The following is a 72,089-nucleotide window of genomic DNA, read 5'->3' as shown; positions in this document are numbered from 1 at the left end:
ACCGTAGACGCTTTTCCGTAGCTACACCCCCTATTTTCCTATCTATTTTTGCAGGTTTCAATCGTGTCGACGTACTACAGTGGCCCTTCCGTCACCGTGATCTTTTTTTTCACAACAACATTTTACATTTTATCAAGATATTTGTCAGAATTCTCCAAGGCACATTTGACATATTTCTTCACTACTGATTTTATTTTATAAAAAAAAAATTAAAAAAAAAAAGATAAAATTGTCCCATAAATCATAAATTATTTATCTTTCACATTCTCATTCAAAAGGATAAACAGGATCGAATATTATAGTATATTATATTCTATTGATGAATTGACAATGACGAACAAAATGCCGCTTCCTCTTGAATAATTCTAAGCATGTGATGAACTGCATTGGCTATGTCGTCAACTGAATTGAGACCTTCAACCTGTAGCATTTAAAGTATCCTTCAAATTTTAGTCCAATTATTTGTATTTAATTTCCTATAATTGTATGCAAAGAAGCAGACTTCTAAACTTAGAAAACCCCACAAACACTAAGAAGAAAACATTCTATTACACTTTGTCTTCATATGGCTCACTTAATTATAGGTTACTTCATCCTTATATTATTCCTTAATCCCTTAGCATATAAATTTAATTTCTTTACTTTATGGAGAACATTATAACTTTTTCACATAAGGTCGTTTTCTCTGCACAAATATAGGTTGTATCAACCTCATGATCTATATATTACATGCATGTTGTACATTGACGTTACATCAACTTCATGAATAAATTTAAACAAACAAACAAAAAGTTGGTGATATATTTTTCTGTAAACAAATCTATTCTTATATTTCGTTGCATGGATTGTGCCTTATTCCTATGCAATTCTTCTGCCAATTTGTGATATGGGAAAATAGCAACTCAATTGTAAACAATGGAATGAGAAATAATCATGGTATAATTTCCAATATAATTACGAGAATAAATGTGCAAAACTAATATATAAAAAAATGAATTAATCATACCTTAGCACTAATCGAATAGAGGACCAAGTTATCGAAGGTTGTGACATTGAGATGAAGGATAGAAAGGCAAATTGATTGAAAAGCAGAAACCAACTTTGATAGTTCTCTAAAGCTCTTGGGGGACAAGATTCGAATATTTGCATGCGTTTCAACCAAAGTTACCTCAATATCAGCAATGGCTAGATTTGTTTTTGATGTGTGTTTGTTTGGGATTTGAGACCAAGTGTACTGTGGATACACAAAGAATTGTGCAAATGGAGGTCTTATTGTTGTAAGGTTGGGTGACCTAATGAATCCTTCTTGTTCTTGTTGTTGTAGTGAATATTTCATCTTTTGAGTTTCAAGTTCTTGCAAGTGATGCTCAAGTTCCTTCACAAATTCTATAGCTCCTCCTACTATAGAAGCTTGGTCACCCTGCACCATTAACAAAATTAATTCAAAAAACATAATTAGACAGATGACAATTTGAAACAACAATTAGGGTTTAATTCTATTTAACAAGCTCACTAAAATATAACAATAATGCAAAAATGTAACTTATTATATACCCTATGGGCATAAGATTCAGGCATGAGGGAGCGTAAATCGGCCAGGTGCTCATTGATGAGTTTCCGGCGATTCCTCTCGACGGCAATGTGAGTCATTCTTTCTGTCTCAGCTTCCTCTTTGTTTTTGCAAACTCTTGGCTTTCTCTTCCTCTTCTTCTTCTTCCTGATTCCTAATTGCTCTTGATTTTCAGGTATTCTCATATTAATGGTACTATTTTCAACAGGAAATGCACTTTTCTCCAAACAAGAATCGTTATTAATATTATAATTAGTACTGCATGGGAGTTGTAGATATAGTAGTGTTATGTAAAATGAAATTCATAAGATCGTTTGGAGAAAGTGCTTCCACTGCCATCAATTACAATTAAGTATCCCCTCTTTAACTCTGATTGAGGTCGAATCCCGACAGATGCATAAAAAAAAAAAATGCCAATTCGCTGTGTTTAATTAATTCTTGAGATGAAAATTTTAGACATGATTTATAAAGCCAACCATGGCCGAAATTGAGGCTAAAAATTGAGGGAAATAGGAAGATAGATGTGCACGTAAGAAAAGCAGAAAAAACACGGGTACAGTACTTTTGTGTACAGTGACGGAAGGAGGTGAACATGATGTAGTCTGACCGGATTTTCGAAAGCCGGTCTTACTAATTACCGTAATTAGCAATTACGACCGGCTCTAGCATAGCCGGTCTTAACTTGAACCGGCAGAGGGATAGCCGGTCCTAACTTGAACCGGCAGAGCCACAGCCGGTCTTAACTTGAACCGGCAGAGCCACAGCCGGTCTTAACTTGAACCGGCAGAGCCACAGCCGGTCTTAACTTGAACCGGCAGTACCACAGCCGGTCTTAGCAAGAACCGGCCTTTCCAAAACCGGTCTTAGGGTTCAACCGGCCACCCCGCAACCGGTCCTAGCTTCAACCGGCCACTCCACAACCGGTCCTAGCTACAACCGGCCACTCCACAACCGGTCCAAAACCAGTCTGGCCATCGCACACCCGGTCTTAACACACTACAAATACACCCGCCCATTTCTCAATTCCGCATCAGCATCACTTCTTCGTATCTCGTCAATAATCCAAAAATTTATTCTTTCAATTTATTTTTAATATTTATTGAATTTCATTTATTTTTTCAATAAATATGTCATCCTATTTAAATTTATACTGGAAGAGTTCTGTACAATTAGTGGAAGTCAAGATCGTGGTGGGTAGTCTTCCGATGCAACGTATTTCATCGATCGTATTTTGACTTACGATGATTTTTCTAGAGTAATGTGCGACTATGCCGGAATTCAAAGAGAACAGGTACAATTAAATCTTATTTATGTATACGCGGTAGATAACGGTGTAAACCAATGTATCGTAATCAATGATGATGCTACGCTGTCATTATTATATCAACACAATTCTTGGAGTCGTGTGTTCAGGAACTTGTTTATAAGCTACATTCCGATTCAGCATTCTTTCGGGACATCAAGATTCAATAACGCGGAAGAGGGTAGCAGTATACCTCGTGATTGTTTACACAATTTCAGGAAGGATACTGCTGACGCTAGCCAGGACGTCGTGCAGATCGAACCCACCCAGGGTTACGCTGCCCCCCAGCGGAGATCACTACTGCAGAGGCTCAGGAGTAGGGTATTGGGTAACGGCGGACGACACAGACAACAATCACCCGAGCTACCTCCGCCTGTTGAACCTCATCCTCCGGCTGCAGCCGCTCGTCATTCTGTATCTGATTTTAGAGTTGCACCCCTCCGCCTGTTGTACCTTCTCATCCGGCTACAGCCGGTCGTTATTCTGTATCGAATTTTATGGATGCACCCTCTCGTCCCGTTGGATCCTCTCGCGGTGGAGAGGGTATTAGTAGGTCTCGCGGAAGACGAGGAGACGCCTCATCGGACGAGGATTACATTATCCCACCGGTAAGAGACTATCATGTGTTCAGGAACATGGATGGGCCTAATGAGGTAACAAATCGCCCTATTCCTGGTGCTCCAGAATTATACAATGGGGATCCTAATAATATAAAGTTGGGAATGCATTTCTCTAACAAGGACGAGCTTAATGGTGCGATAGCGATCTGGTCAACCAGGAGGGGAAGAGAATTTCGCACGACGAAGTCAGACAAGGTAACTTGGGCTGCAGAATGCGTTAATCGTCCGAACAAACGTACTAAGGAACCGCATGACGGTATTATATGCGAGTGGAAGATCCGGGCTTTGTTCAGGAGCGAATATCGCACGTGGGAAATTACTATCTGGTGTGACAGGCACAATTGCGATGGTGCGGAGAACGAACGTGAGGACAGGAATATTTCGCAAGCTCACGTTGCCCACGTCATAATGGGAAAGATTCGCGACAAACCAAATTACCCGATCAAGGCCATAGTTGAAGACTGTGAAGGAGCATTTGGCTGTAAAATTGGGAGGAAAAAAAGCTTGGGACGGTAAGCGAGTGGCTATGAACCAGTTGTACGGAGACTGGGAGACAAATTTCCGCCAACTACCCGGCTACATGCGAGCTCTTGAGAACTGTCGCGATGGGACTATAATGCAGTGGAAGTTCAGGAAGGAGGACGGGATTGTGCATAGTAGGAGGAAGATTTTCAGGTACGAACACAACTTCGCCTAGCACAGTTGTAGGAATTTTACTCCGTATACTGATTATTGTTATTTATTCAGGTACGTATTTTGGCATTTCGGAGCCACGAGACTCACTTTTCAACACAACCACCCCGTAGTTACCGTCGACGCAACACATCTTCGTGGGGCGTACAAGGGTAAGGCGATTGTAGCGGTCGTAAAGACTGCCAACGACAGAGTCGTGCCAGTCGTATATGCGATCATAGACGAGGAGTCGAACCTCAGTTGGTATTGGTTCTTAAAGTACCTGAAACTTTACGTTCTACAAGATACGTTCACCTGCATCATCTCTGATCGTAATTCGGGCATATTGTCGGCTATTGCAAAGCTCGATACCAAATTTCCAAACTGGGGAGTTAACAGGTGATGTTTACGACACTACAAATGTAATTTCAAGTTCAAATTTATCCATTAATTAATTCTTGGTTCCTGACAAGTATTGTATGGAGCACATTCGTGCTAATTTGCTGTCAAGCGTTCCGAAGAAAAAAGGGTTGTACGCCTTATCTTGGAGAGTTGGTACCGAGTTGGATGAGGCTAAGTATACGCAGGCATGGGCAGATCTCACAGAATCGAGTCAGGCTGCAGCAACGTATCTACAATGTATTCCTCTAGAGAAGTGGACATTGATCCTGGACGGATTCCACCGATGGGGAACAACCACCTCGAACGACGTGGAGAGTTATAATAAAGTTCTCAGAGGCGATCGGTTCTTGCCCATCAGGGCGTTCGTTCAAGCCACACACGCAAAAGTCATGGCGATATTTGCTGACGAAATGTCGAAGATAAATAGATACAGATTTGCGCTGGCACCAAAACCGATGGCAAAGTTCGAGGATAACAAACTGAATTCAAGACGGTACGATGTCTCGTTGTATCCAAATGCTCCCGGTGGACGTTCAGCGTCAGATCTCCGCCTTTGCGTTTTGAAGTTCCAGGCAACGAACATACGGTTCAATTCGATTTGGGTTCATGCTCATGCTTACGTTGGAACACGTACAGGATACCTTGTTCTCATGCAATGGTAGTCGCGAAGGGACTCGGCGTACGTCGTCTCGACCTTGTCCATAGTTGCTATACGAGGGCTGGTTGGAGACAACAGTTTAGTGGTGTTTTCGTCCCTTTCCGAGTCATTGGCCCGAATCAGACTTTTTGCTCCTACCAGACGACACTCGCATGGTTCATCATACCGGTCGTGGACGCAGAAGAGTAAATAGACGACAGCGTGGTGTGAGAGACTACTTGAATATGATAGGTCGACGACCACGAGGGTGTAGTAACTGCAACGGTAGAGACCACGACAGGAGGAAATGCACATTCACTCATACACCTGCAGATAGACTGCCGTTGAACATGTTGTACGACCCGTACGGACTTCACGGTAACGCGCCTCTCAGTGATTACCCCGACGATGATGACAGTGAAGATGCTGAATATAATGCGGAGGACGACGATGACGAGGACGACGACGACGACGGTGAGGACGACGATGACTAGGACGACGAGGAAGACGACGAGGAGGCCAACGAGGATGACGACGATTACGATTAAGTATACGATAATTAGAATAATTACTTTTATTCTTAATGGAGAATAGTGTTGGCCATTAATGTCTACATTAAAAATAAAGAAATACATTTACACTACTACGGCACTACATCATCCGACGTCCTAATATAACCAACTGCCCCATTTTTCCTTCTGACCTCGACCGATACGATCTGATCGGCGCAACTCTACGTCCGCCGCAGTCGGCTCGCCAGGTTGAGTACCAGATCTATTAATTATGATGAAATCAAAGGATTAAATTTGTCAACATCTATATGTTAGTAAAAAGTGAAAAATATTAAGAAAACATACTAACCATGAAATGCATCCCCTCCCTGGTTTCCTGCGAAATCTGCAAAACTAGATAACCTGATCGTGGATGTGTCGGGAATGCCCTGAGAGCTCGACCCGATGCCTAAACTTATGTCCACATCTCTATCAATAGGCTCAGCCGTCGGCTGTGACGGAGGAGGCCAACCGAAGATGCCCTCGAAGAAATCATGCTCCGTAGGTTCTGCAGGAGCGGGAGGATCTACAGCCGACAATGATATTGGCACCTGCACATAGGGAGATGTCGTGTCGCCCAAGTCCTCAGTAGTCAATGACGTGGCGGTCAGTAATGTCGTAAAGCCGCTTGTCCATCCCGGCTGTACATCGTCCACAATATATGGCGCTGGATCAGGCACTTGCTGATGACCACCTCCATGGTGAGCTGATGTGGTACGTCCGGACGAAACACTGTGACGAGATGATCCAGCGGGACGAGAGAGACCAGGCCTAAAATCGGAAACGGAATGGCGAGAAGCTGCAGGCGTAGGCGGATCTACATCAGGCGGAGGTACCTCAAGTGCTCGCTGTCTGCGTCCTCTGCCCCTACCCATCACCCGACTACCGATCCTTTGAAGCGGTGATCTCCGCGGTGGGGCGGAGTAACCCTGTGTGGGATCGACTTGGATGACATCCTGACTAGCCACGGCGGTCTCCTCCAATATCGGCACACCGACAGCCTCCATCAGATCACGAAGCCCGGACGATAACCTCGCAAAACTGCGATGACAGTCACGATGATATTCGTCGGAACTCGATGCATCCTCAAGATTTTTTTCCTCATACATTAGTCGGCTCAACCCATGGCTCTGCAAATGAATACGACATTACACAGACAGTGAATTAATAAATAAGACATCACATCACGTAGTTAGGAATAATTATTACACACCAGGGCATTCACCGAATCCGTGTGGCCATGGTAACCCCCTCTGGATGGCTCCCTACCGGGCTGCTGAACGAACCGGACGGTCCTGTCCATGTACCACTGTCGATATAGGTCTACCGCTGTTGGGTATAACGTCGTCGGACCATCAACGACATGCTCCTCCCGTCGGAGCCAATGACCGACGTGCCAGTCATGAACACGTGCCCAGTCCACAGCGTGGGATGACCTCTTCGTCCGGTGCAACCTGTCAGTACCCGTCTGATCTAGAGGTTCCTGTGGCACATGTTGCAGGCGTCCAAACTGCCGCATCACCCTGTCGGGATAGTGTCCCTCCACTACATAGAAATAGTGGAGGTATGTTCTCGACATCCAGATGCCCTCGCCCTCACGACATCCATTCGGTAGACCGAGGATCTGCTCGACGTACGGTGTCCATAGGAACTGGAACAAAATGAGGAAAATAATTGTTAAAAATAAATTAATATTTCAAAAAATAATAATCTAAAAATTTAAAATACCTGGGATGGAGTCAGGAGCGACAACTGATCTCTGTACGCCACGAGGGAGTGGCTTGTAATGGTCGTCCTGGACAGAGGTCTCGTCCACCTGCATCAATTAAAAGTTAAGTGGAAATAGTATGATCGCAGTAACAAATAATTCATTAATTTAGTTATGCGTTTATATGTACGCGAACTTACTTTGCAGCGAGTGGGGAGTCCTCCGGCAGCTCAGGCCCTCGTCGAAACCTTGGCCTCACCTTAGAAATCCTCGTCCATGCCCATGACTGGACGAGTAGTCCGCACATGTGAGAATTCTGCTCTCCGGAGCGGGCCGAATCGCACATGGCGCGATATGTGTAGGACAGCACGACGCTGCCCCAGCTGTAACAACTGCATGCCTCTGGGTCTTCTAGGAGGCGCAGTGTGAATAAATCGATCTTATTATGGCTGTGATCGGGGAAGAAGCAACCGACAAGCAGGAAAGCGAGGTGGCATCGTGCCCTCTGCAGCGCCTCCACCTGCGTGACATCTACATGCCCACGAAGTCGCTGTAGGTGAGCCTTAATGCTTGACAGTTTGATGCCGGTCTTCGAAGTCTTCTCCGGCACAAAGCCCAACATTCTAAATAGATACCCGTCGATGTCCTCGGGGTACGCCTCTGTACCAGTAACGGGCGCACCGTCGATCCGCAGTCCGAGCAATACCTCGACGTCCTGTAGGGTGATGGAGGCCTCGCCGACGGATAGATGGAAGGTATGGGTCTCGGGCCTCCATCGCTCGACAAGTGCAGTCAAGAGATGATGGTCGTACTCCATATATCCTATCTTTGCGACCAAACCGAACCCCATCATCTCTATGTAATACATGACCTCTGGTAGTGTATATTGGTCATCCCGCATACACTCCTAGAAGAAAGCGTCTGCTCTCCTCATCATCATTGCACTGTCAACGTCCTCTCCGGACGAATATATGTCGCACGATCTGTGCTGCGGCTGAAACCACAGTAGATCCCCCACGGTAGGACCCTGCGCAATCCAAGAAGATCTCGCTGCCATAATCTGTAAAGAAAAAAAATACCATTTATCATCTAAAGTGAATCATCTTAAAAAGCGTACGCGAGTTTCCACATCAATAGTTTTTTAGTCCAATAATTTATCATCATACAATTTGAACCCACTAAATTAATCTAACGAATGATATGCTACACAAATTATATCATGAGTTTTCTATTTCATTGGTTTTAATGAAATGATTTGATTTAAAAATATATAACATTATCATTAAATTTTTTTACATATCATCTTATTAAATTTTAATGAATTTTAAATTTTTAAAAGATTTATACAAATAAATTATTTAATAAAAAAGGTTTACATTCACGTCTTAAGTATTATATAATAAATTTTATTTAATAATTTCTTATTAAGAAATTATATTTCGGTAGATTTTTAATCATCTTTATGAAAAAATTAATCCTTTTTTTTAATTAACCTACATTATTTTTTATTTTTTATTTTTCTAAAGAAAACATTAATTTATTTTTATCAAATGATTATAATAATCATCATAAAAAAATGATTTTTAATAAATAAAAATTAATAATTTTGCTATGGGTGGAGGAAATAAAAAGTTTGTCAAACAATGTTGGGTCATTTAATCATTACATAATTATATTGTATAAATATTTTAAATTGTAACGAAATTTAAATATAAAAAGAGAAAAATACCTTAATCGTCGGAATATACGTCCGCAGAACAAATTCGTCGAAACACTCCTTGATATTTGACTTCTTTTTCACTTTAACGTAGTAGGAATGATAGAATTTTGGAAAGATTAAAAAAATTGAAAGAAATGAGAGGATATGAAGAAGAAGAAGAAGAAAAATGAGAGACGGACGGAGAAGAAGAAGAGGATGGAATGAGAGAAATGAGAGACGGATGGAGTTTAAGGAGGGGCTGCCACACTTCACGAGCTCCGTCGACAAGTGTCGAGCATGCATGGGTGATTATGGGTGGCCTTTGACCGGCCATGAGGAGGCCGGTTAGATCTTGTTTTTTGTCAAGCATTGACCGGCCTTCACAAGGCCGGTTGTAGGGTAATTAAGCTTAATTAATCAGTCCGACCGGCTATGGGAAAACCGGTCGGACTACGGATGTCCACCTTCCCCTTTTCCGTTTCAAATAGTTTACGTATATATTTTAAAAAATACATTTATAATTTTCCGGAAAAAACACTGCAAGATTTTGTTATTAAATAGTAAAAATAAAAATTACATGTCAGCAATTTCGTTTGCTTCGTTACCATACTGTTAGTTCCCTCACGTCACTTATTTTTCTCACCATCTCAACATTTATGCACAAATTTTGGCTAAGAAGACTAACGTCTGCGTATTCGTACTATCGTACATCACAAAGGTTGAATATCCAAAAGATACAAAATAAAGGATGGATTCGAAGATTTCGACAAACGTGAAAGTTCGAAGTGGTATCCTAATTACTCTTTGAAGTTTGGGCGAAAAAGGTTCTACACATTCTTGAATGTGGAAAGAATTGGTCCCTAAATCTCATTTGTTTGTTGATAGCTAGAAGGGAAATGAGTGTTATAGTTTCAACTTATAACTCGTCAAGAAATTAGAGAACTTGATTTGAATTCACCGTTCTAAGAGAGCATTCTACTTTTTACCCTTTATTTATCTTGACACTCTAGTTATTGAAGTTGTAATAAGTAAAAAACTTGTGCATATTTCCAAATTCCGATTAGGAAATGCTAAAGCCTTTTCGGATTTTTATTTTTTTAATAAACCTATTACAAACTACCTACCCAAAATAAACTCTATATGAGTCGAACTTACGTCCTTACAAAGGAGGAAACACATAATCACTAGACCACATCAAGATTGGCTTTTTGGATTCAACATATAGAAGTCCGTTGAAGTAATCCAGCTTAAGAATAAGAAGTTGATCAAGTAGAATTGACTTGGTTTAAAATTTCGTATAGTTAATTTATACAGTGTGGCAAACTATGAGTAATGTCCTTTACGTGTAGAATTCTCAATTTTGAGATGAATAACATAATGAGAGAAAATAGAGGCTATACTCTATCCCTAGCTTTTGTTTCCTTCCCAATTTCATAGATGCTGTCATTAACAATATAGAGAAGGGTTCTGTATATTGTGGGGGACCTTCTCTTTACAATATTACTAATACAAACAAGAGAAGCCTAGGTATTCAAGAAAATAACTATTAATTCTTCAGTCCTCATCATCAAATTAAAAATCTGTGTTTGGTTTATGTGCAACTTAAAATTCATTAAGATTCTCATGTTATTTACTTGGAAAATAGAAACTCATTCACATGTGATTGATTACATTATAGATAGAAAACTTTGTCGAATGGATAATGATGCTTGCCTTCATCTCATCTCTTCATCTTTTCGATAGGACGGTCGATATTACTCCCTCCATTTCAAAATCATTTAGATGGAAAAAAGATACTATTGAGGCAACTTATTTATGTTTTGTTAGTTAGCACTTTTTTAACCATATAAGTAGCAGACAAAAAATCATCTTATAGATGTCATCGTGAAGTCAATTTCCAATACCACAGTTGAAAGTGAGAACTCTTCAAAATGGAGGCACTGATAATAGAAAGTTTCTTTGTCATCCTCTTATTAGTTCCAAGCCTTAATCATGATGATTAAGTACTCTCCCGTCCCTTTACGTACGTTCACCTTTTCCGATTCTTCACTAGTACTGAAGACATTTTTTACTTGGTTGACTATTTTAGCGATTAATTAGAACTGTATGTACAATCAAATTATCTGATGATTGAAGTGTCATGGCATACTTTCAGAAAGTACAGATAAATTATATAGTACTCCATCCATCCATATTAAAATAGATGTCGTTTTTGGGGAATTTTTATCTTTAGTACAATTTTTTTAAATATTAATGCACTTTTACATGTTTATCTTTTCCTTTCCGACTAACACTTTCCCGCTAAGTAGCTAGTATAAATAAGATAAAGGATAAAATTACAAGGTATGGTATGGATAGATTTTATCTCCAAATTAATGTTATTGGCATGTGTGAATCCCTAACTAACATACACTATTTAGATACATATGGAGTATTTGGTTTTTATAACATGGTAAACTATGTTAAAGTCCAAACGTACAATTCATATATGGTAAAACACAGTTTCGCAATCAATAATGTGAGTCTCTCATATTTTTTTTTATTATTATTATTTATTATTTTTTTTTGACAACTCTCATATAATTCTGTTGAAAAGCAGTAAAAAAGAAAAGAAAAGACATGAGAAATGGCAAATCCAAAAAAGATACTATATATATAGTATAGTATATGATATGATATGCGTAAGCAATGGCTACGCCGCCTCCGCCAATTTATATACATGGTGCCATTATAAACTATTCCCTCCGTCCCGCATTTGTAGAGGAAATGCAAAGGCAATAAAGGGATAATGACATTTAAGGTCCTTAAACTCTGCATAAGTTTGCAATTGGCTCCTAGAACTATAACTACAATAATTTGGATGTGTCGGGGCATTAAGTTTTCTTGTGTGTAAATTGACAGAACGTTTTTCACGTGGTCAGTGGTCACTAATCACTTGACAACTGAGATAGCTTAATTTTCAAAACAAAGTTTTGGTGGTGATGTGGCAAACTTAATTACCTATGTGTAATGTAATTATTGGCGTTGAAACATAAAGACTTAACTGTAACGACCCTTTTTTTTTTTCGATTTTTATGTTGAGTTTAATTTCGATTATTACGTTAGAAGCTAATACTTCTACGACAAGTTACGGTTTTAACGTAACGAATTGAATTCGAATTAGACGATGGTTTTGAAACAACTAGCATTATGAAAAGTTTCTACATTAAAAATCATTTCAAGAAAGTTATACAAGTCCACTTACAATTGAGCATCTAATTTGTAATAGTTATTACAAGAAATGTCCAATGCATGAAGACACAAATACTATCTATTTCCTACAAATACTATTAGCTATATCACCTACACACTCTCTTCTCAAACCGGCAGCCTCATGCTGCAAGAAAGTCTTCCATGTCAGTCGAAATTTCAAGGCAAGCAGCCCTCTTTTTGACAATACCTACATAAGACAACAATAAACTAGTCAAGCCAATTTCCTTCACATGTATAGCCTACCAAAACTAAAAAAAACTAAAACGCATATACACCAAATCCTGGCAGCCAATGTCTTCTTTGTCAGCAGTAACTCAAAACAATCAACCACCTTTTCTTTGACATTACTACACAAGGCAATAAGTCAAGGTAAATTTTCCCTCACATGGATAGCCTACAAATATAGAAAATCTGCAATGTAAATTCAATACATTCTGACAGCCTTGTCTTACTAAATCAATCCGGCAAGATCAACCAACACAGCTCAACTTTTGACAAATCAAAATAAGTCAAAACAATTGCCAAACTTTCAACAAGCCTACTGATATTTGTCTAAAACCTACAGCAGTCTATTCAATCAAATTCTAGCTATCTAACCAGTTTATAAACCACATTTCGGATTCAATGAACAACAGAATCATCATCACCATCAACAGACAGATTCTTGGCCATTCGGCCAAGAAACAGAACACCATTAATAAATTTTTTTCTAGAAACTTGAAAACATACATCAATCGTATTCTCCATCGTCCATTGATCACGTTTATCGACGTCGTTGAGCCAGCGGCAGCCGGGAACCCACTGAGTCGACGACGAGTTGAAATCGAGTCACAATCGAGTCAGCCGATTCTAGCCAATTCTAGCTGAGTTCCGGCGTCCCTAACCTGTATCAAAGCCAACCATTAACGGAACGATCGAATTCAGTCAATTAACAGTAAGAATCCGAAACTCCCAATTTCAATTCAAGTTAAATTAGAACGTTATTTAAGTCAAATTTTATGTAGAAACGATTAGAAGGAGTAGATTAACATATGTAAGAATCGAGCGGAATCCCCAAAATTTGTGGATGAACCCTAAAACTGTAAATCCAAATTAAAGCTTAATGGATTAAAGTTAAAGAAAACTAACCTTAAACCTTAAATACGTAATCACCGTGTCGGGTACTACCGAAAACGGCCAACAATTTGGCCGGAGACGATCGTCTCCGGCAAAGTCGGTGACGAAGCAGAGAGATGACGGAGAGAGTCGAAGAAGAAGTGATTGGACCGATCGGTCCAATCCTTTTTATAACCAATTGTTAAAAATCGATTTTATTGTTAAAAGACTAAACTGTTCTTTCAAGTTTAAAGTATTTACAAAAATGTTAACGTAATTCTTTCGGTCAATTAAAAAGTCAAAGGTTAAATTGTCTTTTCACAGTATGAAAATCGGTTCGTCCGGTTTATCTCGATTCAATTCGGTTTGATTCAATCTAATTGAAAAGGTTTGATTTTAAATCATCCACACCTACGTTAAAAGTCATTTATGCCCTTCTGTTTTTAAAAGATTCACAAAATTACAACGCGTCAGATTTAAGTCAAAGGCTATCCTGGTTATTTCATAAAAACCCGAGCCTATTTTATTTTTCGAACCTAATAAAATCATTTCTACTGGACCCCAACCTATCAAATTTGTACAGTAAGTTAAATATATTATTTTAAACATAATATAAAAACTTCAGAATTTTTAGAGATCGGATTTAATTTATTTTAATTTCTGAGTTAATTAAGGTTTTAAGAAATGATTCAAATATAACTAAGTGTTTTCAAAATTATTTAAAGTAATATTTCAGTTTGAAAAATTATGTAAAGATGTCAGAATATTATTTTCAATTATTTGAGATATTATGTAAATTTTTATAATATTTTTCTATTATATAAATATTTAATTAAATAATTAAATTAAAGAAGTGATTTTAAAATAAATACTAAAATAGAATAAATTGGATTAATATTTAACTTTAAAATTAGAGTTACTACGACGAGTGTGACGCGTAGGATTTAATTCGAGTAAATTTTCCGTTAAGCGTTAGTACATGTGAAATTAATAATTGATATTAGATAGGTCGTTAAATTACCCGCTAAACGGACGGAACGAGTCGAGGAGCACAATAAGGTGAGTGTTACTTTCATTTTATCTATGAATATTTGTTGATACTTTATGAAATATATATACTAATATGCCATATAAATGATTTCTGATTATCACACTGTTTTACGACTTATTTAAATGTATGGCATACATACGTATTATAATTTAAAAACTGGAAAGAACCTTCACAAACCCTAAAAGCAAAGTTTCCTTTGCTTCTTAACAATTTAAAAGCAAGTTATTGCTTTACGATAAACGATGAATTTAAAAGCAAGTTTTTGCTTTATTATACATACTATATAAAATACGAACCCAAAGAACAAATGTTTTATTAATGATGGGATTCGGTCGACTTGTGGCGACCTAATCCGTAACTAGTGCTAGGTCCTTGAGACCCCTTGCTTTGGTCTGATCAGATGGTACGACTCCCCTAGTTATCTAGCTGGAGTTTATTTTGCGCCCTTTGCTGACGGGCTGACGGTAAATTAGGAGGCTACAGTAGGTCGCTCCTGTTGTTAGTCATCCCGACGTTTTCACTAATGGGGTTCGATGATTTCTAAAGATGTTTAGTGATGATTCCTATTGTTAAAACGATTTAATATGTTTATGAATCCAAACGTTTTTCTTATCAATGTTTTACTTAAAAGTTTTCAATAAAACCTCACTAATCATTATAGCTTACACTTTCCGAAAAACCTATGTTCCTTCTCTTCAGGTTGAGTTGGTAATTTTTGAACGAAGAGCTAGCGGCATTCAACATTGTACGATAGCGGATAAGGTGGGCTCCGCGGCATTAGGACTCTTTCTCATTATTTTATAATTATCGTGTTATTTTAAATGATATGTATTATATTTTCCGCAAAGACTTAATTTGTATAATTATATTTGTGATCGACTTAGTATTATGTTTTGAATAATGGATAATCGAAATAAAGTTAAGTTAACGAACGTATAGTAGGCATCGTTTCCGATCGGTCGAGGCGGTCGGGAGCGGGGCCCACATTAACGCTCACCCGAGGTAGCTTGTAGTTGAAGAAAAGCAAGACTATAATGGAAAATGCCATCAAAGAAGGAATGAAGGCATTTGTGGGAACTCTTCTAAATGAATTGAAGGTTTTTGAGCATAAAGAAAGCAAGACTAGATGGTTTAAGAGCATTGTAGAAGAGATCAAAGAAGAAGAAGCAGGTTTATCTGTCAAGGATGAATTGGCACATTAGAAAGAAGACAAGGACCTTGCTGACTCTGCATTAAAAGTTGAGGACTCTGTCGGCTTTTTTGAAACTTCCTCAGTCGGAAACATAAATGACGTTTGGCGGAATCGGACGGCGCATCGTCGGAGCTCAGGCGATACATCAGACTGCTCAGGAAGAAGTCAGCAACAACGCTTCATTGTCTAATTCACCTGCAATTCTCCGAAATGGAAATGCCCAATTCGAAGGTTAGGGTTTTCTGTTTTAGCAATGCTACAGTGTTTTAAGTTTCCTTTTTTGTTTCCGGCAAGAATATATTAGGGTTAAGTCGATCTTTCGTTGTAGTGTATCAAAACATTTGATTCAAAGCTCTAGATTCCCTATAATAGATGCTACGAATCGAATGGTTAAGTCAATTTCATCGATTATTTAGTAAAGAATAAAATATCTGTTCAAGTTGTCGATTGTTCATCGTGACTGCTGTGATTTGGCGATTTTTACTGCAAGCTATTTTTGGTTGGTTTCTTGATTCAGAAAGCACGCATTGGTGTTTGTGAAGATGTCTGTATGCGAACTTTGTGAAGGAAGAGCTCATAAATGATCATGGTGTCAAATGTGACTAGCTTAGCACTTTTCTGCACTTTTGATTCTAGTTTTAGTTTAATTTCATAAAATGAAGAAGTTTTTGTTGAGAAAGATACGTTTTAGTATGGTAAAGGTTTCCGCATTGGTGCTATGTCATTTGAAGCTCAGAATCAAAAGTCAAGTACAAAGTCAAACAAAAGGCCTATTGTGATTGTTCTTCTATAGAATTCAAGATCATTTGCAGTTGTAGTGAAGCTTCCGTTCCAGCTTTTTGCAGTATTATTTGAAGATTAAAAATGAAATATGTTGAAGTGAAGAGCAAGAAAAAACCGATCATATTGCATTTTGGCAGTTTGTGGCTTGTGGTCTCAAAAGTGCTTTTTCATTTGCTTTTCATTTTCCTACGTGTAATTTCATTTTTCAGCCATTGTAAAACAATTATGATGTCTAGGTTAGTCAGAGATCACTATATAAGGTCTCTAACTTTCCCTTTTCCGATTATGAGCTTTAGTTGAAATAAACATAGATCTAAAATTTTTCATTAAAGTTCATCATTTTATTTTCTCAATTTTTCAATAGCCTTTTACTGTTGCATTGGTTTGAGTGTTACCTTAGTGCTAAATCAGAACCATACTAGTTTCTAGGATCTAAACACAGGTGCTCCATCAATGGGTATCCAGAGTCCTAGGTTTATCGGTCTTGGGAGATAAACAAAGAAGATGGTGTTGGCTTTACCAAACATAGGTAATGGAGGTAATAGGATAGATAAGTTTAAGGAAAATGATTTTGACATGTGGTCAGCTGTAGCTAGGGATCATTTAGATGTAGCTGGCTATTTTGGGGTTATAGAACATGGTGTTAGTGAGTTACCTGTAGAGCCTATAGAAGCATAAAGGAAGAAGAGACAACATGATCTAGAGAAGAATAGAAAAACACATATATGGTTGAGGAGTGTGATAGATCTAAGTGTTCTTAGGAAGGTAGTAGGGTGTAAATCTGCAAAGGAGATTTGGGATACTCTTAAGTTAGAGTATGAGGGGACTGCTCTAAGTAGAAGGATTAAGTCTAAAAAGGTTGAAAAGCTGTTTGATGATTATAGGATGAGAGATGAAGAAGATGTTAGTGGAGCTAGGACTATATTAATGGAGATTCTGCAGGAAATGAGACTTTATAATGTGGCTTGAGATGAAGAAAAGTTGATAGAAGAGCTGTTAGGAAGAATGCCAAGAAGGTTTGAGTCTGTCATTTCAGGATTAGTCAGGGAGTTCAATAGGGATCTAGAATCAGTGAGCATGGAGGAGTTTTTCAATGCACTAGAGATTTATAAGAGTAGATATGGGATTAAGGAGGAGAAAGAAGAAGCTGCAGCATTCAAGAGTGAGAGATTTAAAGAATTGCAGGTACCACCAATCACCATACCAGCTAATGAGTAGCAATCAAGCCAAGAAAAGAGTGAGAGATCTAGACAATTGCAGATACCACCAATCACCATACCAGCTAATGAGTACCAGTCAAGCCAAGAAACGAATCCTGGAAGCTCTCAAACTAACAATCAAGCACAACAAGTCTAAGTTCAGCCTGTTGCAGGACAAATGATGCAGCAACCAATGCCACAAACCTATACAGCCTACCAAAACACTGCATGCCAGCCTAACCAAGCTTACTAGAACCAATCTTACCAGCCAAACTACTAAAGACAACCAATCTAGCCATATCAGAACCAGTTTTACCAATAGAATCAACCATGCAGGCCTAGAGGAATAGGTTTCAACAACTTTCTGGTACAAAGGCCACAGAATTGGGGAAGTTTTCCTGAATGCAGATATTGCAAGAAGCACAATCACTTTGAAGAAAGCTGTTTTTGGCATGAAAGGGCCATTTGTAGCTATTGTGGGAAGAAAGGCTACACAGATGCAGTCTGCTATAACAGATGGTATGATGATCAATAGAATCCACGAAGTAGACAGTTTTAGAAGGTTGCCACCAATCCATCCATTATAGAGGCAGAATCAACAATATTATCATCCAAGTCAGAATGCTAACTTCACTCCACTTGGACAAACTCAGCAACAACAGCCTGCAACAACATAATATCAAGCAAACTATGCTTCAACACCACACAGTCAATAATGGCAAGCACAAATGAACCAAATGCCTTACCCTGCAACTCAAGCCATCACAAGATATCCACCAATGCCTCAAATAACCTACCCTCAAACCTGTCCAAGTCCAACTAGCCCTACAACCCAATCCTGGAACACCTGCAAACCAACAAAATACATCATGCATTGAAATACTAGAACCTGGAAGCTCTTTTAAGCAGTCAGAAAAGTGAAACTCGCCTTGAAGAAAGTGTATTTGTGGTGGAAAGTTATTCTAATGGAAGAGTAGAAGAGAGGAAGAATACATGGATCATTGATAGTGGTTGTTCAAACCACATGACCATGAAGGAAGAAGTATTTGTGGAAAAGAAATCAAATGTGGTGGCTGCAGTCAAGTTTGGAAATGATGAAGTAGTACATATGGAAGGAAAAGGAAATGTGGAACTAGAAACAAAAGCTGGTAAGTCCATTCTTGAAGATGTTTATTACATTCTTGAGCTGGATCAAAACTTGATTAGTGTGGGACAGTTGCTTGAGAAGAAGTATGCAGTTTACTTTGAAGATGGAGAATGTCTGATATTCAATGTTGAGAGAGATTTGATTCATAGAGTTCCATAGACTAATAGAATGTTTTTAAAATCAGAATGGAAGATGTTGAAGGAGCTTTCCATGGCAATATTCCTGAAACAACTCAGTTGTGGCACAAGAGATTTGGTCATGCTGAACTTGACAACATATTGGCAATGTAGAAGAATGATGTTGTGCAGGGAATTCCAAAACTTTATGCAAAGATGAAGAAAGATTGTGAAGCATGTGCAAAAGCAAAGAGCCAGAAAGCCTCATTCCCTCAGAGTTATTGGAGATCAACTCATAAATTACAGCTAGTTCATACCGATGTGTGTGGTCTAATTGAAATGCATATGTTGCTGGTAGTAGGTATTATCTAGAATTTATTGATGATTTTACAAGATACTCTTGGATTTACTTCATCAGGATAAAGGACCAAGTGTTTGGAATGTTCAAGTTATGGAGAGCACAAGATGAAGCTGAAGCAATCTGCAAGTTGAGGTGTCTTAGAAGTGATAAAGGTTGAGAATATATCTCAAATGAAATCAAAGCATACTGTGAAAAGGAATGCATCTTTCAGAAATTGACTGTGCCTTATTGTCCAAAGCAGAATGGTGTTTCAGAGAGGAAGAATAGAATAGTTGTGGAAATGGAAAAATCTCTAATGTTTGGGATGAATGTCCCTAGGAAGTTTTGGCCTGAGACATGTAATACAGCTGTCTACTTGCAGAATAGACTACAAACTAAAGCATTGAAGGGAAAACACCTTTTGAAATGATGTTTGGAGTTAAACCAAAGGTGCATCACTTGAAGGTTTTTGACTGCATTGCTTATGCTCGCATTCCTAAGCAAAGAAGGAAGAAGATGGAAGAAAAAGGTGTGAAGGGAGTAATGATGGGTTATAGTTCAAGACAAACCAAAGGTTACAGAATTTGGGATCTAGTGAAAGAGAAAATGATAGTTACAATTAGTGCAAAGTTTGATGAGAATATTGAATATGAGTGGAGTGAGCCAACTGTGAGTGAACCTGGAATACTATTGAGTGAAATACCAATACAATAGCCTTTTATTGATGAGAATCTGAGTGAAAACTCATCAGACAATGAGGATTCACCAGTTTTTCCTAATGATTTTGTTCATTTAGATGCAGGTACACCACAATCAACTCCAGGAGGAGTTAATAATGTCCCAACACCATTATTAACATCTCCTCTGACTGAAATGGAGAGTAGCAGATCAAACAATGCTCCTGACTCACCAAAGTCAAGAGGAGAGCCAACATTCAATGAAGGAAGTCCACAGAATCCTGGAATTCAAGCAACAGACATTGATACATCTACTGCAGAAGATTTACAGGCCAACAAGAAGAAAAGCTTGACTAAAATCTATGAAAGATCAATGCCGCTCTTGATCCAGATGTGTTAGAGTTTATTTGTGTTTTTGAGGACTTTCCTAATGCTAAAATGGAAGAAGTAATGTCTATTAGCATTGAACCTAGAACCTACAAGCAAGGTGAGAAATCTACACAATGGAAGGAAGCAATGAAAGAAGAGATGGATGCTATTTTAGAAAATAGAACATGGTTTCTCTATAATAAACCATCAGAGAATACAAAAGTTATTTCCACAAAGTGGGTGTTTAGGATCAAACTAAATGCTGATGGAACAGTCAACAGGTACAAGGCCAGATTGGTTGTGAGAGGTTACAAGCAAGAGTATGGTGTTGATTATGAAGAAACATATGCCCAGTTGCAAGGTTGGATACTGTGAGATTGTTATTTGCAAAGGCAGCAAACAATGGCTGGAAGATACATCAGATGGATGTAAAATCAGCCTTCTTAAATGGAGTACTTAAAAAAGAAGTCTATGTCAAACAGTCTAAAGGTTTTGTTGTTCTAGGAGAAGAAAGCAAAGTGTACAAACTTGTAAAGGCTCTATATGGTTTAAAGCAAGCTCCAAGGGCCTAGTACTCAAGAATCAATTCCTATCTGTTGAAGAATGACTTTAAGAAGAGTCAGAATGAAGCAATTTTGTATGTCAAGCATCAAGGAGGAGAAAAGTTAATCCGTTCACTCTATGTGGATGATTTATTATTCATTAGCACTGAACCAAAGCTTGTTGAAGATTTCAAGAACATGATGGAGTCAGAATTCAAGATGGCAAGCCTTGGATTGATGAAATATTTCCTTGGCATTGTGATAGAGCAAAGAGAGGATGGAATTTTTATGCACAAGAAGAAATATGCTCAGGACATGTTAGAGAAGTTTCAAATGGAGAATTGTAATGTGATCTCTACACTAATGGAGGTTCAACTGAAGTTGCAACCAACAAAGCCTGGTGAGGAATTTGATTCTACAGTCTATAGGAGCATGATAGGCTCCCTGATATATCTGTGTATATCTAGGCCTGATTTGGCTTGCACAGTTAATATGCTTGCTAATTGTAGCTCTAATCCATCTAAAGAGCATGCTAGTTATGTTAGAAGAATCCTGGGATTTGTGAAAAGCAGTTGTGATTATGGCTTATGGTATGAAAATGGTGGAAAAGGAAAATTGTTGATATTCTGTGATGCCAGTTATGGGAATGAGGAAAGATACAGGGGTAGAAGTGGCTATTACAATAGTTTTGGCTCAGGAATCTTTTCTTGGAGCTCAAAAAGTCAGAAGACTGCGGCACAATCAACTGTAGAAGCAGAATACATTACAATCAACTTGGCTGTTAAGCAAGCTATATGGATTAAGAAAATTCTGATAGACATTGGAGAGTTGAAAGAATTTTGTGTTCCTCTCTATTGTGATTCCAGTTCTACAATCTCTATGGCTGAAAATCCAGGTGATCACTTCAGGACAAAGCATGTAAACATCAAGTACCATTTGGTGAGAGAGCTGATTGAGAAGAAAGAAATCATAATGGTGTATTGCAGGACAAACTTCCAGCTTGCAGATATTTTCACTAAGTCACTTTAGAAATGGAGACTTGACTTTCTTGTGAAGCTAACTGGAATGCAGTCTACACTAACAAAGGAGGAGCTATTAGAAGAGGTTGTTTAGTTGAGTCCTACATTCTAACAGTTCATTGAAGGTTTGGTTTGCTTGGAACAGAAGAAGTTGTAGAAGAAGAAGAAGAAGAGAGGTAGCTTGCAGTTGAAGAAAAGCAAGACTATAGTGGAAAAGGCCATCAAAGAAGGAATGAAGGCATTTGTGGGAGCTCTTCTAAATGAATTGAAAGCTTCTGAGAAAAAGAAAGCAAGACTGGATGGTTTAAGAGCATTGTAGAAGAGATCAAAGAAGAAGAAGAAGGTTTACCTGTCAAGGACGAATTGGCACATTGGAAAGAAGATAAGGACCTTGCTGACTCTGCATTAAAAATTGGGGATTCTGCCGACTTTTCTGAAACTTCCTCAGTCGGAAACACAAATGACGTTTGGCGGACCGGACGGCTCATCGTCGGAGCTCAGGCGATACATCAGACTACTCAGGAAGAAGTCAGCAACAACGCTTCATTGTCTAATTCACCTGCAATTCTCCGAAATGGAAATGCCCAATTCGAAGGTTAGGGTTTCCCGTTTTAGCAATGCTACAGTGTTTTAAGTTTCCTTTTTTGTTTCCGGCAAGAATATATTAGGGTTAAGTCGATCTTTCGCTGTAGTGTATCAAAACATTTGATTCAAAGCTCTAGATTCCCTATAATAGATGCTACGAATCGAATGGTTAAGTCAATTTTTATTTAGTAAAGAATAAAATATATGTTCAAGTTGTCGATTGTTCATCGTGACTGCTGTGATTTGGGGATTTCTATTGCAAGCTGTTTTTGGCTGGTTTCTTGATTCAGAAAGCACACATTGGTGTTTGTAAAGATGTCTGAATGTGAACTTTGTGAAGGAAGAGCTCGGAAAGATCAGTTTTAGTATGTAAAGGTTTATGCATTGGTGCTATGTCATTTGAAGCTCAAAATCAAAAGTCAAGTACAAAGTCAACAAAAGGCCTATTGTGATTATTCTTTTGTAGAATTCAAGATCATTTACAGTTGTAGTGAAGCTTCCATTCCAGCTTTTTGCAGTATTATTTGAAGATTAAACATGTAATATGTTGAAGTGAAGAGCAAGCATAAACCAATCATATTGAGTATTTTGGCAGTTTGTGCCTGTGGTCCCAAAAGTGTACTTTGATTTGCTTTTCATTTTCCTACGTGTTATTTCATTTTTCACCCATTGTAAAACAATTATGACATCTAGGTTAGTTAGAGATCACTATATAAGGTATCTAACTTTCCCTTTTTCGATTATGAGCTTTAGTTTAATCAAAATAGATCTGAAAATTTTCCATTAAAGTTCATCATTTTTATTTTCTCAGTTTTTCAAACTGTTGCATTGGTTTGAGTGTTACCTTAGTACTAAATCGGAACCAGACTAGTTTCTAGGATCTAAACACAATAGATACCGATATTAAGTTTTCAAATTCAATCAAACTTTGCATAAATTCGATTATCATCATCTCAGTTACAATATTTCAAGTTTTGTGTCCTGTATTGTTCTCTTTTGCTGTGAATTTTGTTTTGCAGCATCAATGCTGGTGTTTCTTCCTAGTTAGGAACACGGGTGCTCCATCAGTTTTAACCTGAAGGACCCATTTACTAGACTGATCTTACCGGTATTTGCTATTTCTAAGGGTGTTTTTGCTATTGTCAAGGAATTTTAATTTTTTTAAAATAAAAAATAGATTAATTTCTGAATTTAAAGTTTCAATTATATGTTAAATGTAATAAAACGTTAAGTATTAGTGAATTATTTTAGAGAGATCTTTATTATAACGATAAATTAACCCATTTTATACATAAAAAATTAAAATCCCTTGACAATAGCAAAAACACCCTTGGAAATCGCTATTCCCTGATCTTACAGTTTATGGATCCAGATGTTTGTAATTATTGTTGTGGGAGCCAATTGCAAACTTAAGTTCACTTTAAGGACCTTAAATGTCATTATATTATTTATCGCCAAAAAAAGTTATTATCCTGGAAAAAAGTACTAAGAAACATAACAGTATGAATCAATTTCTTACCAAAAGCTATGCTCAATTATTTGTATAAATCAGGTATCTTTTTTCGCTCTAATGTGGGCACTGCGAAAGTCGTTGCAATTAAAGAGATATTTGGTGTTACTATTCCTCTGGATAATGGTACATATTTGGGACTTCCATCACTGATTGGTACAAGTAGCAAAAATTTTCGTTCTTAAAAGTTCACTTAAAGTTAAGACTGTAAAATTGGAAATCAAAGATATTATCATGGACAGGAAAAGAAATTTTGCTTAAATCAGTGGCTCAAGGGTTACCAACATACTGTATGAATGTGTTCCTTATACCAGTGGGGGTATGTGATTCATTGCAAACAATGTGAACTCATTTTGGTGGGGTACGAAACCAGATGGATCACCAAAAATCCATTAGTTTTCTAGGGACCCTATGTGTGGACCGAAGGACTCGGGTGGACTGGGTTTCCAATTACTTCATTTGTTTAATCAGGCAATGCTTGCTAGTCAAGGGTGTAATCTACTTGATAAACCATCATCTCTACAACCCAAATACTCAAAGCTAAATATTTTCTAGGAGGGATTTCCTAGATGCTAATGATGGATATATAGTTTCATTTGGAAGAGCATTATGCGAAGTAGAGATGTACTTGAATGTGGAATTCGATGGAGAATTAGTAATGGTTCTACAGTCTCGGTTTAAGATGACCCTTGGTTACCAGGGAGCACTAGTAGAAAATTGGGCTTGCGCCACGCTAAGGGTATCGACGGCCAAAAAAGTGTGGCGTAAAGTTACCTATGGCAACGGTTTCATAAGCGTGGTAACATTTTTCATCCACGATTATAAAACCGTGGCGTAAGATACTTTACGCCACACTTTTTTCACAACGATAAAATTGCATGGTGTAAAAGGACAATACACCACGGTTTTCTAGACGTGAAGAGTATTTTTTGTCTCCACGATTCAAAAGTTGTGGCAATAGTGATGAACAGAATTAATTAACTTTTCAGATTCTCCTTATCGTCTTGAAAACACGCAAAATCCACTGTTAAGTCTTCTCGACCACAACTCTATTTTCTCACTTCTCAACCCTAACCCTCACAAACTCCTCTCAAATTCTCTCATTCTCTCTCAAAATTTTCTTCCAATAAGCGACGGTTTTCTTCCACGAACTCTGCTTTTCGTTAAAAGGTACGATTTGACTCTAAGTTGGGTTTTAATTTTAGGTTATTTTTTGTTGTCAGTATTGTGGATGAATGATTTGATGATAATTTATTCTTTTGTGTGATTTTGATGGGTAAATAGAACATTGCATGTAGTTTCTATTTAAGGAATGGAAAAAGATCTCTTTCCGTTAGTGTAATAATTGACATTTTTGGAAGTATTTTGATGATTTGATTTACTCTCATGTTGTTTGATTTGAATCGAAGAACTTACTCTAATATTAACTGTTGTTGGTATATTTCCTCTGCATTTACTCTTAGTCAACTCTGTTTTGCTATCGATAGTGTGTTAATTCGTGTGCTTATGGTCAGTTATTCATGAATCATATATATATGTTGGTACTTGGTAGTTGTAGTTGCTATATCTTTCTGATCTCTTGGTTTACTCTGTTTTTAGGCCACAAAATTGTGCACCACTTGGAGATGACTATTTCACATTACCAAGAAAACAACAAAGAAGCAGTGGTAAGATGAATATAAATTCATCACCATTTCAGTTGTTACATTTATATAATTTATATAGAATCTTTTACTTATGTTTTGTATTATCTCATTGCATTTCAGTTATTGCCAAGGGGTTGGCTGACTGAAATTCCAGGCTGTGAAGCTGCTACGCGTATTCTCCTCAGTTTGCTAGGTCGAGAACCCTATCCTATCCGTTTATATCGTCTTCAAAGCATTGAAGGGATGAGTACCAGATTATCTACTACATAATTCTCAGAATTCGTCACTATACATGGGTTGAAGGCGGGTTTCAGCCTTTGGTTCGATTCTTTGGTTGTGGAGAGTGACAATCTCACTGCTCATGTTACGATATTTGAAATGGGTATTATAAATTCATGGGGACAACCTGGCGAATGGGTCATCCGTACCTAGAATGATTTTGACCTAAACTCTATTATGAGAGATCTCGACGGTAATACGTCGCGATTTTTTATAGAGGCTAAGAAGGATCTCTTCTTTGTTGTTTATGTGATCCACAGACATGTTACAGAACAAGTACCATTAGTATGTTCCTAACATCTTTTGTTATAATTATATGATCGTTACGTATGTATACCATAGATATTTGTTTAATATTTTTATTCATTTCTCTTTTCAGGTGCTCCAACCTAGTGTGCTCCAACGATTAGGACTTGTTGTTGATCAGGTCTTTCAAGTCCGACTTCTTTTCAGGTCGAGACTTTACCGATGTGAGCTGAAGGTCGGCATGGAGGACAATCTTTCCAGCAATACATCAGGCCATGAGTGGGGATTATTTTGTAAGGACGAGGACATAACAGTAGGTGACAGATTTAAACTGCTATGGATTGGAATGACCTCAGAGTCATACATGGTCTTCCTCGCTAAAGGTTATGAGAGTAGGTGAGTAGGCTATCTTCGAGTATGTCCATCAAGAAAAATTAGCTTTCTTTTTTTAATCGCTACCTCCATTCCATTTGAGTGCAGAGGCATTAGGGTAGGATAAATTAGGAAAATGGATGGACACAGAGTTGATCAAAAAAATTGATCCAAATAGCCACCGTGTGAAGAGCCATTGGGGTAAGGTACAGGAGCCCTCTATCCACTTTTCTAGGAGAGGCAGCTACTCCTTGCATGTTACCCCAAATAGTCACAGAGTTCAGGGATGACAGATTGGTGCTTTAAGTGCAAAGATGGTGGATATCTGACTCTGTGTGACTTTATGTAAGTACCAGCATTCTGAATTTTGAGTTTTATTTTTATTTTTGAAGCCCTTGAGGTTATTTTTTGTTTCATTATAATGTTTTAATTGGGTTCCATCTCCAATTCACATTTCTTAGTACTGACCTTCGCATTTTTCTGTCATCGAAACCATGCACTCGCTAAGGTCAAGATCAATACGTGAAGTTGTTAGATCGTTCAAGGTTAGCTATCCAGCTAGTTTTAGGATCGTATTTACATTTGAAGCTAACTTTATTGTACCATATTTGGAAAGTGATTAATACTGCTTTCTTAATTTCATTTTAATATTTTAATTGGGTTTTATCTCCAATGATCACATATCTTGGCACTGATTTTCTATCATCGCAGTCGTGCGAAAGCAACGGTGACGTGGGAATATCAGACTGAATAGATCAATTATGCTAAGAGAAGATATGGTGATGGGTGGTAAAGGATGTAGAGGTCGAGTGAAGTATTAGCATACATTTGTAGACATCATCCCAGTTTACGGTACTTCACATTTCGAGTCAGTAAATTGTGTGATGTTTTCAAATGTACGTCAATACTCCATTCAGATCCCTATGTTCTTTACCACTCATCCTAATATCTTCCTTCCCGTAATTGGCCTAATCGAGAAAGTTTGCATCCTACGTCACCAGTTTCTTCGTTGTCGCTGGCTAAATGTACGCCAATACTTCACTCATTGTAACTGGCCCACGTCGTTCGTATGTCTTCTTGTACGCCAGCGTTCAGGTTCTCCACAACTAGAAGGGCTCAATTATACACGTTGATCCCTTTCTTGTTAAGGACCGATGAGCTCAACTACTTCGTCTTCCAAAAAAGGATGAATGGGATCAACATGAGGTCTTAGATCAATTGGAATCAGCTATAAGTTCACACATTGATGTCCACATGTAATTTTCCAGTATCCTTTAAAATAAAAGGATGAATGTAAGGAATGAGTAGGAAGCAACACAGAGTCTGAAGGAAGCAACACAGAGTCTGAACGAAGCAACCCAGACTCTAAGAGAATGAAGAATGAAACTTTGGTTCTCCACCAAAGAAACGAACTTGGTCTGATGAAGATGTATTAGAAGTTTCTAATGAATTGGGTTCTTCTAGGACTTTTCGAAGAAATGATGAAGAAGTATAATGAACGAAGATCCCAGAATTGTAGAAGAAACGATGAAAAAATATAATGAAGGAGAAGATCCAAGAATTGTCGTAGAAACGATGAAGAAATATAATGATGAACTACATGTAGTTTTCGTAACCATCAATAGTCATCAACTCTTTCCCTATTACCCAGAATAAACTTTTATATCTTATGTAACCATCAATATTATTTGTTCATTGAAGGAAGATCCCAATTTTCTTTTAATATAATGAAAGGAATTGAAATTGTGTTCTAACTTTCGAATTTGTGTTCTGAATTTGTGTCCTATGATATTTTATTTTTGGAAAATTGAAATCTAATTATTTATGCATGTGAAGGATAACCTAATGTAGGTTGGCTTCGAGATAGAAATTGGATCGATTTTTGCTGTGCAGCATATATTGGCCACGGATTAAAAACAGTGGAAAAAACTACATAAAAATCGTGGTGTATAATAATAAAAACCGTGGCGATTTAACAAAAAAACGTGGCGGATATTTTCAAAAAAAATTGCTAAGTTAAAATGTGACATGCATGCCAATCAAAATTTCCTTTTCAATATTAATTGAAACTTCTCTTTTTATTCAAAAAACAATTCACTTCTCTCACAAGTTGGACAAACCTTCACTCTGAAGTTTGACAAACGCTCTCTCCCCAAAACTCAACAATCGTCAAGTACTCGATTTTCAAAGAATTTCTCGCCGATCGACGCTCGACAATCGATCGCAAAGCTAACATTAGGATTCGTAAATCGACAATCTCAGTTGAAGCTATACAAAGGTAACCATTGGTTGCTTTAATATTGAAAGGGCTCCGTAACTTTAAGGGTTTTTAGAGTTCGTATTAAAACGAATTTCAGATTTTTCGTAGTTTATCTTTGATGGTAAGAATTGGATATTTTGCTGATTTTGAATGTAATTATTGAAATTTGATAGCCCTAACTCTTTCTCGACTAAGTCACCTAAGAGGCAACTTAACCAGTTACAACTCAAACCTAATCTGACAACCACTTGTGTATATCTCGATTTTATCAAAGTGATTCAATCAAATATACAAATGATCTACTTAAGAATAAACTCAACACAAATATAAAATGTTATTCTTAAGGTAGATACTAAATGGCAGCGGATAACAAACAAACAATACTATCAAAACAGTCAAACTACTATAGAATCAATCTATGTAAAAACAATAGTATTGCAAATCTTAACACAGTTTATAACTAGTAATCAATTAACAATTTAGAGTATAATAAACTATGTAAGATAAACTAGTACTTGGTCAGTAGCAACTAGACCAGTACTTACAAATCATCTACAACGAACAAATTAAGTGTTGTATAAAACAAGTGGTAGTTCAGTAGAAACTGAACTAGACTTACAGTAGACTCCTAAGCTCCTACTGATGTGCCTCAGTTGAGTAAGCTGATGATGCATAAGTCCTTCCTCCGGATGATGATGATTATCGTGACTTAGAACTTGAAGTGTCGAACTAACTCGGTCGAACAGATCCTGAGTTAGTGCCTTTCAAGTCGGACCAACTCTGTCTAATCTGATTCAGTTGAGTTGCCACTAAACTAAAACCTTCAGATCTGACTCAGTTAAATGAATATTGAATCAGACACACATCAACAACAGTTGTCAATAAGTGAATCAATAGATCTGGTGATCTAAACATCTAATGGATCGTTTGTGCTATAAACTGTTTGTGATAAAGATCTCTCTAATCGAATGTGTCTGGTGCTTATAGTCTTTTACGAGTGAATCAGTTCTAACTATTCGAGTTAGACTGATTGAATGGCTGACGTATAAAGGATAAGTCTCTCGAAGACTGATTTTGAGGTTTGGAGACTTATAAACAAAGCAAACAAATAATAACGAGTTGAGCGTGCTGGTTTGATTTAAGTGATGTAACACCTTGACGAGTAGAAACTCAACCAGATGTTACGATTTGGCAGATGAGTTAACAATCCTGAAATAAATACAGATTTGCTCAGACTTGAAAAATGCAGTTAGATGGATAGAATAGTTTTCTCTTAGATTAGATCAAATTGTTGGAGCATATAGACGTAGTAGTTTTTGGCACGAAATAGATTAAACAAAAACAAGAATAGTAGAGATTGAACGCAGAGAGAAACAAATAACAACTTTGATTAAAATTTATTCAATTAATGATACATCGCGGTTCGGCGTTAAATATCCAACACCTACGTCCACAGACTAAAAGGGCCAGGTAGAAGTTGCTTATAATAGGGAGAGTAATTTCCAAACTACTTAGATGCGTGTATAAGCCACACGTCAATAATTTGTATAGTAATTTGCTTAATCTCTTATGTAAATTCTAGACCTAAGACCAACCTATTTTAGGACCCTACCAAACAAAGCCAACGACCGGCTAAATACTCTCGATCTCTACACACCACTCTATGAATCTGTATAATCTATGGCAAAAAACAAAGGCTAGAGTGGAATGGACGTCACTCTACTTTAATCTCCTTCTCGTGTTCTGTTTGTGCAAAGAATGCTTGTAGTGAAGACGTCTTCTATTTATATCCTTCTTTGCTTTGAATGTCACTCCTTGAAGAGAATGATATGATTTTATCACGATCTCCATCTCTTTCCTTTTATAATAACTTGGTCTTCAAGAAATCAAATTTTTGTCTTGATCCTCATTCAATTCACAATTGTCTCTGATTTAATTTCCATAACTAGGTTATATCCATATTAGCCATCTCTTCTTTCCTTTTATAATAGTGTGGTCTTCAAGAAATCGAATCTTCATCTTGGTCCTCAATTGATTCACGATTGTCTCTGATAAAATTTCCATATAACTAGGTTATATCCATATTAGCAAAACTTATTTTGATTTCCCTAGTTATGTCCATGTCATCGATCCTAGCATGTTTCTTTGAGTTAAGTCCAACGATCCTTCCATGTCACTGATATCGTAAATCTTATCCCTTTTAGTGCTATGACAGTTGGTAAGTCCATGTCAGCCGTTTTCATCGATATGATTGCTTCCCATATATATATTTATTCTTAAACGTTATATTTTAAATATTGTGCTACGACATGACTCATTTGATGGTCAAAAATGACAACATACTCAAGCCATACAAGCTTGACACCATATGTACTCTCAATTATCTTAAGTTATAATCAATCTTCAAAGCTTTGCATATATATAGCATATAATTTTCTTTCTTTGTTTGGAGTAGCGATGTTTAGATCATTCACAACTTGAATTGCGTAGTGAATTTAGATTCGTTGGCAATGTCAAATTTATATGTAGTTGGTTTAGCACAATTAAGTTGAAATCTCATAGTGCCTTGATGTTAAAACGTATAGAAAAGATTATAATTTGCAATTTGATGAAAAGCGTCGACTTTTAATTGTTGGTAACAAATGTTTCTATGAAGAATGACAATTTTTTCTTTAAAGCTAGCAATGATTTAAGCCTTTTAATTGTTATGGTAATTTTCCTACTACATATGTACTAAATATTTGGTATGCTCTTCTCTCTGTGTTAGGCTAGCTCTTATTACTTCCTGTCTTTCTCTCTTAGACCTCGATATTCTTCTCGTTAATTGATATGGAGCACAATCTTGCCCTAAGATTCTGTCCAACTATTGACGAGTTGATAGATCACTACCTAAGAAACGGAGTCATCGGGGACAATTTGAATAAGCTCGACCAAACAATCGTCACCATTGAAGATTGTAACAACCTTGAACCGTGGGATTTAACTGGTTAGTGACTCGATAATTTTGTTCTATCTATATATTTGGTGATCATTTTTGGATTAGTTTTGCATTAATTCATTATTTTCTTCTTAAATATGTATATATTTACAAGTCTTTCAGTTGAAACATCGTTGGAGAACCTGAAGGTTATTGGAAAGTCACTGGTAAATATAAAAATTTCACAACTCGAGAAGGAGTTACAGGTGTAAGGAAGATATTGTCTTACCATTCACCTAGAATTTCTTCCAAGAGTACCAAAGGTGTATTCAAATCCAAAGGTGTATTCAAATCCAAAGGTGTATCCAAATCCAAATGCAAACCCAAATCGGAGACTCAATCCACATGGATCGTCCACGAGTACATAGTAGAGTTTGGCCACCCGAACCCTATATGTATGGTGATGCATGGCTATATATATTAATTATATTCTGAATTCTATTTAATATATATACATAATTATATATATGTGTATTTTGTAGAAGAACTATATTGTTTGGCACCTGATGAAGAAGGGAATGGAGCTGAAACGAGTAATTCTGAAGCTGCAGCCAATATTCAAGATAATATGGGGAGAAGAAGATCCAATTCCAATTGGGTGAGTATTATATTAATTAGAAATTTGATTACTCTATATAAATATAGAAAATAGCATAGCTTGTATAAGTATTATTGTTGAATTGTAATCTAGTCAGATTAAAGGCACAACCTGTTGGATTAATTGTTTTACATGATTTGCATTATGCGTGATACTGGATTTCGATTTTGTGATAAGCTTTACTAGCTAGCTTCTACTTGGAAATCACACATCTAATTGTTTGTTTTTTCAGGTACGAGGGTTGGCAATTGATCTTAATTTGTGAGCTGAAAATGCATGGATTAACCTTTTGTACATGATAAGGTTTACTAGCTTGTACTCCATGTGATTAACCTTTTGTGTTAAGATTTACATTAAGAAATTAATTAATGATATGTAAATTATTTATTTTTATTTTCGTTTTTATTATTCCTATTAAATTGTGTTTTGGATTTAATAGTTACGAATTTATTTTTCATAGAATCGATCTATAAAAAAATGTGAAATGAAGGTGGCTTCAAAATTGGGACCACAATTTTGTGGCTCGAGTTATATAGAAAATTGTCACGGTTTTAAAACCGTGGTAAATATTTCTACAAAATCGTGACGTATCTTGGGCCATGGCTACAAAACCGTAACAATCTAAGGTCACGGTCAAAAAAATCGTGACATAAAGGAGATAGGGAGTTAACTGGATGGATTTTATACACCACGGTTTCCTAGAACCGTGGCCGAAAAGGTATAAAAACTATGGCGTATACTTTCCGTCACGGACGAAACTTTCATGGTTCAAAACCGTGGCATATAGTCAAAAAACCGTGGTGTATAAAATGCGGAAAGCATCCTAGCGACTCCTCTGCCATATGGGAATTGCTTGGATAAACTAATGTGGACAAAAACGATACTTTGTGAAGACTGGTTATAAAATTGCAGTTAAATATATGGGTCCACCGCTTACTCTTAAAGACAATGACTTGTGGCGAAAGTTATGGAGGCTTTATATGTCAAGCTTGTAAAGGAATTCTACCAACTCGAAATAGCTTGCTTCAACGAGGAATGACAGTATCTAAAACATCTGTGACTTGTGATGAGCCAGAAACAATCTCTCATTCTTTAATGACTTGTAGGGTTGCGATGGGGTGGTGGGAATACCATGATCGGGTGAATGGAGGAGCTTCATTGACTGACTTCTTGAACCATTTAATACATGGTCCAGCTACTATTATGGAGGAGTCATGTTTGATACTTTGGAACATATGGAAGCTCGCAACATGTGGTTCTAGGAGAAAAAGTGAATACATGCGGGAATTGTTGTGAACAATCCATTAAGGTAACTACACGATTGGCAGCAAGCTCAACTAACATCTAAGAAACTGTATTCGAAGCCAGAGAGATAAATGGAGTCGTCCACCGATGGGATATGTAAAATGTAATTTTGATGGAGGCTTCCATGAAGGAATAGGTAAAACCAGGTATGGAGCAATAATCAGGGATGAGTGGGGAGTTACACGAGGAGGTGTATCTAGATATGTTGACAACGTTTTCAGTCCCATTGTCACGGAAGCGATGGCGTTTCGCGCCTCACTTGATTGGTTACAGCAACAAGGGTTTGGATCAGTTCTCTTCAAATCAGACTTCTTAAATCTATTACAGAATTTTAATGAGTCTATTGTAAGGGGTAAACTGGATTGATTTTTATACGCCACGGTTTCGTATAACCGTGGCGGAAAATGGATGAAAACCGTGGCGTATACCTAAGGCCAAAGCAGCAAATTTCACGGTTCAAAACCGTGGCGTAAAGTCAGAAAAACCGTGGCCTATTCTTTAACCCACGATTTTTCCTCATTTAGCCACACTTATCACTGTATCGAGATTTTCTACTAGTGACTTATAATACACATAGATAAAACATATGACCCAATGATTAACAATTTCGTGCTCCATCACTTAACAAAACCAATAATTCACAATTATACAAAGAGAAATGCAACTTTAATTCTTACTGTAAATTAAGGCGCTATGTAGACAGACTTATCCAAAACATTACAAGTTTTTCAAATTAAATTGAACCCCAAGAGGACTCAATTTTTAAATTGACAGATGAGAGTTTAGTCTGATCTACTTTGGGATTTTTTTGTAGAGAGAAACAACGGAAATAGCGATGAGTAAAATGAGGATGATGGAAGCAATTAAGGAGAATAGAATGGAGACGCCTGTGTGTAAACAATACTTGTCATAAATATTACAAATTTTGCTCCATTGGACATGATTATTACCCTTCATCCCAATATATGCAACTCCTCCAGCAGTTCCAGTCGCTGAAGCTACAATCCCCAACATGATCTATAATAAATACATGTTTTTTATAAGTTAGCAATATGATCTTTTAATTATGATAGTTCTATTTTACACACGCAGGTCCTTTAATTTACTCTTTTTAAGAATGATTGAAGAATGCCTAATTAAGTAGAGTAAATTATATCGACTCAATATTACTTCAATTTTCCTCCTTTGGGAGTTCATGGGTTCAACTCTGGGAAGCGAATTTTGGGTAGATAGAATTATTATATAGGCATATAAAAAAAAGAGTTGTTACTTAAATTTTCTTTTACTAAAGTATAACCTAATAAAGCATTAAGATGATCTTTTACTATTTAATTATTCCGTAGCAATGCTCTTTCGTTGATCGATAAATACAACCGCCGAAAGCGATAATGAGCATTAGTGTGTACCAAAATTGGTGTACGTTTAGCATGACTCTTCGTTGATAGTATATTATTTAATGAGTGGGACACATATTAATGATACAAATAGGATAAAATTTGTAGAATTATAAGGAGCTTACCACATCCCAGATTGCAAACTGAATTATGAACTTGGTAGAGTATTGTGGCTTCATGATGATTGAAATTGATGCAAGAGTAGTGATGATGCTGTATAACCCAGACACTGATAGTGCTACTACAAGATATCTGCAAAACAAAGTAAATGGTATTTTAGTTCATTAATTAAGAACTGGTTAATTTAGTGGAAGGAAACATATATAAATGTCATTTTTCCATTATGATTTAAACAGATAAAAATAAAAATTGTCTCATCCATGGAAACTTCATAATGCAATAATTGTATGGTACATAGACAAAATGTAACAATACAAGTCGACTGGAAGATCGATGGACTTAATCTAGTTTTTCTCTTTCAAATTAGTTTGATTCAATTAATTTTTTTACTATTTTAATGGTTGAAAAACCAAAAATATTGTATATAAAACATAGTCAGAACCAGCCCGACCAAACCATGTTGTTGTCCGATCGAGTAATGGATCCCATTCAATTATAATAAATAGAATTAAACTTAAATTAAATTAAATTAGAGCTAGCTAGGTAACTATATATTGAACTTATATGAAAGCAGGGGAGTTCTGAAATTTTGCTGACTTGAGAACTTGTATTTTGTACTGTACCACATAGATATTCTTTGTTTGCTTGCTAGTGAACATTCCTACAACTGCCACTAATGATGCAACAAACAATAAAATCCTAAGAACAACATCGACATGGGAAAGGGGCAAGCTCCGACAAGGGGGAAGCGCCGGCGTGGCTTCTTGCGCTGGTACAGCAGGTGCCTCAGTGTGGGCCGTTTGAACTTCGGGTGCCATGATCAATATTAATTTCGAGTTTGATGATAATAAACCCTCTATAAGAAATTATTTTGTAGTTTGTACTTGTAGCGCAGATGGAGAACAATAAAGGGAATATATAGGGGCGGTCATCACGGTCGACCTAAACTCGAATCGGATCCATCAAAAATCGGTTCAGGTCCAGTTTAAAATTTTCAACTCATGATCCGGTGGATTGAATCCTACATGACCATTTTGATGATGTGGCCGAAAAAGAACATGACACGTGTTAAAATTGATGATGTGGACAAATTTTTAATGACATGTAGCAAACAAATTGACATATTTACGAATTAAAAAGTGACGTGGCATAAAAGTGACACATGAACCCGTTAGTCAATTCGTTGACCAACCAATCGGGTCCTTAAAGAAAACCGAATCAATATTAGTTTAATTTTTTCTTTTTTTGAACTGAACCTGATTGGGACCGACCATGATCCGGACTGAACCGATCCTTGACCAGGTCTAGGATTATATGTATACGGCGTACGTAAACACTAGATGTCTCAACTGGAAATATCATATTATATAGTAGCATATTGTATTATATATAGATCTCGTTTGGAACAATTCTGTAAGTAACGGATAATATAATTAATTTGAGTCATGATCGCAGTAATTAATTTGAGTCATGTTTTTCTTGTTTATTAGGCATCAGCAATCACAACCCTTCCCATTTCTTTGTGCTTCTCTTTTTTTGATAAAGAAAGAGTTTGAGGAAAGAAACCTCAGAAACAGTCGAAAGAAACAAAATACGAATAATGCAAGAGAGGAAAAATAAGAAACCTAGCTATTACAAAATACAAAGACAATGTTGGAAAATAGTCTCTCAATTAACTCTATTCAGCACAGTCTAATCAAACGCTAAAGGCCTTCCAGGATTTGCGTCAGCTTCGGAGATATTAGAGCTGTTGTGATCAGGGACATTACCGACTGCAGAAAGCATACTAGCGCCTAGGCTTGTGTGAATTCAGTGTCTGAATTAGCAGTTAACCTTGATGTCTCAAAACATGATTTTGTATTGTCTTAGACTATGTAGCACAGCACAGAAACGCGTAGGAGTACGGAAATAGCTACGAGAAACGTCAAATCTAAAAAAATTCGGTACGGTACGTTTTTTAATATTAAAAAGTAATTTTAAAATAAAATATATAATCTCATATTATTTGGAAATAAAAAGAAATTTAAAGTTATTACAATACATTCTTCATAAATAAACACACATAACTATTCATCATAAATAAACACACATAATTATTCAAGTACCACAAATATAACATAAGAACAATAATTAATATTTTCATCGAATAAAACTCATCTAAATTTACTTTTTTAAGTGAGAGCTTCACAAACTCCAAATATCCAACATCCTTTCCAAGAACAAAATTTATCTCCATCAAAATCCCACGTCTTAGTGATATTTTTTCATATTGTGGAGAAGAAAGATGTCGTGGAAAAGGAAATATCCCTGGCAGAAGAAAGGCGAAGATGAAATGTTATGTTTATCATTTTAAGCTCTATGTTAACCAATCTAAATAATTTTTTAGCTTTACTCAAATATAGTGTCAATTGAACCAAAATTATTGGGTTGAACCATAAATAGAAATTTCATTTCTAAATGTGTGGTACGTTTCCGTGAAAGTCAAAATCGTTCATCAACCTATTGACTGTTTCCGATTCGTCGAGTACGCTTTTGGAATGTTTTGGACAAGTTTTTGACAAATAACGGTACACTTCAATAGACGTTTCCGTGCATCATAGGTCGTAGAAATTCGGAGCAATATTGCAATTTTTGGAATTCTATTTTTAGAAACAAATATTACTCGCTTTCAATTTCAGTTTCAAGGTTTTGCTCACTTTAGAGTAGATTACATTCCACGGTATTTTTGTAAATACAACGCCAATCCATCCGATAGAGAAGCAATCCAAACGCAACAACAACGGATAATTTTTTTATCCATTAAATATTATGTAGCGTTCCAAAAAAATAGTGTTATAACAGTATCTGCAATGACTTAAACTATATCTACTAATTAAATACCTAGCATTCTAATGAGCTCATAAAGTATTATATATTTTGGAGTTTCCTGCACGAAAACTGAATTGAATTTTCTATTTTACTTTAAAATATATGCCAATTGCTTAACAATGCACTAGCTTGATATCTGATAAAATAAGTTTCAAATCTTTTAGCTATAATTTGTTGCTAGTATAAACAATATTAATTAGAAACTTAGGTTTCACATTATTATTTCTTTGTATGGAATCTTATATGACAGTATTGAATAAACAAATGAATATTATAGGGTCATTTTTTCTTGAAATTTGAAAATTATAGGGTTTTTTACAGATTTTTATTTAAATTTTTTTATTTTCTTTCAAAATTTCACAAATTTTCTATTTATTAAAGTTTATGAAGGATTATTACTACCATTATTATTGAAATTTCTTAGGCTTCTAAATGCGATTGAGTAGATGATGATGGCCACATCATATTTGAAGGGTGTTGAACGTTGACGACTTGACGCTAATGTTTCTGCATAACTTTGTGTATGCATATCTGCCACTTTAATTGGCTACTTATCTGTCTCCATATTAGGAGAGACTTTCTTCTATATATATATATATATATATATTATCCCATGCATTAGAAGAAGCTTTTAATTTAATCAGAGATATTGATTTGAAATTAAATCTTTCTTTATTTTTTTGTTAATTTCTTAAACAACGGAAACAAGAAAAATGTTAAAACTAATGTATAAATTGCCACCTAATTATCATGTAGGATTAAACTTGTACACATGTCAAAAAATCAATTTGCATATGACAGGCTAAATCCATCTAATAACTTCTCTATACATATATGGAAAAATTGAGTTTTTATCCCCAATGTTTCACAATGATAGAGATTTACTCCTCATATTTTGAAATTTAAATTTTTATTCCCATTGTTCCTCTTGTTCCTCTCTAATGGCGCCTATAATTTATGGAGAGGCACATTTATGTTGAGATGTCTCTCCAGTAAAATATTTTGGACCAGCCATATCTGTCCAAAACATCTCCGACCAAGACTTGCTTAAGTTTGTCAATTGGTTTGACAGGCACATATGAGATCTATTCTAAGTAGATGATTGTAGGAGATACACCTCCTATAATTATGAATATTCTCATATATAATCTCTTTAATTTCATATTGTTGTTTTGACTTGTTTTACGAAGTCTGACATGTTAGAAATAATTGAAAGTATGTTTTGCTTACAAGTAAAGTTAACCAGAAGAGCGAAGATCAAGCAAAGCTTGAGAAAGAAGAAAACAAGCTGTCAGAGTCTAAATTGGTCAAAATAGATGTAAAAATCTTTGTTGAGGCATTTTTGAAGTGTGGATGATGGTGGATCGAAAGAAATGAACATTATTAGAGAAATTATAATGAATTCTGCAGAAAAACTAGTTTGCTTTACGGGCATGGATGAGACTGCACATAATGAGAAAGTGGGAGACTTCATTGTAACTGGTTCAAACAACGGGAACTCAATCAAAAATGAACAAAATAAGCTTGTTAGAGCTATAGCCATCGGCAGACCTCGGGTCATAGCTGGAAATGATCGTGATGATGTAGCCAACAACACTGAAGCATCAATTTGACCTACCATATCTCAGAATCAAAAGCCTTCTTTTGATTAGGTTTTTATCAGCTTTTTTTATGTCTTTGAATAAATTTCGATTTTCGTTGTTCTTGATGAATTAGGTTGGTTGAAATGTTCATTTAGCTTGGAATTGAGTCACTGAATCTATTTATGAATTATATTTTTAATTCTAAGTAGTAATAAATAAAAATATGTGATGGGATGGATATTTGCTGCAAAATGGTACTTGGAAGTGTCAAAATCGATTCAGGCCAATTTCTATCATTCATAAAGTTCTTATTAGATGTTTGTGAGATGTCAAAATGGTTTATAGACGATTCCAGCTCATAAGAATGAATGAAAAGTGCAGCAGACTTTACTATTTTTAGCTATTTGTCAAAATCAAAAGTTAGTTTTTCATTATAAGTTGAAGAAGTGGGTTTATTTTCAAGCCTACAAGTATATTTCAATATTATGAAGATGTCTACAAGCTGCATTTGCCATAATTCAAGCTGAATCAAAATTGGTCAACACTTCATCAAATCTGCAATTTCTGGAAAATGAAGGAAGAAACACATGGTTTTCACCATTTTATTGTTTTATCTATCTTTAAAATAGTAAAATGCAAAAGAAGTAGAGAGCAAGTAAAGCAAAACCATTAGAAATATTTTTCATTTTCAATTTGACTTGTAGCATAAATATCACTATTTGCTTTTTGTTTTTCATGATTTACTTGTCTTGACTGTGACCAAATGAATTGTGAAAATCTTAGGTTTTATTGGAATATATAAGCTCCCTTATATTTAAAAAATACTTGAGTCCAATTATTATGAAATTAGGAAAGCTCCATTTCTTTTTATGCCTTTATTTTATAGCAGTAGCATTGTTTTCGAGAGAAATCAAATTTATCATCACCTAAATTAGTTTCTTAGAATCAAAAACACTTAAATTCTTTCATTAGATTAGTTTATAACATTCAAATGAAATCAAAAGCATGAATGACTATTATTGATTCTGTTACGGATTTTAAGTTGAGTTCTTAATATTTTTGCTGGTTTTGATTTTTTTTTGACACTAGAGCTTGTGGTTCATCCCGATTGAGATCACAGGTTCGTCCATCAAATATAACATTATATACGTGTAGGAGGTCTAACTTTTCTATTTTAAACTTAAATTTATTGATTTATTGGTTCAAGTGTCTCCACAATTAAAATGTGATGACAATTAGTTGACTTGCTTAATCGGAGGGAGCGAATTAATTTGACTTGAAATAGATAATTACTAATTATTAATTTTATTTATTACAGTATAATGAAAGATCGTCCATTGATCAATAAATTCAAGTCACCATTCCAAAAAGAAAAACAAAATAAAATAAAACAATACAAAAATTCAGAAGACATCTGTTATTGTTAATTCTATTTACTATACTCAGTGTGACATAACATACTCTCAGATAAATGAATAAAGCAGAATTCAAAAGCTAAAGATATATTGACCATAAAAAAAAAAAAAAAGCTAAAGTGATATTCCGTATTAAAAAAGAAATACAATTACGCATTGTGTATCCTACAATTTCCTTATGTTGAATGAAATTCCTAATTAAAACTATTGAGTTTTCACTTCTTGAAATCATTTTAAAAGAGGTAATCAATATTTACAGAAAGATATATATTAAGAACTTCCTTTATTCTTTGCTAATGACCAACCTGATCAGCATTTGAACTCCCAGATGGCTCAGGATTACTAGCAATACTAAGAGTACTCCTATAAGGGCTTGAAGCTCCCAATTCCCCAAACGTTATACAACTTTTTGTCCAATTATGCCCTCGAGTAATCATAATTTTTGCATTCTCCGGCAAAATCAACTTGTGCTTATCACAAACTAAATCCTGATCTTTACCGGAAACAGATGAAGAATCATGCCCCGTCGAATGTGACCTCGAGAAAAACTTCTCCATTAACGTTCCACTATTTCCATTTGAATTATGGTCACTACAACTTTGTAGACGATTGTGATAATTACCATTTTCATTACCGCCGTCTCTAACGGTAATACTAACGGAATCATGATCAGACATCTTGAAATTACCATGTTCTTCGCTAGGGTTAGTATTATTATTGTCATTTTCTTCATGGAGGATGACCGGAGACTTCAGTAACGATTCCGCCGGCAAATCTAGGTTTCCACGACAAACCGGACACGTTTTGTGAGATTCGAGCCAAAGATCGATACATTCTTGATGAAAAATATGGTAACAAACAGTTATAAGACGGAGCAATTCGTCATCTCTAAAATCTCCTAAACAAATCGCACATTCCAATCCACATTTCCTTCTTCCTAAATCCTTGACGTCAGAATATGCAAATGTTGGAAAATATTGTATTAGTACAGGATCAAGCCCTGGACGGTTTGCATTATGACCGCCACCGCCATGATTAGGACCTCGCCGGAAGTGCCACGTGTCTGAAACATTCTCGAAGAAACACCTACAGAAGTATATTGAGAAGAAACCGAGAAAAAAGAGAATCAAGAGAATTACAGTTAAAACTATGGTGACTGGTGGAGAACTGTAATGATTTGATGATTCTGGAGATGGACTCGTGATTTCGACATGTCCAGACATTTTATGATGATCTTTTCGGAAGGATTTATGTTAGCTAAACGAAAGAAACAATATGCAATAATTATACATATTTTTTTTCTTTATGGCCCGAAAAAAAGAGTTTAATTTCCGGCTTTTAGTTTTTATTTTTGAGAGAAAGTGATGACAAGACAAAGAAAATGAGTAATGGGAAAAATACAGGACTAGGTTAAATTCAATGTTTTTTGTTTGTCTATGGATTTGACGACCGTTTTCTTTCCTTTTTCTTTGTATGAGGAAAAATAGGAATCCTAAGGCCAAAATAAGATGATGTAAATATTCTAAATTTAATTAATGATAATCTAAATTTGGGAAAAGCTTATGTGGATGGTTCTTGGAAGTCATTTTGAACGAGTCCCTTGTTGAAAAAGCAGCTCTATGGGCCTTGCATATTGCTCTCCTTGTTATGGTTAATCTAAAAAACAAACTATTAATTTAACTGTTCTAAAACAAGGTCTATACTCCTAGAGAATTTAATTAACTTTAAAGAGAAATTGTACAATCTATCATTTAAGCCTTATTATGGTTCAATTACTTTAGAGTAGTGACCAAAATTACATTCCCCTGTTCTGTAAAAGTGGTATCTATATGACAATATATCGTGAAATATATTAACCATTAAAAGCCTCATATCATCAAGAATTCGTGGGCCTCGTCCCTAAACCACGAGTGGAATCCAGAATGATTACACTCGTGGACTTTTATTATGACTTGACCCATATGTTTTATCATAATAAATCCCATACGTGAAGCAACACGGTTCAACTTCAATCGTCACGTGCGTTTTACATAACTCAGATTAGAACGTCCGGTCTAACACACTATAAGAATATAGGTTTGTCACAAACGGTTATTATGTTCGAACCTCTCATAACCGCTCTGACTCAACCTATAAATATGTATTTCACTTGACAACTTTGCCACTCCAACCCTTTTCTTTTTACTACACTAAACTATGACGGTGGTTGACTTAAACTTCAGAATGCTAACGTCGGCATGCCAGATTTAGTGTCTTCTCTTTTTCAGGCTGCAAGTAAGTCGATCAAGCCAGAATTACAAGACTTGAAGCAAGGATCCGACTTGAAGTATTCCAGACACACCAAGTCTAATGACATTAAGAGATAAAAGATTACTCCCTCCGTCTCAAAATAGATGCAAATTTTTCAATACAAATCGCATGTAAAAGTTTTTATCTATTTTGGGACGGAGTAGTATTAATTTTAACAATGTGATCAATTTCCCAACATCTTTCATATATATTTGTTAAAAGGGAATATGCATGTCTGATTTCTCCATTTCCCTTACAATATCAAAACAGAGTAATGTGGTTAGGAGTTGAAACTTGAATTGATCATATATATTACAGGGCTAGGTTTTCGCTCTTTTCCATTATTTATATGTGTATATATATGTATGTATGTATGGATGTGTGTATATACATACTTAATTCGATTAACAGATTCACTATAGTAATTGATCCATCTCATCATTTTTGCTTGCAAAATCAACCATCATCTTGTTCAATTTTTTGTTGCTTATTTTTTGTGGAATGATCCTGATGTCCTCTTCAGATCTGTTCAAAAAAGAAAAAAAAACAATTCTCAAATTTAATATTTTGATATTAATTTTACAACATCATATATACAACATTTAATCTAGTTAAGATATAATTAATTTATAATTTACCTCTGAGGGGGCGGAGATGGATCGGAAGGAGTAATCATCTTAGCAAGCTCCATGGCATCTTGATGACGATTAATAACATGATTAAAACAAATGTAGCGTCCATAGGATGAGATATCTTCAAATGCATTAATATGGGCATCAACCAAGAATTTTAAATCAACGGTCACAAATACTCCATCTTCGTACATCTCAGCCGCTCCTTTCAAGTAAGGGTTTGAGAGAGTAACGTCAGTTCCAAGCAATAGCCCTGCATTTATGGAAATCATGCTCACTCCTCTGTCCATTGCCAACGCCCAAGCTGCCTTCTCGGCTAGTGTCTTCGACAAACCATGCCATAGCTGCATATTCGTGTATAACTATGAGTCGCGTGCGCGATACATTATCTGGATGTGTGATTCTCTCTGAGATATTGATCAATCATATACATTTATCTAGATGTCTGATTTTCAAATGAGATTTTGATCAATCATATATTGTCACATCACATGATCGAATTGTATAATTTTGAGATATTGACGTAGCAGATCGTGAATTTTTTATATGTCGTTTCAGGCATTACTTCTAATAATCGAGTACCTTGTATTTGCGGCAGAAATTGATGTCGCTCCAGTGTTTTTCGTCTAAATCGGAGGACAATAGTTTGACGTCGTCTCTCCAAACAACAGCGGTTGCTGAAGACGTGAACACGACTTTATCGATTGTATCTGTTTGAGCACATGCCTCCAGCACATTGTGAGCTGCTCTTGCTTCCATTTCCGCCATGAATTCCTGCATCATAGTTTATATATACTTTGAATCTGTTATTTCAAAATAAAGAAAACTTAACAGTAATTAAAAATTTCGACATATCTTTCGTTCTAGTATAATTTTGACTTAACATTAAATAAACATTAACTAGAGTGGCCAACATTAATCATCAAAAAAAACAAGTGAACCATTATTATGATCAAATAACTTAGTTCACCTAAAATGCCCACGTAATTGATTAATTTATTATTCCTCCTGATATATATTTTTTAAACTATTGATATAAAAAACAACATGAACAAAAAAATTTAATATATTTTGATTTAAACTAAACGTAAAAATCATCTATTTTAAAACAAAATAAAAAATTTAAAAATACATATATTAAGAGACGGGAGAAGTACTACTACTCGGTTGACCTTGAAAAAGTTGTGATATTTATAATTTATGAGTTCTATACCAAGCCTTAAATAAAAGTTATAATATATATGTTCCAACTAATAAATCGAGACATTTTAGTTATTTGTTTCTAGTAGCTAATAAAAGTAAAAAAGTCAAAAATTAATCACGTTTAGTTTTTCACACATGCATTCCAATTTTTAGTAATTATGACGCTGCACATTAGGGCTTGGTCCAATGAGAGGATCGAGTCGTGCAGTCCGCACAAATTATAATGTAATAAAAAAATTAATTATGATGCTTGCTTTTTACATGTATGATTAAGATGTTAATCTAATTTAGCTAATTAAGAAGAGCCCCACACTGCCAGCAAATTTTCCATGTGGGATGAATGTTATGTGTTAAGAACACATCGATGAATTCATTCAAATTAAAGCAAGATACATAGATTATAGATTAATTTAGCAAACTGCCAAATATTAGTAAGTTAGGGGAGCAAACGTATTATGGACATAAATATTAGTAAAAACACTAATGAAAAATATACTACGAGCTAGGTCATATCGGTTCCGTAATCATGAATTTCTTTCATTGACGTAATGGTTGATGTTAATTTAGGCCATTACTCAAAGCACATGGAACCAATTCGACTAGATATTAATAAATACATGATGCGAAAGGTTCCCGAACATGAATAAAGGTTATCAACTTTCTGTTTAAGCTTAATCACATGTACGATTAAAAAATTGTCAAAAAGACAAGTAAGCATTAACTTCTTGTGATATTATTAAGCAATTTTTGCAACAAAATCTGAACTTTGAAAATTCAAGGGGGTTAAAATGATATATAAAGACAAATCCATGTGGAACATTATTCTAATGTAAAATGTATTCCTATAATAAAACTTAATTAGACGGCAAAGTCCATGTGTTCGTAATTTATTGGGATCATGGTGGTCGATACGGGCTGTACCGCCGGATATACACCAAGATACGACTTGTACTAAGTAAAAATAATACAAACCAATTGATATATTAATGTTAGAAAATATCCATATTTAGCGATATATCGGTCAAAACATTCAATATTTGAAAAAATTGATAGTAAGTTAATTTTGACCGATTTATAACTAGATCGGTTCAGTTTCAAATGAAGATCACAATCGAACCATCGATCACAAGTGGAAATTTAATCATCACTTTAGATTAAACGTAGCATTCTTTTATGAAATTTGATGTTAATAATGATTTTTTTCGAATTAAGATTTGAAGATGATGAATTTGTGGAATAATTAAATTTTCTTTCTTTTGCTCTTTTTTTTAAATTAGAAATTTGGCCTATATATTACCTAAATATATTATTAGGTTTAAATCTAGAAATATTATAATTTAAATTTTCAATTTTTTGGAATAAAGTTTAAAAAGATATAAAAATTATTATCTCCGTTCTAAAATAGATACAAATTTTTGTATGTAATTTGTATTGAAAAATTTGCATCTATTTTGAGACGTCGAGAGTAATACTTAATTGATTATTTTTTTAATATACCTTATGATACAATATAATACATCATAAGATTCGCTAGGGAGCGATAAAGAATACCTAACGCGATATGACAAATCTGATTGGGATGAAAAAAAAAATCACGTCTATTGAAAACAAAATAGAGTAATGTCATGATATTTTGAGATTTTTTTATTAATATTATTTTTATTTTATAATTTTTTTATTATTATTATTTTTATTAAATTATTAATTATATGTAGGAAGAGAATTAGTAGAGGAATAAAAAAATTAAAAATACATTAATATTCTAAGAACGTTATTTATTTAAAAACAAAAAGTATCCCAAAAACGTCATTTGTATACGGAGGGAGTAAAAGAAAAGAAAAAAAAATAAAAAGCTTACGTCATAATTAGGTTGGTCGTGTGGTGGCTCATACGAGTAAAATAAACCTGAGCATCCTTTAAGAGCATCAGCTATGCTCTGATAATCAAAGGGATCTGTGTAAAATATCTTCAGCTTATCCTTCTTATCAAATGATAACTCATCAAATTGTTCTTCACCTAATTATTTTATAAACACAATTAAGAAAATTAACCAAATTAATAATTTTTATTAACCAGAGAATTAAAAATCGTATTTTGTTAAGTAATTGATACTAACCGTAGTTTTGAACCGCCGCATGGACAGAATATCCCTGTTGGAGGAGGCGGCCGACGAGACCGGAACCAAGGCGGCCGGAAGCGTCCATTACACAAACGGTGCTGATGGAGGATGACACGTCATCAGCCGGTGCCATCACTCAGTATAAATATATTTATATAATAATTAGTAAGAAAATATGATCAGTTTTGTGTACATAGAGATAAAATAAAATCGAACTTTTGGTGTTGAATGAAGGAAGTATGAGCAGAACAGAGCTTGAAGCTTATATATATATATATATATACAGAAGGCAAAGCCACGTCAGAAAACAAATATTATTAATTAGTTAAATTAATAATTAAAAAAAAACTTCAAAAAGAAGAAGGGTGGCTAGAACAATACTAGTAGAATTCAAAGCGTGCGTGGCTAAATATTAGATATTAATGTAGATTAGTAGATGGTTGGGGTTAGCTAGCTGGTTATATTTATAGAAATTAACCTGAAAAAAATATATATTATAGAAATTAACAAATAAATATGAAACTCTCTGTTTTTCTTTATCTAATCGGTAAGAAAAGTAAATAATTTTCCCTTCTATTAATTATCGCTTTGAAAAAAAAGTCATAATATACATGTCAAAAAAAGACATAATATTTTTAAATTTGACCCAATAGGCTCTGTTCAAAATGTATCAAATTTTTTAAGTGCGGCTACTTTTATAGAATAGAATATAATGAATATTAACTTATATACAGAACTAATATCATATAAATATAAATAATAGAAAGAAAAAATTGAATAGTGATTTTTAATTTTTATTATTTTAAAAAGTAAAAAATAAAAATCTAGATTATAATTTTTCAAATAAAGTCAAACAAATTATAATTAATTTATTATATTTTTTACATAATAATTTCTAGTATAAATTATTAATATTATCTATACAATCAATTTATAATTTTCTTTAGAGTACGAATTTTCTGTTTAAACGGGCAGTATCTTGTGTAATTTACGTTCGACTATTATTTGAGTTTAAAACTTATTAACTGGATATAGTCTATACTAATAGAAAGTTTGAAGGCATGAAAAAATTAATGGGACACGAAAAATCGTAAAAGTTTGGTGGAAACTTTGCGGATTGAATGGCTAATAATAATATAGCAACGAATTATCACAAGTTTTATCTATCTACCAACTCATTCGAGAATTTCATCACGCAGGAACATATTAATATATATTATTTTTTGAACATATTAATATATATTATTATGATTTAAAAAACATTTTCTTCATGCATCACGACTTAGCTAACATACAAAGAAATTTGTTTGTTTGGTAAAAATATTTTTTTTTTCCAACATAAAAAGAATATTACGTCATGTAGTTTTAAGGGCACCTAACACCTACCTCTCTTATATTTTTTATTAGATTTTGCATTGAATGATTGCTAACTCTCAAGCCGGCTTGAGGATGTTGCTATCAGATAATGATCTGGTCAGAAAAAACCCAGTCAATGCATCCATGTGCTAGTATTTGTCTTAAACAAATTATTTAATATTGTCCCTCATCTCAAAATATATATTTTTTTATTTATATAATTTAAAATTATATAAAAAAAGAAATATATATTTAAAGGCGGAGAAAATATTATTTTTTTTTCCAAAACAATTTAAAATGAGCAAGAAAACAAAATCAAATTTTGACATCCTAAATCAAATGGGTTAGGTAGAGTGCATAAGTAATTATGTACAAATCTTAATAGCTCCTGTTTTGAAAAGGAAATATTAGTAAAAACTATCAAACCTCAAATTATAAAAAGTTTGGTAGGAAAGTGCAATTGGAAAACCGAAGGCAAAGGCATTTGCATGTATATGACTGATGTCAGTCCGAGGTTAGGTTGCACGGGTATGGATATGACACATAAATTTTTAATATTTTACATAAATTTTAAGAATAAAATTAAAAAAAACAATGTTGTTTTGAAGTTAATACGAATCGAGTCAACTATGTAGTTAATATGAATCGAGTCAATTAACTACGCCAAATCAACATCGTTTGAAGGTCAATCGGGAAAAAAACAAACAAACTGAAAGAGAAGGTCGGCTGGTTGAGAGGAGAGGAGCCGAGGAAGTCGTCGTAGGGGGATGGTGGTTGTGGTGAGCCGGAGAAGAGAGTAGCGGCACGGGCGACGTGGTGAGGTGGAGAGGCGGACTGTCGAGACTGGAGAGGAGATGAAATCGGCTGAAGGCAGAGGAGAGGAGATCGTTGTACTGGCCGGTGGTCGTGGCGACCTGGAGAAGAGAGTAGCAGCACCGGCGACTGGTGGATTGGGGGTGGCGTTGAGGCGAGCACTGGCGAGGTTAAGAAGAAGTGAAACCCGACACTTTTTTTTTAGGCTTTCATTGTTGGTCTGAAGTGTATTTTTGGGTTGGACCCAAATATTATAGCAATTATACCGAATTTCTGAGAAAGAAAATGCAATTGAACCGAATAATATGGTCAATTTCGTTTCTTATAGCTAGAAACGTAAAAGTCAACAATGTTTCCTAGTTTGTTGACCGTTTCCGATACTTCCAACTCGACTTCGATACGTTTCTTACGCGTATCGTACCGACACCGGTATCGAAAACATTTTCGATACCTTTTTTCCATGCAGACAGCGTACTCGTGCATCATAGGTCCGAGGTACATATATCATAAAGATATTAGTATCTCATTATACGAAATTACTTCCGTCCCAGAATAGTTGTCGAAAATTGACAAATATTTTGGGACAGAAATGTATAGACAAAAGTAATCATTTGGTCCCTATTTTAAACGTTGTTGAACTATTTCGTCCCTCCAAACATAAATCGAACCAAATGGTCTCTCAAACGTTAATTTTTGAACTAGTTAGTCCCTCGACCCTAACGGACGTTAATTTTGGCCGATCTGTCACTTTTAGCCAATCATAACGTGATACGTGTACATGACGTGTAAAAAATTCCACCTAGACTTTCTTATCCCGGTTTACGTTATCCTGATTATAATCGAATCGGACCGAAATCGAACCGAAATTAAACCGAATTAATCCACTATGAACAGCTTTGTGGGCCCCGCTCCCGACCGCCTCCACCGATCGGAAACGACGCCTACTGTACGTTCGTTAACTTAACTTAATTCCGATTATCCATTATTCAAACCTAATATCCAGTCGATCACAAATATAATTATACAAATTAAGTCTTTACGAAAATATATTACATATCATTTAAAAATAACACGATAATTATAGAATAACAAGAAAGAGTCATAATGCCGCAAAGCCCACCTTATTTGATATCGTACAACGCTGGATGCCGCTAGCTTCTCTTTCAGAAATTACCAACTCAACCTGGAGAGAAAGAACATAGGTTTTTCGGAAAGGGTAAGCTATAACGCTTAGTGAGGTTTTATTGAAAACATTACTTTGAAATATCTTTAAGGTAAATTTTGAACTCATAAACATCATAAATCACTTTGTCATCAGAAGTCGTCAAAAACATCTTTAGAAACTCATCGAACCCCGTCAGTGAAAAACATCAGGATGACTACAACAGGAGCGACCTGCTGTAATATCCTAATACCTCGGCACCCGTCAACATGGGCGCAATAAATACACTCCAGCTAGATAAACTAGGGAGGTCGACCCTCTGATCAGACCGTCAACATGGGGTCACGTAAGGACCAAGTACTCTCTTTGGATTGGTCGCCACAAAGTCGACCGAATCCCCTCGAAGAAAACGTTTGTATTGGGTTCGCATATATATATATATACATATAATAAAGCAACTACTCATTTTTAAACTCGTCATTATGAAGCAAATAAAACTTTGCTTTTAGGGTTTTGAAGGTTCTCTCCAGTTTTCAAAGATATAATACATAACTACGCCGTATATTTAAATAAATCATAAACATCGATATAATCAGAATTCACGCCATAGTAATATATATATATATATATTTCATAAAACATCAACATATTTTCATAATGAAAAAGAAAGTAACACTCACCTTGTAATGCTCCTCAATTTGTTTCCGTCCGTTTAGCGTGAAGTTTAGCGACCTATCGAATATCGATTATTAATTCCACACGTACTAACGCTTAACGGAATATTTACTCGAATTAAATCCTACGCGTCACACTCGTCGCAGTAACTCTAATTTTAAAGTTAAATATTAATCCAATTTATTCTATTTTAGTATTTATTTTAAAATCACTTCTTTAGTTTAATTATTTAATTAAATATTTTTATAATTATAAAAATTTACATAATATCTCAAATAATTGAAAATAATATTCTGACATCCTTACATAATTTTTCAAACTGAAATATTACTTTAAATAATTTTGAAAACACTTAAGTTATATTTAAATCATTTCTTAAAACTTTAATTAACTCAGAAATTAAAATGAATTAAATCCGATCTCTAAAAATTCTGAATTTTCGATATTATGTTTAAAATAATATATTTAACTTACTGTAAAAATTTTATAGGTTCGGGTTCAGTATAAATGATTTTATTAGCTTCGAAAAATAAAATAGGTTCGGGTTTTTATGAAATAACCACGATAGTCTTTGACTTAAATCTGACATATTGGTAATTTTGTGAATCTTTTAAAAATCGAAGGGTATAAATGACTTTTAACGTAGGTGCAGATGATTTAAAATCAAACCGTTTCAATTAGATTGAATCAAACCGAATTGAATCGAACTAAACCGAAAGAACCGATGTTTATACTGTGAAAGGATAATTAGACCATTGACTTTTATTTTGACTGAAAGAATCACGTTAAAATTTTTGTCAATACTTTAAACTTGAAAGGACAGTTTAGTTTTTTAACAATAAAATCGATTTTCAATGATTGGATATAAAAAGGATTGGACCGATCGGTCCAATCACTTCTTCTTCTTCCCCGAATCTCTCCGTCGTCTCTCTGTTGCTCGACGTCGTCTTTGCCGATTCCGGCGACGTTAGAGCCCGTACCATATATCAAACTACTCTTCTCGACACAAGGATCATGAATCTACAATCAATTTTCTCTAACTCCGACCGAGTAAGTTTTAATTTCGATTTTAGTGAATTAGGGTTTTACGGTGAAATTGGGGTTTTCGCCTAATATTCATATATGTTAATCTACTCCTTCTAATCGTTTCTATACTAAAATCTACTACAAAAACGATTTAATTTGGCTTGAATTGAAATTGGGAGTTTCGGGTCACTTACTGTTTCGACTGAAATCGTTCTGTTCTGGTGTGTTTTGGCTTTGATATAGATTGAGGACGCCAGAACTCGACTAGAAATGGCTGAAAATGGTGACTCGGTCCGTGACTCGGTGCTGACTCGACGTCGACGCAGTGACCTCCAGTCGGTTGCTGGCTCGTCGACGACTGTTTTGGTGATCAGTGAAGGGTGAAGATCACGACTGAGGTAAGTTTTTTATATTTCTGGGAAAAAATTATTTTTGGTGTTGTGAAATTTGGCCGAATTGCTCTGTTTCTGGGTTTTAATGATTCTGTTGATAATGCTTTGCTGTGAAATGAGTCTGAGTGTGTTTATAACGTGTTGGGGAGCTGGTAGGTTTAGAAAAAATAACAGTAGGCTTGTTGACATTTTGGAGTTGATTTGAGGGTTTCCTGTTGAGAGTTGAAATTGTAAAGTTCTTGTGGGCAGAATGAATTTGTGCAGAGGGGTAACATGTTTTAACTTGGGTGAGATGTCTTTGACATACTGATTATGTATAATTGTGGGCTTAGCATGTGATGAAAAATTTTGTTTGACTTGTGTTATTGTTGTCTTGTAAAGATTGTCAAAGAAAGAGGCTGCTTGTCTTGGTTTTGCAGGCTGCCATGGTTTTTCTTGTAGAGAGTGGCTGCCGGTCGGAAGTGTTTTATATAGGTGTGTGTAGAATTGTAAGTAGTACATGTAGTAGGAAGTAGGTAGTATTTTTTTATATGTATTGGAAATAAGCTATTGTAATTCAAAGATTGTATTTGGACATTTGTAAAACTTTCTTGTGAAACTTTTTTTTTTTTTGAAGAAAACATTCTATAGTATTTGCTACTTAAATCAATCGTCTCAAATCGAATCTAACGGTATAATTAGAACGTTACTTGTCGTAAAAGCAATTTCATTTAACGTAACAATCGAAATTATATTCAACGTAGAAATCGAAAGAAAAGGGTCGTTACAAGCTTCTTCTTCATCAACATACAATCCATCTGGGTTTCTTAAAACCCCATGAACGAAACAGATGAAAGCTCCAAACCTAATTCCTAAAACCAAGCTCCAAAAAGCTCCACCGAATCAAACCCACAAAACAGAACAGAAAACCAAACCAAATAGAATCATCTCACTTCCACCAATGGCAGCGGCGGCGATATCACGGAGGTTATCCAACCCATCCTCCTCGTCGGCAGTCTTTGGCTTGAGGAGGTGCCTGTACTCTTCGATTTCGGTGCCTGAATCCAACAAATCGCAAATTCAATCTCCATTCTTTAACCACCAGAAAAAGACCAGCAATCTCCTCCGTCGCCGAGATTCGTCGGAGAGGAACATGCAATGGGTGTTTCTAGGTTGTCCAGGTTTGTCGGTAAAGGCACTTACGCTAGCCGGCTCTCGCATCTTCTCGGTGTCCCTCAGATCGCCACCGGGATCTGAAATTTCCAGCTTTGAGGGAGATCTATTAGTGATTTATAATCCAATTTGAGAGGCAGTTGTCTTGTCTTGTTTAAGAAGCAATGAATTCAATATTCTTTCTGTATCAGGTACCTGAGAAGATTCTTGACAAGAAGGAACTGGAGTTTTACAAATGGGAAGGTGACCTTTCCCAGCTGTTGTAGAATGTTAGGGAGAAGCTAAATAAAGTTGCTGAGGTAATTTTGTTGCACAATTTTCCAATTATCTTTGTTTTCATATAGTAGTATTTAGCTAGAGATTGAGATTGAGAATGCTTAATGTTTTATACCATGGTATTTCTCTACAATGTGTTGTAATATGTGGTATGTTTGGGATTCTACATAGAGCTGGATGAGAGAAGAAAAAGACCATTGTTTGGAAGAGAGAGAAATCATTCAAGCATTCAGGAGAGATCCTGCGTCTGATATTGTCGTAATTTGCATCCTAGCTAAGCACATGCCTTAGCTCCATAGTTAACAATACCTTGAACCCTTTAAGTTTCTCTTCTTTGCATTTTTAACTTTACGGTCGTACTGATTTTCTGTGTATAAATAAAATTTTTACATATCTATGAAATCAAAATATTCATATGCACGATGGAGCTCCATGAAAGTGTAACTGCATTATTTAGAAAATCTCATTTGTTGCAAAGTAGTATGAAATGATCAATTGCAAATAAGTTGTGCATGTGTGTCGTAGAGCCGAGTTGAGAGGCCATGGACGGTGGCGAGAGACTGTAGTGGTGAGATTTTGGATAGATCTGGAGATGACGATGGTGAAGGAGATCGGGATGGTCGTGTAAGTGGCGGTGGAGCTGGTACTTGGCAGCAGTGGTTGCATTCTTTGTTGTCGAGGTCAGGAGACGAGATGAAGAAGAACATAAATTGATTCGGTTTCATTCCGGTTCGATTTCGATTCGGTTCGATTATAACCAGGATAACGTAAACAGGGATAAAAAAGTCTATGTGGAATTTTTGTACACATCATGTACACGTGTCACGCTATGATTGGCTAAAAGTGACAGATTGGCCAAAATTAACGTCCGTTAGGAGCGAGGGACTAACTAGTTCAAAAATTAACGTTTGAGGGACCATTTGGTTCGATTTATATTTGGAAGGAAGAAATAGTTCAACAACGTTTAAAATAGGGACCAAATGGTTACTTTTGCCAAAATATATACATTGGAAAAATATTAATCGAGCTAATTAACAAAACTATGAAGCGGAACCCCAAGGCTAGAAGCTCAAACATTCAATCAATACTTTTTTTAAGCCCTTGAGCAATTAATTATTTTTGTGTTGTTATGTCGTTGGTTTTAGTTACTTAATTTGCGGTTGGTTAGGGTATGTGGTACGGATCAGCTGTGGGTACGTGGCATTCGACATTTAGAATCCACGATACGTTAGAGTATCGGCATAATTCGTTGTGGTGCACCACGTACCCGTACTGGAGGATATGTAATTCGTTGAAAAGAGGATCGTAATTCAGTAACTTAGGGTGCTTTACACAACCAAATAAAAAATAAAATTTGGGCCCAAGTGCAAGTCAAAATTCATCAAATCTATCGCGAACCGAACAGTGATTAGGTACAATCAAATTCGATTTTGTTCCCAAATTAAGGGTGTATTTTTTTTTAAGATTAAGATGTCTGAATCTGAATACATATCTGAATATTAAGTTGTTATATCTGAATTTTAATATTAATATGTTTAGACTGTTTAATTTTTAAAAAAAATCTAAATACATTCAAATTCAAATTTTAATTTTAATTATATATATTAAAAAATTGATAGATTTAGATAGTCTAAAAATAAATATAATTTCATTTATGAAGTATTAATGCAATCATAAAAATGAATTAATTTATTTTCATTTTTAATTAAAAATATTGAGAGAGGAATATACATTATTAATTTAGTAGTGATTTGGAATATTAAAAAAAAGTAGTGATTTGGGACTATATATTAATTTAAACAATACTAATATTATTATTACTTTATATGAAATCATAAAATAAATTAAAGAAAAAGTATGTCATACAAACAAAATAAATTAAAGTAAAATAGAAACTTAAAAAAAAATAAACAAAATAAACAAGAAAAAAAAGTGTAAAAAGGCATGTATATGGGGGGAATCGAACTCGGGGCTGCAGCTTATATATCAGAAAGCAGTACCAAAACCGCTGCATGGGCGCGTCACAACATCTGAATGAAATTAAGTAGAATATTAAGTACTAACCTTTTAATATTAAGACACATTAAGTGTCAAAATCGTTAAAAAAACAAATAATGGCCCAAAATCTAATCCATTCAGAGATTAAGAGGTTTATTCAGATGTATTAAATTCAAACAAACACAACCTAAATAATTAATGTAAATCAACGAGACCTAACAAATAACAAGGTCAATGACACACAGCAGAAGAGCTTAAAACCAATAAAGCCCATGAACACAGTGTCTAGAAGGGCCTAAAACTAATGAAGCGCATGCCAGTAGAGATCAGATCAAATAGTTATGCGGAGCAGAATAATACTAGACACATGTGTATGGAAGTTGTCAAATTCAAACCGTCAGGAGGACGCACTCGAACATTACATATGTTACATTTCGTTGCTGGACATTAATTCCTTAGATCACACTTGTGTCAACTCCGATCATTTTGCGACTAGAGTGAAGAATAGAAAGATAATTTGTTGGGGATTATGCGACTAGGCAATTACTGAATATACCTCCACTGAATATTATTAAGCAATTCAACATATATCAGGTACAACATATATGTGTCAAAATATATTGTGTTAAAATACCTTCTACTATAGTACCGGTAACTCCAGCAACGATAATAAACAATAGATCATGCAATATTATCTTATGCGAAAATAAATAAGGAGATGAGATATATAATCGAGATACGACTTTAATATAATCAAATGCAAACATTAAAGTAAGATCAGAGATCACCGAGGTACGATGATATCGAATCTCCTTAAGCATGTATTGCCACGTTATCTCTAGAGTGCTCAACGTGATTCGGCAACTAGCTCCCAAGATACAACGGTCTATACCTTCCAAACGCTAGCACATAGTGGAGGAAAGTCAACGAACGAATTTGTCGCTCAACTCTCTTAGACAAAACTAGAGTGCAAGAAAAATACAACATTTTCATGATCTGGATATTTCGAACTCTAACTTACCCGTCACTCCGTCTGAATGAGTGTTTTACCCAAATCTCCAAAAACCTTATAGAAGAGAGAGTTTGTTGATTTTAGTTCGAAATTTGTGTACATTGTCTAACTATCCAACTGATACAAAGCACAAAGCAGAGATCAATATATAGACATGAATTCTGTAACGGTTGTAACTCCCGTAATTAAAGTAGCAGCTATTACAACAACTGGACATTAAAAAAGCAGGAGCAATTACAACGAATTAATGTGCACCTTAATCCGCATTAACTGACACAACTATTATAGAAAGATGTCATCATCTTTTCCAGCTCACGAAATTAATTCATGTTAATTCCACAATTAACATGTGGTTAATTCAAGATTTACATTGACCAAAAACTGATCAAAACGGATCAGGCTTAAACCAGTCCAAATGGACCATGCGAACTGGGCTGACTACATGGATCTCACATCCGAGCCCAAACCTAAAACCTTGAAGTACGGTGTACTCTAATCAGGCCAAGTTCCAACATCCCATTTGTCTAGCGATTTCATATTCAAACCTAACACCAAATATGTCATATGAATATATCCACATTATCTCCTCATAATGGAGATCACATTTGATTTATATACCAAACTAAATCGCTGTAAGATCTCGCATAATATTTGATCAAAATTAATTTGACCCAAACCTTCAACAAAATTAAGCTAGCCGAGGAAGCTATAGCAGATAATTGCATGAAGGAAACGAGTGCACATTGAGCCGTTTTCTTTCTTATAAGGGTCGATCAGCAATTGGTTTCAATTGTCATTTCACATCAATGAAAAAGCACATGAAAAGGAAATGCCATGAGAGACTACACATAGAAGGAAAAGAAAGCACTTGAAAAGAAAAGAAAACAAAATATTTCAATTCAACTCAAAAAAAGTGTACGAAGAGATTCCAAATAACTATTGGTGGAAGAAAATCAAAGAGTAGCTATATGCCATTGCCACGTATACCTTGATAAGCTATAAATATCAAGCTTGTGTGGCTTGCTTCGTTTGTATTCCTCGAATAATAATACAGTAATTTCATATAATTTTTTTATTTTTCTTACAATTTGCTACAAATCATTTTAGACAAATATTTCGCTACTTCCGACATCAAATTATTGTATTCACCAATAAAAAATAGCCATCTAGATGCCATCTAAGAAAGATAAAACAAACCTATAAAGTATAAAGTTAACCTTTCTTTGGCTGTATGATGTAGTAACACTTTAGAAATGAGAGAAAAAGAAAAATAAATATTTCCTACCGAACAACCAAAAATAAATTATCAAAAAGCTGGTAGTTTTGTTTTTTTAATACGTATGAAGCATTGAAGCTAGTAAATTTTCATAATGAAAAAACAAAAAACCAATCTCATGGGCTTTTCTAAATTTCGTATACCTATCTGTAGTTTCAAGCTAAATAAATAAACAATTAATTAGAATTATCTACCATTAATTAAAATGAAAATGCATCATTAATTATTTACCTTAAAAATATGAGTATTGATTGGTCAAAATGAAATTGAGACTGGTCTTAAAGGGAGGATCAGAGAAAAAAAAATTGGAATTTTGATTGACATGTTTAGACCCAACTTTTTATCCAGTGCATGTAGAGTCCCAAATGAAGTGGAAAAAATAATTTCCATACATTGAAGATGGTATTAAGGTTCGTACTTAATTATTTTTTTCTTAATATTCACAACTTCCTTTATTGATATATTATAAAAATATATTTTTTTCGTCTCAAATTAGATGCTAATCTAGGAGATTTCACACAAACAGATAAAACATATTTTTTAATTCATTTTCCAACATAATCGTGATTGTATAGACTAAAAGACCCTCATGGAGGATATGTAGGTGAAAATGGTGAAATTTGTGAGGGAGAGTAATGAGAGACATGAGGGTGAAGATAGTGAAAGTGGTGAGGGTATTATGAAAAAATACAATTAATATTTCTTAAACTTGTCAAAATTTACATCTAATTTGGGACAAAAAATTATGTTTATATTAGCATCTAATTTGGGATGGAAGGAGTAATTTTATTTTTATAATCCTAAAAATCAAAAGATATTATTTCATCCGATCCACTTCAAATTTCTCGTAATAAAAATTGTGAATTTTAAGAAAATAATTAATTATAGAAAAAATTGCATGTCAATCCATTATTTATTATTCAAAAGTCATAAAATTTTATTCAAGATGTAGTATTTATTGAAATAAATATAAGGATAAGACTGGAAAAAAGAGTTCAAATATGCATGAATTTCATAAACGACACTCAAAATAGACCAAAATAAATTTCATTACGAGATATTTAAAATAAATCGCATGAAATAATATCCAAAAATTGCATACATGTCGATGTGGGTCTGATCAGCTTAAAAACCAATTAAAGCTTTATAAAACTTTATAATAATTACAAATCAATCCCCGGATTATTTAAAAATAAAAACACTAATAAAATTTACAACGTTCCACTTGTTAGATCACTTAAAATCAAATTATGGGGTTTAAGGATCTTAAGAATACCGAGAAGAACAAAAGGAAAATCCCGAAAATTTGAAAGGACCCTAAATTGCATCATCAACCCAAACAATGAGATAAATAAAATTTAAATTATGCATGTTTTTCGTTTTATATATATATATATATATATATATACACTAGGAGCAGAGTCCGTAACAAGGTACGGACTATCGTTATGTTATGTTCGTCTGTTTAAAGTAAAGTTTTTTCACATTTCAAATCATTTGGAATCATCGTGTACTACCCACGGGCTTTGGCTTATTACTCTTAATATACCATAATTCGTAATTAATTAAATTTATTATTTTTAATCAAATTTTTCACATTTTTAGATTTGAATTATTATTATGTAGCTTCGGTTAAAATTTGATAGGTTTGTAAGACCATATATTTGTTCGTTTTAGGTATGGAAAATGATAGGTTCGAGATTGGTTCAAATCAGGTCTGGACAGACTGATTTTATATTAATCTAACTGAAACCGATTTTAAAAGGCGGAAAAGACTAAACTATCCTAGTTCATACGGTAGATTCATGGTATTGCTGTAATTATTTTAAGAATAGAAGGGTACAATGATAATTTAATAGTTAAACCCGTTTATATAAACGATGAACCAGTTCGGTTCAGTTAATTTCTTTTCCGTTTCCTTCTCTCTCTCTAGTTCATCTTTCTCACCAAAATTGGGGGCTATCGGCCGGAAAATTCGCAGAATACGGCAACATCCACGACGGTCGTTGTCGAATTCCGGCGATTTTCCCACTGACGACTCGTTTCGACGTTCTAAACACGATGGCGGTATTGGTTAAGGCTAATTCGCATCCGTTCGCCGTGAATGGACGGTCAAAGTCACGTAAACACTTTTTTATTTCTTTAGATCGGGTTCTGAATTTTATATATGTTATGCATGGTTTAATTCTAAACATTTTGGTGTTGATTTCGTCTTGATTCAACGAACGGTTTGGCCGGAATCTCATCTTGAAGTTCCGGCCAAATTTCAAAAGTCTTAAATCGGCTCCAATTTTATATATGTTATTCCTCAGTCAAATCTAAGCATTTTGGTATTGGTTTCGTTTAGATTCGACGAAACGGTTCGGCCGAAATTTCAATTTGAAGTTCCGACCGAAATGAAAAACTCGATCTTTTCATTTGATCTGCTAGTATGTTGTTGTAGTAATCCTAAGGATCGTTTTAACATTTTTTTGTTTTGATTTGACATGTAAAACGGCGAGAAAACTCACTTGAACCCAGCGGCACGGCAACAGCGGCGATGGTGGAGACGACGGCGACAGGAGGGGGGTTGGTTGGACGATTTTGGCTTGGCAATGGTCGGTCAGCGTCGTCAGAATTTGGTTCTCGACGTCTAGAATCGTCATGCGCCAGCGGAGTGTTGGTTGCGGCCGAGGTTGTCATTTCCACGCCCCCTCGTGTGAAATGACAATAATACCACCAATTTTGTGTGGAGACAGATTGTGTTCAGACGAAATTTTATTTTTCCATTCAAAAATAAAATTAAAAAATGCAATGAACAGTACATTTATAACGTTTCGAGTCTGTTTTATAAATGTTTGTGAATAGTGCGAAACAATGTTCACATGTGACTGCTTTATACCTGTGAAATTATCTATACTTATGGCAAAAGTAACCGTTTGGTCCCTGTTTCAAACATCTCTGAACTGTTTCGTCCCTCCAAACATAAATCGAACCAAATGGTCCCTCAAACGTTAATTTTTTTAACTCGTTAGTCCCTTGAACGTTAATTTTGCCGATTTGGCACTTATAGCCAATCATAGAGTGACACGTGTCGCTTACGTGTAAACAAAATTCCACCTAAGCTTTGTTGAACCTAATCGAACCAATTTATTTGTGGTTGAAAACCGAACCGGACCGGACCGATTCATCTTTTGTTTGCCCAAGCCTGATACCAAATTGAGACGCCCGTTCCCGACCCCACCAGCGTGGGACCGAGTTCGGTGCCTCGCCGTACATTTCTCATCATTACATTTCCACCTAGTCAAACTTTAAACACAATATTAATCAAATTTAAATTAAGTAATAAATTCTTATTACACATTATTAAGTGTGTTGGAACATCGAGTTATAATTATACAATAAAGTATTTTAAGATAATTATATAAATAGAAATCCTAGTGCCGCCATGCGAATACCGCGAGCCCACCTTATTTCTTTATCTTACACGCGTAGATAACCGCTGTGAATAACAGATCACGTCTCGACGACTAACCTGGAGAAAATATTTATTTTGCAGAAATCTGTAAGCTATATGCTTAGTGAGGTTTTAAATTTTCATTTGTCAATCTTAAAACATTTCAATTTTTGATTTAAAATAGTATATTATTTACATAATATATTTTGATCACATAGATTCAATATTTCAATTTTGAAAACATATTTAATATTCACAGAATATTTTTAAATCAATCATTCAGTTATTTTAATTTGATATATGCCATATCAAATTTTTAGCACAATATGAACCCGTCAGTGAAAATCAATAGCGAATCAATCACGTTGGTAGCGAGCCAATCGTAATGATCCTTCCCACATTTGAGTTACCCATGCCGAGAACTCGACCCTACATGACGCTGGGTTACGCCATGGTAAAGCGTACAGTCTGATCAGAGGTACCGGTCGTCCGTATTCGACCTTTCAATAAATACCACTTGGGTTGAACTTAGGCAACCGTCAACAAGTAGTGGATTTTATTTGGGTTCTTATACAATTTTTATTTCAATAAAGCAAAATTTGCTTTAATTTATTCGAAGAATATTTTTCTCCAATTTTTATATCAGATTCATATTTATATGTATAATACTATGTCGTATGAAAATTATTTAAAACAATAAATATATTTATACGACGTAGTATATATTTGACAAATATTTAAATTATCACATAATGTAAAATAACTCACCTTTTATATGCTCCTTAATTTGTTCCGTCCGTTTAACGTTGCGATTTATCGACCTATCGAAATATCGATTATTAATTTCATACATACTAACGTTTAACGGAAAATTTACTCGAATTAAATCCTACGCGTCACACTCGTCGTGGTAACTCTAATTTTAAAGTTAAATATTAACCCATTTATTTTATTTTAGTATTTATTTTAAAATCACTTCTTTAGTTTAATTATATAATTAAATATTTATATAATAGAAAAATATTATAAAAATTTACATAATATCTCAAATAATTGAAAATAATATTCTGACATCTTTACATAATTTTCCAACTGAAATATTACTTTAAATAATTTTTTTGAAAACACTTAATTATATTTAAATCATTTCTTAAAACCTTAATTAACTCCGAAATTAAAATAAATTAAATCTAACTTATAAAATTATGAATTTTTGATATTATGTTCAAAATAATATATTTTAACTTACTGTACAAATTTGATAGGTTCGGGTCCAGTAGAAATGATTTTATTAGGTTTGGAATATAAAATAGGTTCGGTTTGTATACAATGACCAGAATAATCCTTGTTTTAAAACTGACACGTTGGTAATTTTTGTAAATAATTTAAAAACATAAGGGTATAAATGACTTTTGACGTAGGTGCGGATGATTTAAAATCAAACCGTTTCAATCAGATTGAATCAAACCGAATTGAACCGAAATAAACCGGACGAACCGATTTGTATACTGTGAAAAGACAATTTAACCTTTGACTTTTATTTGACTAATTAAAATCACGTCAGTAATCCTGTAAATATTTTAAAAGACTGAGGGCTAGATAGTCATTTAACGCTAAAACGGATTATATAAGGTGTTGGACCGGTTCGGTCCAAATCAGTTTTCCTTTTCTTCCTTCTCTCTTCTTCTTCCTCCGCTCGTCGACGCACTCTCTGTGCTCGTCGGCGACACGCCGATTCCGGCGTCATTCGACCGATCCAAGGTCGTTTCTTGGTCTCCTCAACACGTAGATGACGATTTCAAGGTTTGATTTCTTTAATTCGGCTTAGTTTTCGTTTAATTTCGATTTCAAAAATCTAGGGTTCATCCTCCGAATTGGGGGTTTCGTCTAATTCTTATATATGTTATTCTACTTCATCTTCTAATCATTTCTACGTAAGAATCGACTTTAAAAAACGCTATAATTTACTCTGAATTGAATTTTAAAGTTTCGGTTCTTACCGAACTCGACTGAATTTGATTGTTTCTGTTGTTGGTTGGCTTTGATACAGGTTGTGGACGTCGAGCTGTGGCTTGAATCGGCTGGAAATGGCAACTCGGTCCGTGACTCAGTATGAACTCGGTCACGACTCAGTTGGTTCCCGGCGGCTGCTGGCTCGGCAAAGGCGACGGTGATGATTAGTGAACCATGATGAACGCGTCTGTGGTAAGTTTTAGGTTTTCTGGAAAACTTTATTTTGGCTTTGTTCTGTTTTACCGAAATGCTTGTTGTTGCTGGGTTTGATGATTCTGCTGGTGTGTTTTCTATCACAATGATTCTGTGGTTGTTTATAACATGTTAGGAGGCTGCAGGTTTAGAAAATTAGGCTGTAGGCTTAAGAAAAAATGCTAGTAGACTTGTTGAATTATTTGACAAGTTTCCTTGGCTTGTTTCTACTTTGTCAAAGGAGTTGGTCTGGCTGCGATGATTCTGTCGGCTGAATTGACTGAGCTGGCTGTCTATAGAGTGTAAAATGGATAATGCAATTGTCTAGTATTGTAGGCTAACTCATGTGGAGCATTAATTGTTCTTGACTTATTTATTGGTTTTTCTTTGTAGGAAAGTAAATAAAGCAAGCTGTAAATTGGAAACTTTCTTGGCTGGCAGTGGGCTGCCGGTTAGGATTATTTAGTGTAGGTGGTATTTTGTAGGTAGTATGTTGTATTGGATAGGTAGTATGTATGTGAAAGAAATTACTTGTAATAGCTATTGCAATTTGAGTAGTTTAGAGATTGTAAATGGACTTGAAATTTCTTATTAGAATAAATCCTAGAGAACATCTTATAGTAATGTTAAATCAAAATTCTAGTTGAGTTCAATTTCATTTTAAAATCGAAACTTGTCGTGTAAGCAACATACGTTAGATTAGAATTCGAATTTCAATCTTGCGTGAAAATCGAAAGAAACGTGTTTAAATCGATCGAAATATTATTTAATCAAAAGTCAATGACAAGTCGACTTCCATTGCGCGATTATCTAAGTTAGGATTTTTGAGTCGTTACATAAGCTCTCTTCCTCGTCAACCTAACGTCACTAACTAATCCACTAAGTTGATAATTAAATGGGTTTTTGAGTATCTGGATTTTTGAGCGCAATCTGTTTTTGAGTTCAATTTATGGCTCCAATTGATGTATTTTTGTTTGATTAAATGGTAGGCTGGAGTAATTGATGGATGCGACCGCACGGTTGGCAATATGCTCTACGCAGTAAGATGATTCTGCTAATAGTATTTCTTTAGTTAAAATTTATGCTCTTTTAATCTGCTTGTGATGGCTTTGTTGCTGCAATTGAGCTATTTTTGTTAGCAATGGAAGCTCCAAAAACGAAAAAGATTTAAAATTTATTTGAATGTGTACTTGGCTTGTTTGCACAGTATAATATCTTCGACTCGTGACACGAGCTCCAACAAGCCTTGGCCCAAGCAAACCGAGCTCAACCAAGCCGGAAATCGACGAACGACAAGCGCAAGAGGAGAACAAACCACCTTCATCGTCGTCAACGCGAGAAAAGACGAAAACCACCGTATCTCCGCCGTGCGAGACTTCAAGTAAGTTTTCCCATCGAATTACCTATCCAATCAAAGCGATTTTTATGTAAAAATGCTTAGAATTAACCTAGAAACAACATATTAAAAGATTAGAGCGAGATTTCAATTTTTAAAATTTGAAAAACCGAAATTTTAAACCTTAGATCCAGCCAAAAGGCTGTGAATTAGGACAAACCGACCATACCATCGTGTTTAGGACGACGAGACGAGTCAACCATGTGAAAATCGCCAAAATCCGACTACGACCGTAGGTAGTCGGATTCTGGGAATTTTCCGGCGTAGTTGAGAGAGTTCTGAGGTTAGAGATGATGATTTAATTGGTTTGATTCGGTTTTTAAATCGGCTTGGTTTTTTGTGGTCGGTTTAATTCGACTCGATTTTTGGGTCGATTTTCGGTCTGACGTGGAATTTGTAGACACGTAAATGACACGTGTAAGCTTCGATTGGTTAGTGTTGCCACTAAGCAATTTTTAACGTCCGTTAGCGCAAAAGGACCAAAGAGTTCAAAAATTAACATTTGAAAGATCATTTGATTCGATTTATATTTGAAGGGACGAAACAGTTCAAAAATATTTGAAACGGGACCAAATAGTTACTTTTGCCCTATACTTATACTAATTTCAGCTTCTTTTTGAGAGAGACGCGCAAATGATCTCTAAAAAATGGATCTATTTGATATAGTTAGACCTAGCCTTTGTCGTCTATGGTTATCCAGAATTATCAGGTTTTCACATGGTAATTATGGATAAGCACATAGACGAATGACACAGACTGCCACGGTTGATTCTCCTTAACTCAAATAAGAAGTGTATATATATATATATATATATTAGCGAAACAATTTTTCAGTACTTATTTTAAATCATTGTAATAGATTGGTCTTTTTTCTTTCTCGTTTCATCGGCGTTTTGATTCATTGTGACTTTAATTTCATTGTAATTGATGTTCACCCTCAAACTTTTTATCAAAAAAAGCTAGACCTAGCCTTTTAACAGTTGTTACATATATAATTATATATAAGCTATTACTAGTAATTAATTTTAAGACCGAAAAGAATAAAAATCTCAAATCTTTGTGGTTCAATATTCATGACCCAATAATCGTCTATATCTACATTTGGCTCCTCAAATGCATGAGAAATTAACAGAAGGAAAAGCACTTAAAGACAAAATCAAAAACAAACAAAAATATTCCAACTCATAAAAAAGTGTACGTAGATTCTAAGTAGATAATTGGTGGAAAGAAAGTTCAAAGACTAGCTAGATGCCACATTCCTTGATCATGTGACATGTATATATAAATAGCAAGCTTGAGTAGCTCGCTTTCCTTGTATTCCTCAAAAAAAATATAACTAATCTCAAGTAGTGGTGGGATTAAAGAAATTAAATTACACATTAATTAATCAAGAGCAAGTGTAGAAGAGATCGATGCCAAGAGAGAGAGAGCCTCTTGTAGTTGGTCGAGTAATAGGTGACGTGTTAGACACGTTTACGAAGACGGTACCTTTGAGAGTAAGCTACAACAGCAAAGATGTTAACAATGGCTGCGAATTCAAACCTTCTCAAATTATCGGTCAACCTAGGGTTGATATTGGTGGTGATGATCTTAGGACCTTTTACACTTTGGTACGTTTTTAATTTAGTTTAATTTCTTCTACACGTACCATTTTGGTGCAAGCAAAAGAATCTTTATAGTTAAAAATGGCGATGAGTGGGCCCACCATTTTTTCCGATCATACATTTTCCGATGTTGAGATCGGAAACCTAGAGGCGAGATAATCTAGCTTGTGCGGTATTTTCGTATGTCTTAATTTTTCACACTTGTAAGTATTATTTTTATTTTTATTCGTTTTGAGTTAATTGTTGTATCTAATTATTCGATCTTCTAATATATATCAGGCTATGGTGGATCCTGATGCACCCAGCCCAAGCAATCCAAGTTTAAGAGAATATTTGCATTGGTAGTCACATTCTCTTAGTTCTCTTTGGACCTACATTTCGATCATCGTATAATATGCATCCCATCCGTGGACAGTATTGAAATTCAAATCCTGATCAGTTGGGATTTAATGATCGGATTGAATTATTAGCATTCCTAATTCTTATATAATAATTTTGATAAAAATAATCACCGACGAAACTAGCCGTAAATTATACTCGCGTTATATATATAATATTTTTTTTCTAATCCTTATTCTAGTTAAATATTTTCATCGGTATTTAACTCATAGCTTGCGCCGCTGCTCCCCAACTCGTAAAGAGATGCCGAAAACAATCATTCAATAGTACTCTGTCACTGTGGCGGGCTAATAAATGGCTCTTCCTAACTAGCTTGTCATTCTTAACATGTACAAGATCGAGCGTTCTCTTGAACCTAACTGTCTGTCTGTTCCTTTTTCCTCTATACAAAAATATATGTATCTTCTTATTTTCCAATTTTGAGGACGTTTCAAAAAGACAAATTAAATAATTTAGAGAGAATATAGTTATCAGTTTTTTTGATGATTTTCATCTGTAATTAATATATATTATATTTCCTCTATATCTATTTACATGTTAAAATTATTTCAGATAGAATAAGATTTTTTTTTTTATTAATCAACATGACCTTCATAGTACATTAATAAAGGAATAATTTTTTTTAAAAAAAAAAAGATGAAAAAAGATACAGATGTATAAGGAGTTGTTTTTTAAGGGTAAATTAATTGGATTTTTTTTTTAAAAAACACATTAAAATTATTTATTTTCATTTAAAAAAAAACTAACTCTAAATAAGCAAGTAGTTTGATATGAAGGATCAAGGACGTAATACTTTATTTATACAATAAATAAATGCCGGTGTAAAATAAATTTAGTTCATCATTAAAAAATGAAGGGCCATTTTTCTTAAAGGATAATAGGATAAGCTAATTATTTTATTTTTCAAAGTGAAAGGAAAGTTATATTTCAATCACGATTATAAGCTTATAAATAAAATTAGGAATTCGTATAGTAATTCACAAGACATACCAATAATAAATTTTAAATAAATAGTATTTGCAAATTTTTTTTTAAAAAAAAAAAAAGAAGAAGAATTTTGATCATTGTTTCGGGCGTGACAAGAAAAAATTGTACTAATATTCTTAGGGGAGGAAATTTGTACTAGAATATAGATCTCGTATGGCTCATGTTGTGAGTTTTGTGGTGGAGACTCGAGAATTAATTTCTTGATTTTTATTCGTTAGTAATTGTATTGACTAGGGAGCTCCAGATTATATATTTATTTTATATTATTTTTATTCAAAATATATTTGGAATTTCAGGCTTGTGACTGATATTCCAGGAGGTACCAGTGCCAGCTTTGGTAAGTTTCTTTCCCATTCAATAATATCACTACGTACGAAAAATTATTAGGGGGAAACTTCCTATATATGTAATAGTACATGTCGAAATAAAAATCATAATTTGTGGTTCTGGTCTAAACCAGCAATATATCTATTTTTTTTCATAATTTCTTCTTGTATTTTTAATGTAATGGTATTTTTAAGAAAATGTTGCCTTTCGGATTTATCCATAAAGTAATGTATCTAGACATTATACGTACTTGCAGGTCAAGAAGTTATGTGCTACGAGAGTCCACGTCCGACGATGGGGATTCATCGATTCGTATTTGTGCTGTTTCGGCAATTGGGAAGACAAACAGTGTACGGACCAGAATGGCGCCAGAACTTCAATACTAGAGGCTTTGCTGAGCTTTACAATCTCGGAATTCGGTCGCCGCCGTTTACTTTAATTGCCAAAGGGAGGGTGGCTCAGGGGGAAGAAGATTCTTATTATGACATTAATCATATCATAAATAAATAAACCCCATGCAAATATGCAATGCAAATTGCTATGCACGCATCCTAAAAACATTGAATTATTATTGGTCAAATATAATTTTTCAGTCAAGCAAGTGAAAAAGACAAAAGTATTTTGACTTCTTGTTCTGATTTTTAGTCTATTCGGCCCAAGTGTAGGGTTTGTAGCCCCACTGTGAGACCTTGGGTTATTATTATTCAATCACAATCAAATAGCCTAAAAACTACCTATAATATAGTTTGGAATATTTTTCTACTAGTCAATAGAACGTATGCATCCAATATATTTGAAAAAACATTTTCTCAAGTTGAGTAGCAAGTGGTATAGATTACATGACAAAATATCCAAATATCATGCAAATTAAAATTAGTGCCCGGCCAGTTATTTTTTAGGGTTTGAAATACTAATATCTTACAAAAGTAACAATAATCTTAGAGATTTTGTCAATGGTTTGAGCCAATCCCCCAAACTCGACCGGAACTACTTCACGTCTTCAATTAATTGGAAATTGAATCGGAGTTTTTTTTGGAAAAAACTTCGAGGAGCAATGTACGTCGAATGACATATATATGTCACTATATGAGTGGATAGAGACTACGGAAAGTATGATTAGGTGCCACATCAACAAAATTAATGGTATATATGACTATAGTATCAAACAAACATGACATGTTTAAAGCAAACGGAAATTCGTGAGTGATGAAAAGAGTGTATTTCTGATGAAATGTGAGAGACACATTACTTTCTTAGTTATCTCCCGTTTATCTTTCAGCGGTCCCAAAGCTAGAGAAAAGGAATTAGGATAATATATCTATAAAGACCTGTATTTTTTTCCAAAACCCTATTTTTGTCAACAATAGGTTCGAATTTCCCTGTAATCACTTTCTATGAATCCCTTTTCCTTTTATTTTTACTTTATTTTATGCAATTTGTCGAGAAATTTGGGTGTTTGTGAAGATGGAAGTCTGATGTGGCAAAAGATTCACATTAAAGTTAGCAGATGTCGTCATTTTCCTCATCTTAAAAGTTGAAGAAGATTCAATAAATCTACAGTATTCTGTTATTTAAAGATGAAAGATTCGTATATATTTTATTCGTCTCAAAATAAATACAAATTTTTTAATATAAATTATATATAAAAATTTCGTCTCAAAATAAATATAAATTTTTTAATATATATTATATATAAAAATTTATGTAATATTTAAGATGGAAATAGTATTTAAGAATAGTTGGTTACTAAGCCATGTTCCTCTTTCTATATATTATTGTCCTAAGCTATTTGAAAAGTCCAATGGTTTAATCACTGCAAGTATGGTCCCGGACCGGTCTCAGTTTCTAGATACATGGAATTTTACTAGACTCACTAGAGGACACGGGACCGTACAATATGGCCAAATCAATCCTATCTATTGTCTTTTTTTATTTATTTTTTTAGCGATAATGTTAGAATAAGCAAACTAGCACATTTGGGATTTAATTTAATGGTTGGACATCTCCTCTTTTATTCATGAGACGAGGTATTGGAATCGTATTGTTAGTATAATTTTAATATAATTAAAAAATAAGTAAATTAGTAGGAACAGTGATTAACTTATCAATTTTTTTACGTAAAATAATTTGGGACTGATGGAATATGATATTACACATATGTTGTACTACGTGAATTGTGATTGAACACATTCGGCGATTGATTTAAATCTTCGAAAGAACAATTTCCATGTGCTCAAATATGGAGTAATGACTTTTAAATCTATTACTAATAAAAATAATTTAAGATATTTTTTATTTTTATTGAAATGATGAATTTTATTAAAAATTGCTAACTAATATAGTCGAGTTTTAACGTGTAAATTGTATTTAATTATTGGATGAAATTTTTAACTTTTTGATCGTAAAATATCATGGATGATGAGAAGAACATGACATGAAGGAAAATTTGAGTTCAATGAATATTGAATAGTCAACGATGGAAAACCATGTTTGTCTTTTGCACTTCATTTGGTCATCCAGCTATAATATGAATATGGTTTCTGGTTGTGTCACTTTCAATTCAAGTAATTAAAAGCTCTTACTTGCTGCACATGCATGCCTCTGTTCTATAAGTTATATTATTGGTCTCATGCATGGATGAAGCTTCTTCTACTTAAATATTATATATGCCTTATTACTATTTTGACAAATTTTAAAATTCATTTTTTAAGGGTAAATGAAAAAGGTGGATGGTGACCATAGTCTCACACTAATCCAGGAACTTTAAGTCTGGAATTACAAGTTTCTCTAGCTGTGGTTTACTTATCAAGGAGATATATAAATTAAGATATTGGCAAGAACCGGTTTCATTCTTTTTGTTTATTTGTTGGTAGAATTGGAAATAAGGCAGCAAAACCCGTTAACTCGCAAATACGGATTATTGAACTCAACCCTACCCTCATTAACCCCAAACAAACAAAGCCTAAAAGTCCTTTCAATTTGTTTAACTATAATAACTTGTAGCCAGAACCTTTACATCTTCTAATGTCCTTTTGGATGTTTTGTTTGAGTAATAATATCCACTAAAAATAAAAGCGGCTTTATTGTCAAACAATATGAGAAAAAATAATGGTTTGATAATTATTGTCAACGTTTGTGACTCATATCGTCTATTTTTTTTAAAAGTATACAATATCTATATTATCGGCGTTTAGGCCCTAATTCCCAACGCTATATCTAGTTCTAGTACATAACCATATGCATCATTTTATA

At 34.8% G+C, this 72,089-nt stretch overlaps 5 protein-coding genes and 1 pseudogene across 5 annotated transcripts; 2 read left to right on the top strand and 4 right to left on the bottom strand.

Moving 5' to 3' along the window:
* Window positions 1-313: 313 nt before the first annotated feature.
* LOC139881422 (transcription factor bHLH71-like) lies at window positions 314-1,909 on the bottom strand. The gene is given in 4 exon segments (XM_071865897.1): window positions 314-421; window positions 1,007-1,420; window positions 1,555-1,830; window positions 1,832-1,909. Coding segments are annotated over 4 exon segments (876 nt in total).
* A 2,110-nt stretch (window positions 1,910-4,019) lies between these two features.
* Window positions 4,020-4,568, top strand: LOC139881421 (uncharacterized). Its single transcript, XM_071865896.1, has 2 exons — window positions 4,020-4,168; window positions 4,241-4,568. Exons 1-2 carry the CDS (start codon window positions 4,020-4,022, stop codon window positions 4,566-4,568), a joined length of 477 nt encoding a protein of 158 aa, XP_071721997.1.
* Window positions 4,569-34,514: 29,946 nt separating this feature from the next.
* Window positions 34,515-36,054, bottom strand: LOC139881420 (CASP-like protein 1D1). The gene is made up of 3 exons (XM_071865895.1): window positions 35,801-36,054; window positions 35,242-35,368; window positions 34,515-34,739 (listed from the first exon to the last, which is right to left on the bottom strand). Exons 1-3 carry the CDS (start codon window positions 36,052-36,054, stop codon window positions 34,515-34,517), a joined length of 606 nt encoding a protein of 201 aa, XP_071721996.1.
* A 5,341-nt stretch (window positions 36,055-41,395) lies between these two features.
* LOC139881419 (RING-H2 finger protein ATL30-like) lies at window positions 41,396-42,325 on the bottom strand. The gene has a single exon (XM_071865893.1). It carries the CDS (start codon window positions 42,323-42,325, stop codon window positions 41,396-41,398), a length of 930 nt encoding a protein of 309 aa, XP_071721994.1.
* A 1,482-nt stretch (window positions 42,326-43,807) lies between these two features.
* LOC139881418 (cinnamoyl-CoA reductase-like SNL6) lies at window positions 43,808-47,478 on the bottom strand. The gene is made up of 5 exons (XM_071865892.1): window positions 47,343-47,478; window positions 47,085-47,242; window positions 44,606-44,797; window positions 44,030-44,367; window positions 43,808-43,916 (listed from the first exon to the last, which is right to left on the bottom strand). Exons 1-5 carry the CDS (start codon window positions 47,476-47,478, stop codon window positions 43,808-43,810), a joined length of 933 nt encoding a protein of 310 aa, XP_071721993.1.
* Window positions 47,479-66,932: 19,454 nt separating this feature from the next.
* Window positions 66,933-69,322, top strand: LOC139881417 (protein VERNALIZATION 3-like; annotated as a pseudogene).
* The last annotated feature ends 2,767 nt before the right edge of the window (window positions 69,323-72,089 follow it).

Source organism: Rutidosis leptorrhynchoides, unplaced genomic scaffold, assembly GCF_046630445.1.
Source record: "Rutidosis leptorrhynchoides isolate AG116_Rl617_1_P2 unplaced genomic scaffold, CSIRO_AGI_Rlap_v1 contig151, whole genome shotgun sequence".
In the NCBI taxonomy this organism is placed as follows: Eukaryota; Viridiplantae; Streptophyta; class Magnoliopsida; order Asterales; family Asteraceae; genus Rutidosis; species Rutidosis leptorrhynchoides.
The sequence above is the reverse complement of the archived record's forward strand: the minus strand, read 5'-3'. Positions and strand labels throughout refer to the sequence as shown.

What these genes read in the sequence shown, in the direction of transcription:
- LOC139881421 (XM_071865896.1), top strand. Translation starts at nt 4,020, where the DNA reads ATGAACCAGTTGTACGGAGACTGGGAGACAAATTTCCGCCAACTACCC. An exon ending in AGTAGGAGGAAGATTTTCAG is followed by an intron (nt 4,169 to 4,240) that starts GTACGAACACAA and finishes TTATTTATTCAG; the next exon opens with GTACGTATTTTGGCATTTCG.
- LOC139881418 (XM_071865892.1), bottom strand. Translation starts at nt 47,478, where the DNA reads ATGGCACCGGCTGATGACGTGTCATCCTCCATCAGCACCGTTTGTGTA. An exon ending in TGCGGCGGTTCAAAACTACG is followed by an intron (nt 47,243 to 47,342) that starts GTTAGTATCAAT and finishes TAAAATAATTAG; the next exon opens with GTGAAGAACAATTTGATGAG. An exon ending in ACGACCAACCTAATTATGAC is followed by an intron (nt 44,798 to 47,084) that starts GTAAGCTTTTTA and finishes ACTATGATGCAG; the next exon opens with GAATTCATGGCGGAAATGGA.
- LOC139881420 (XM_071865895.1), bottom strand. Translation starts at nt 36,054, where the DNA reads ATGGCACCCGAAGTTCAAACGGCCCACACTGAGGCACCTGCTGTACCA. An exon ending in CAGAACTCCCCTGCTTTCAT is followed by an intron (nt 35,369 to 35,800) that starts ATAAGTTCAATA and finishes TTTGTTTTGCAG; the next exon opens with ATATCTTGTAGTAGCACTAT. An exon ending in AGTTTGCAATCTGGGATGTG is followed by an intron (nt 34,740 to 35,241) that starts GTAAGCTCCTTA and finishes TATTTATTATAG; the next exon opens with ATCATGTTGGGGATTGTAGC.
- LOC139881419 (XM_071865893.1), bottom strand. Translation starts at nt 42,325, where the DNA reads ATGTCTGGACATGTCGAAATCACGAGTCCATCTCCAGAATCATCAAAT.